The 71,780-nt window shown below is 41.3% G+C and overlaps 4 protein-coding genes across 9 annotated transcripts in view; all 4 read left to right on the forward strand.

Annotated features, from left to right (window-relative positions):
• Nucleotides 1-6,151: 6,151 nt before the first annotated feature.
• Nucleotides 6,152-15,307, forward strand: acsl4b (acyl-CoA synthetase long chain family member 4b). The gene is made up of 15 exons (XM_048231631.1): nt 6,152-6,299; nt 7,146-7,382; nt 8,063-8,240; nt 8,398-8,507; nt 8,748-8,886; nt 9,065-9,215; nt 9,349-9,472; nt 10,164-10,235; nt 10,659-10,798; nt 10,986-11,155; nt 11,902-11,976; nt 13,125-13,313; nt 13,466-13,580; nt 13,978-14,135; nt 14,296-15,307. Exons 2-15 carry the CDS (start codon nt 7,155-7,157, stop codon nt 14,451-14,453), a joined length of 2,007 nt encoding a protein of 668 aa, XP_048087588.1. The 5' UTR covers nt 6,152-6,299; nt 7,146-7,154; the 3' UTR covers nt 14,454-15,307.
• A 1,139-nt stretch (nt 15,308-16,446) lies between these two features.
• stag2a (stromal antigen 2a) lies at nt 16,447-35,165 on the forward strand. Its single transcript, XM_048231355.1, is given in 36 exon segments — nt 16,447-16,688; nt 18,367-18,490; nt 18,706-18,784; nt 18,945-19,100; nt 19,204-19,300; nt 19,382-19,458; nt 19,592-19,796; nt 19,967-20,118; nt 20,254-20,327; nt 20,476-20,599; nt 20,875-20,973; nt 21,738-21,817; nt 22,134-22,241; nt 23,954-24,062; nt 24,507-24,624; nt 24,904-25,007; nt 25,228-25,320; nt 25,421-25,510; nt 25,831-26,034; nt 26,328-26,398; nt 26,521-26,608; nt 26,848-26,877; nt 26,879-26,929; nt 27,275-27,325; nt 27,327-27,368; nt 27,487-27,658; nt 27,936-28,075; nt 28,233-28,334; nt 28,460-28,608; nt 28,815-28,943; nt 29,124-29,332; nt 29,676-29,904; nt 30,334-30,444; nt 30,716-30,842; nt 31,098-31,175; nt 31,572-35,165. Coding segments are annotated over 35 exon segments (3,816 nt in total). The 5' UTR covers nt 16,447-16,688; nt 18,367-18,446; the 3' UTR covers nt 31,596-35,165.
• A 1,283-nt stretch (nt 35,166-36,448) lies between these two features.
• cchcr1 (coiled-coil alpha-helical rod protein 1) lies at nt 36,449-50,317 on the forward strand. Its single transcript, XM_048231492.1, has 19 exons — nt 36,449-36,667; nt 36,890-37,208; nt 37,303-37,458; nt 37,611-37,728; nt 37,846-38,040; nt 38,211-38,374; nt 38,569-38,683; nt 38,797-38,907; nt 39,070-39,213; nt 39,801-39,911; nt 40,317-40,423; nt 40,505-40,617; nt 42,404-42,476; nt 42,623-42,747; nt 43,085-43,273; nt 43,997-44,098; nt 48,800-48,951; nt 49,548-49,689; nt 50,039-50,317. The coding sequence occupies exons 1-19, from the start codon at nt 36,601-36,603 to the stop codon at nt 50,176-50,178; spliced, it is 2,643 nt and encodes an 880-aa protein (XP_048087449.1). The 5' UTR covers nt 36,449-36,600; the 3' UTR covers nt 50,179-50,317.
• A 21,181-nt stretch (nt 50,318-71,498) lies between these two features.
• gria3a (glutamate receptor, ionotropic, AMPA 3a) overlaps nt 71,499-71,780 on the forward strand; it is a 63,021-nt gene continuing 62,739 nt past the window's right edge. For 3 of the 6 annotated variants that reach the window (XR_007192172.1, XM_048231466.1, XM_048231479.1), the window contains exon 1: nt 71,499-71,780. This exon is cut by the window's right edge and continues 120 nt beyond it. The gene's annotated coding sequence lies outside the window, so the exon portion shown is untranslated. The other 3 variants (XM_048231438.1, XM_048231458.1, XM_048231448.1) reach the window with 1 other exon arrangement.

The raw sequence follows: 71,780 nt of genomic DNA on the forward strand, positions 1-71,780 counted from the left end.
TAATGGGCTGGACTATAAGAAGGCCGGGTTTCCCATGGACGCTCTCTTGGCCTTATTGCTCATTTGTGGCTTACTCCGATGGGGAGAGCCTGGAGAGAGCCCTCGCCAATCGTGTAGCCCTGTGCTGGGAGCTCCCTCCGTCTTCGTCGTGTTTTGTTTTGTTTATTCATTTTCCCTAGACACACTTTGCACGACACTTTTATACATTATACTGACTTTTCTATTTATGTAAATAAATTATGTATTTATATTGAACGCTACGGTGTGGTCTCCCCCATTTTATGTCAGGTCTGCTTTGAGCCAAGCAGCCTTGACATGTGGGGGCTCGTCCGGGATTTTTTTGCTTCGGGGATTTAGAATAATTGGATGGTTTCGTTTTGGATAAATTGGTTGTGCCTGCATTGTGCAGTCGAACGCAACAGTTTGCTGCTATTTCGGTGAGTTGCAGCAAACTTAATAGGCCCAGCTGATTTGTAATTGGGGGAACCCCCGTAGTGATTGGTTAATTTGAGATATGATGTGAAGAATGGGAGTTCCGTCGTTGGTCGGTTAGTTTGTTGGTCGGGAACAAACTTTTTGAGCGCACGTCTTGTTGATTCAATCATTTGGTGGTTTCTGCTACAAAGAAGAGAATAAATAGCGAATTGGATTACATTGGAGCAACGTGAACACCCTGCCATAGGTGAGACCGCTTAAAAGTTTTGTTTTATTTCCTGCTTATTTGTTGTTTTTGCATGTTAAACGAGGGGCTGCAATCAGCTCAATCACGAAGACACGTGAAGATTAGAGTTTGGAAATAGGTTTTGGTTTTGCGGGGGAATTTAGCTGCAGGGCGCTCCAGTCTAAATTAATTGTAGTCCTTCATTGTGTCGGAAACCACTTTTAGTTGCCAAGACGTGTAGCTTAGTGTGAAAGAGCAAAGCGAGAGTTATTTGGATCAGGTCACTGGAAAAACGAATGCCCTGCTTTGCGGGAGAGGCGACGTAGTAGGTTTCAACCAAAGGGTGCCGGTTGTGTGGTCAGGATTGCGCGTTCTGAGAAACAGCAGTGTGTAAAACATTCAAATATGACTTCAGCAAGTGGTGTCCCTCTGAGTTCTGTGAGTGAGAGCACTGACATAGTCAGAGAGGTGCTGCTTTCAGAACAACGTCTCCCTTGTGGAGGTGCTAGTGAGAGCTATAACCCATTTATAACTAAGGGGTATGTTTTATTGATTGGGAGTGACGAGAGAGTGCCGGTGCGTGTTTTGCGCAACACCGGAGCGTCAGAATCCTTTATTTTGGAATCCACCTTGCCCTTCTCTGATGCATCCGACACTGGGTCGGTTGTCCTTGTCCGCGGTATCGAGATGCATACCATCTGTTCCACTGCATCAGATAGCCCTGGAATCAGAGCTTGTGAAGGCAGAGGTTGTCTTGGCTGTTCGTCCGTCACTGCCTGTGGAAGGAGTTGACGTGATTTTAGGAATTAATTTGTCAGGGGGGCGGGTGTGGCCAGAGATGCCACTGACACCTGTAGTAACCCATAAGTCTGTTGTGCCTAGGGAGTCCGACCAGTGTTCTATTAATATTCCTGAAGTAGTTACCTCCTGTGAGGTGACCCCTGCAATGAGTCCTGACCTGGAGGGACACCAAGAGTCAGAAGGGTTGGATTTGGACTGTGTTAGCTTGACCTTGCCTGAGTCGCCACCTACTCTTTCCTGTGAGAAGGAAGCTGTTGCTCAAGGTAATGGGGAGGAGGGTGTACCGTGGCTGTGGTTGACGGCATGTGAGGGGGTGCAGACTGGCATAGATTTCAGACCCAATGATTTCGTTTCTGCCTGTCAGGTCCATGATCCTTTGACTTTGTTGAAAGATGGTTTGGAGGAGCTCAAAGCTCCAGTGAATGTGTTTGACAATGTGAAGGGGTTCCGTCGGAGGTTGCTGCTGGCCTGGAAGATGGGCCGTGAAAATTTGAGTAAGGCCCAGCAAGACATGAGAAAAGTGTTTGGTCAAGTGGTGGAACGAGCATTTAGTCCATGCGATCAGGTCTTGGCTTTCTTGCGTATGCCCTGTTCACCATTTAGTGCTAAATTCGCTGGCCCTTATTCTAGGTTCCAACAAGTGTCTGAGCGTGACTACCCATTCCTTACCCCCGACAGGAATATACTCACCCAGTTATGTGATCTTAACTTGCTTGAGTCTCACGATTCGCCAGGTCGCAGTTTTGGTCTGGTTTGTGTGGATGTCTCATCTGCTGCGGTGGCTATGGTCAACAGTGCGCTTCCTAGTCATCCGATGGTGGCAGCAGAACTTGACCCTGGTGGCACTGATGACCCAGTACTGCAGCCAAAGCTTGACTTTTCAGAAATATTGGCTAATTTGGATAGCCTGGTAGGTTATCTTTCAGAGAAAAGCTCAGAACTCAAGTTTTGGATTTGGTCATTTTGTGCTTCGTTTTCAGATATGTTTACTTGTACTGACACCATAGAAAACAATATAGGTGTTGGTGGTCCACCTGTTGTCAGTTGTGTTATTGTGTTGGCCTTGATAAAAAATAAAATAAAATGCATAAAATTGGGGAGGCCGAGGTATTTAGATCATGGTTAACCCTGTTTAATTGCACACACTACACATTCCCAACTTGTCTTGTTCCTGCAACACTACCACTTGAACATGCGTCACATCAGGGGTGTGGACAATGTAACTCATTGTCCTGCTCCTGTGGCAATGTTGAATAATTGTTCTCTCATGTCTTCTGTCCCTCCTGTTCCCTTTTCTCCTGGCCTCTCCTTAAAGTGCTTTCCAAGGGCCCTGGATAGCTGGTGGAGCCATATGTGGTGGTTTGGGGGGGTATGGGAAAAATTGGCAATGCACTTGGTGGTGGTTGGTGTGACATCTAAACTAAGGTTTTGTAGTGGTGTCTTGGGTTTTATGTCATGGTGGAGTAATGATTGATGTTATGCCTTGAAATAGTTTATTGTTTAATAGTTTAAATTCTTAGTGTTATTGATCAGTGCAGAGTCCCACTTAGGTGGGCCTCTGTTTCGAAGGGGGGGGGGACTGTTACGACCCTGTTGACTCTTCTTGGGGCTACGCCCCTTCATTCTGTGTGTTGCCTGTTTGTCTCCTGCATGGTGCAGGGGACACTTTGCTTTTATACATTATACTGACTTTTCTATTTATGTAAATAAATTATGTATTTATATTGAACGCTACGGTGTGGTCTCCCCTATTTAATGTCAGGTCTGCTTTGAGCCAAGCAGCCTTGACATGTTTTTCATCTAGTGCTCTTCCAGCACAACTGACCACAACACACTCTCATTCTGTTTTTATTGTATTCAACAAAATGTTTTATATTGTTGTTGGACCAGTTTAGCTGCCTGCATGTAACAACCTGTATTACAAGGATCACGTGAGCCATGTCTCTGGACTTTCCCTGTCACACTGGTGACGTGAGCTGTGAGTGGAGATGAAAATGCTGGATCTGTGTCTGTATATCAGTGGATCCTCAAGTCTGTACTTCGAGACAGAACAGGGATGTACATGGTTCATTGAAATGCAAGTATGTGTGCGTCATTCAAATGCACACACAGACACACACTGAGATCTTCTAGAATTGTCCGCCACCCCCAGGGATCCTGCAGTTACTGTTACACAAAGTAGGCTACATAAAAAGCGTGTCTTAACATTGTATGTAGCATTGCAAAGCACGTACACAGGGCACTTCAGACCGTCACATTATTGTAGCCCTGGCAACACAACATTATATGATACAGCACCTTCCACATTTATTGGCACCCCAAGTAAAGTTGAGTAAAGAAAAATTATCTTTTGGGAATTTATCTGAATCTTGCTGAAAACATTGAGGAAAAAACATCCTTGAAGGGAAGCAAATTTATTCTGAGAAAAAAAAACAATGCATCAAAGATTTTTTATTTTATTTATTTATTATTTACAATTATTGCCTCCCCTGCATTTAGTAGCATACATTGTAAAATCTCCCTTTGTGAATAAAACAACTCTTAGCCTTCTCCTTTGACATGCCATAAAGTTGAAGGATATACAAAGAAAGGGTACAAAATTTCTATACATTGTCCATATTCTTCTTGTGCATTCTCCTCTTAGCTCACTGGTTGGTTTTATGGAGTTATAATCAGGCATATATTTTGGTTCATTAACCAGCAGGATGATCCAATCATGACCACAGGATATGATTCAACATAGAGCCAATAACATTATGCAACTCCAGACTTGTACATTTGTAATTGTATGACAAGAAAGGCCTTTTCTCCAGGTATGCCTTTTGAATCTATTAACATAGTCCATCTGAAGGTTTTTGTGGAGCCTTGGTGACTTGGTGATTTTTTGGCTCTCTTACTATCCACCTCACTGTGCGTGGAGGCAAGATAAACATGAGTCCCTATTCATACAGTCTTGATCAGTTGATTGGAATTTATTTATTGTTTTAGCTGTATTTTCATGCCTATGTTTTGGCCATATACAGAGGTCAACTCATTTTCCCAGATTTAAATTGTGAATTCTCTTGTCATGCCTATATGTTGAAGAATGACTAGGGCATTTGACCTCTGTGTCACATTATTTGTATCCTTTACCAGCAAGTAATGGAATACTACTTGAAAGTCCACAGACACTCTTAACTTAGAAAAAGAAAAGAATACACTTGATTCCCTTCAAGGTGAGACTAATATATAAAAAATAAATAAGATAAAATGCCCAAAGATGATTTATTCCTCTTCTGTTCAACTTTACCAGGGGTGCCAAAAATGTGAAGGGTGCTGTATGTTGTGGGGGTCCTACCACCTTGTCTCTATCAGCCAAGAGTTTCTTGGCCTAAATACGTTGAAGACCTCTGAAATTATGTAGGCCTATTGCTATCACCATCTATATTTGTATCAAAACATGATTTGTCTCTGGAATTTAAAGATGCTCAAAACATAACATGGAGATATACAGTAGACACATTGTACCTGTATATCTTAACTGTTCAAAGTCATGTATGTTGTAAAACTTGAATGGCATAACATAGCAAAAATGATCATGAGATATGTTCTGCTCTCAGACAAAATCAACTACTTGGTACACTCTTATAGATAGAGGCATTATCTGGAGCAAAGATACATAATCTGCTAATCTTTTGTAACGGATCAACAATACTGTTGATAAACTTCCGTATTGTTTAGAAATATTTTGTTTATGACATTTTACCCCCCAAAACAGACATTAAACATTAAATCTAAATAAGTCACTGTGTCTGGAGTTCTGGCCACAGATTGGCACTTGTTTAATCATGTTAAGATTGTGAAACACAATCTTGTAAAAACATCACAAGTTAGTTTACTGTTAACAGTAACATGCGTGTTGCCATTATAAACAGTTTTCCAATCTACACCCACAAAACATCGGAATAATCTATCTTCTATATAGCCCCTAGCATAATCTATTTTAGCTATACTAGCATAATCTATCTTCTATGTAGCCCATAGCATAATCTATGTTCAGAGATTTTGGAGAGACTGGTTTAAGAGGAGGTTTTGTTCTAGGTAATAGGTCAAGACAGAGTTCCTGACCTAAGTGTCATCATCTGTTTTTATGTTATTGCATGATTCACTCCTTTCTTCTCCGTCACTGTGCGATCTGGGACTTTCTGGAAGATTAAAATAAAGATTTCTCAGAGTATAGAGTACATGTAGTTGAAATAGGTCTATGCCTAATCACTTAATCCATAATGATAACTGACTTTGACAGTTTTAACATGAAAGTAAAGACAGAGAAGAAGAGAGAAAAGAGCAACTAAATGACATGTGTTACAAAATTTGTGAAAGAAGGAAGAAGAACAGCCAACAAGTAAGAATTTAGGATTTGTTTGTGTGAATATACGTAAGTGTGACTAAGAAATGATGAGCTTGAGGAAAGTATGTGTTTCAGAATGTTGTAAGACATGCACGTCGATTCCAGTCTCTCCCACAGAGTTGTACTGCCAGGTACGTGTGTCTATGTCTGGGGGTGTGCTTATGTATGCAACGTTACTCAGGAACAGATGACTCAAAGGAACTGCATCACTTCCTCTTTTCTCAACTTTAACATGATAGGATAAGATGAGAGGTGGGTGGTCACTACATTTTTTTGTAAGGGGTAGCTGAACAAGTATGCAGCTGTTTAAACTTAGGAGAAAGTGTGTGAAAGACAGAAAGAGTACCGTCCAAAAGAAGGAGAAGCTGCTTTCATTGACTTAATCATACTTTTGCATCAGGAGTCAAGAAGAAGAAACATTTCTACCTATACACCGACTACAAAGAGGTAAACTTGCGCAATACTTTTTATTAACACTTATTGTGCTCCCCACCCTTCTTTGTCATGCATATACTATTTTGAACTAGAGTAATGTCTGTGGGTTGTGTAAAGACTTAGGACAACCTGACTGTAAAGAAAGTGATGGAAGGAGTTTATATTTCCTTCCAGAGTTGGGCTGCATAGCAGCCTCATTCAGTACATTCATGGCAGTCATGAAAGCTTTACGTATACTCAGTGTGAGGTTGAATAATTGAAAAAATAGAAAAAGGAAAGATATTGGTGTCTGTTGGTGATCCTGATTGGGTCGGTGAATAACTGCCAATTTCCTGTGTCTCTTGCCACACACTCGGTGATCTGAGAACAGGTTTTTTAACTGGTTTTTTTAACTACTGTTTGCCGTATCAACACCCTCCATAAACTCAGAAAGAAAAACAAGACCGGTGCTGAAGAGCTGTCAGACTATGAGTCTAGTGAAAAGCTATGCGGGTCTGGATCACTGCCTTCTTCTTTGGAATTACCTATTGTACAGTTTGCACAGTGCATTGGCAGACGGCTCTGCTTTCAGCCAATCTTGAATGAGCCAGACATCATCTACTAAGAGAATAGAGACTTGATTATGCAAATGACACCAGTATTGCATTGTTTTGTAATACTTAGAGACATACAGTATTGTACAGTTATTGACATCTATATATATATATATATATATATATATATATACTTGAGTAATAATAAATGAGGGATTACCACAAAATGAGGGATTTTGTATAAATAACATTATAAATCATAGTATTTTCCTGATGTGTTTGATGCTTGGATCTGATTTGACTTTCTGTGTATTTTTTTTGTCAGAGTGAAGCCATGGCCATGTGTGAGAAAGCCAAGTCAATAAGCGGGCATCCAGAGGGACCGTATCGGGCTGTCGAGGCCTTGGATGGTCTGGCACATATAGCTTTTGAAGGCAAGGACACACTGGATAAGTTATTTGACCACTCTGTGCAAAGATTTGGCAAGGCCGCATGCCTGGGCACTCGAGACGTCCTGAGTGAGGAGACTGAGACACAACCCAATGGAAAGGTCTTCAAGAAGGTAAACACCATGCTTAAGGTGTCACTTGTCTCTTGCCAGGAAGCCATTAATAATGTTGGTCAGGGTTAGCCTTAGCACAGACCGTTCATTTAAAAAAAGAAAAACTACAAAAATTCTACACTTCAGATCAAATAGATTATCAGTGCATGCATCTGTATGGTGGCAGCTAACCACTGTCCTCAGAAATGTCCAGTTAGATCTCAAGACTGACTCATGGCCAAGATATACTGACACACCATAGTTCATCAGTCTCACTCATTAGTTCCCTGTTAATTAACCGTGGAGTCATTAGAGGATTCTGAGAAGGACTTTCTCACATGCTGCTCAAATGTCAGTTCAGTGGAATTGTGGCTAGTTGCCATTTGTAGGTTATCAATTTGACCCAGATCACTCCCTCTTGTTTGCTATTATACAAGGGGAAAAAACATTATCTCTAATAATATTTGCTCAGCATTGTCATATGGTAGGGTGGGTCTGGCAAATACAATATGCTGAATTGTCTGAATTTGATAATTACATCTGATGCGCTTCTCATGTGTTTGCTTAGCAGAAGGTTGTGTTAATTTTGTCATTTAAACTGTTTATAAATCCAAACTTACAAGGTATTACCATGACATGTATTATGCAATGTAAAATACATTCTAATGTAAATAAAGTACTTTGTGTAATGTTGCTTGTAGTTGGTCCTGGGCGAGTACCAATGGATGTCTTATGAGGAAGTTAATCAAGCAGCGCGCTTTTTTGGTAGTGGCCTTACATCCTTAGGTCAACAGCCAAAGTCAACCATTGCAATCTTTTGCGAAACCCGTGCAGAGTGGATGATTACAGCACAAGCCTGCTTCAAACACAACTTCCCCTGTAAGACCCATCACATCCTCCATTTCCTCCATCTTTTCAAGACCATGAAAGATATCATCTATTATAGACCTATAGTTCTGCGCATATCATTACCCCGTCTCTCACCCCTAATCCCCATTTCTTTTGTGTGTGTGTGTGTGTGTGTGTGTGTGTTTAGTGGTAACACTTTATGCGACGCTGGGGGAAGATGCAGTTGCCTATGGGCTGAATGAGTGTGGTGCCACACACCTTATCACAAGTGTGGAACTTATGGAAACAAAACTAAAGGTGACAAATCAGATACAATTAGATATCACTATTATTATTATTCTACATGAGGTGTCAATATCTGCAACATACTGTATATGTTATAAAAATGACAACTAAACATGACAAATATTTATTACATTTTTGGTGTGAAATTCTTAGAGTTGTCTGTGTGCAGGTTTAGAACAGATTGACTTTTCTGTGTTTTGCTGTTTGTCAACTTGGCCCTAAACTCTCTCCCTCTCTTTCTGTTTGTGTTAGAGCATCTTGTCCCAGGTGCCAGCTCTGACCCATGTCATATATGTGGATAATAAGGAAGTGAGTAGTGATGGCTATCCTGAGTCTCTTGTGATCCAAAGCATGCAGTCAGTCACAGACCTGGGAGCCAAACCTGAAAACTGTAAGTGACAACCATCCATTCAGAACACATGTGAATACATCCAAACAAACAAACATATTACATACACATATATACACAATTACATATTAAATAAAAATGAAAACATGAAATTAAGTGCAGAGGAGGTCTCTCCGGTGCGTTCTTCGCCATGTCTGTTTTCCCTCTCCTTGTCCTTAAGTGAATGTGGCTGTGGAGCAGCCGCTTCCTTCAGACCTGGCAGTGGTCATGTACACCAGCGGCTCTACAGGCACTCCTAAAGGGGTCATGATCGTCCACAGCAACCTCATCGCTGGCATGGCTGGACAGTGCCAAAGGATTCCGGGTCTAGGGTATGCCAAATTAGCATGTACTGTACAGTACTACAGAGCACGACCCGTGTCTCTATCAGAAAATACTTTTATATATTTTTTTGCATATTTAGGCCAGTATGGTTGCTGTGATTAAATGTCTTACTCTGTGAAGTCATCAGGACACATACATTGGTTATTTGCCCTTGGCCCACGTGCTGGAACTGACCGCAGAAATGTCCTGTTTAACCCATGGCTGCCGGGTCGGCTACTCCTCTCCTCAAACCCTGTCAGACCAGGTACTTACAACATTACTGTGTACTTCACCTGCAGTGCCCTAAATGGCATATACTTACCTCATCCTACAGTATATTTTGGTTTGTTAGTTAACAGATTAAATGTAGTGGAGTTGTTGTTGTAAACATAAACTATACTTAAGTGTATACACCATGTAACTATACAAAGTATAGATGCCTCTTGATCTACAGATCTACAGAGTTTCATATTTACAGTAACTAACCACATAGTGCGCGACAGACACCCACACACACTCAAACACAGTCAAGAGGAAATTAAGAAAAACATGGGATACCACTGACCACATGCAGATGATGAAACTTTAGCCTCCCCACTCTGCAGTGTCCTAGTTCTTTTGAATGCCATTAACGTTTTGTGGCACCACCTGAATGCTGCCATGGTGTCATCTGACCAGTCTGTACCACCTGAACAAATTTACTGTAGAATGGGCAGCATTTAAGCTCAGAGTGTGTGTGTGACATACAAAGCAAGGAAAGCTGGTGGACGTGAGAGCCTAAAGCTACTGTTAAAAAATGAAAAGGCCTATTGACACACTTTGAAGATCTGATCATTTTGGATGCATTTAGTGACAGTATTTCCGTTTTTAATTTTCATCAAAAGGATCATTTGCAAGGTATCTTTACTATTGCTTTGCGTGGAAAATTTATGCTATTTCCTGTGATCTCTTTATAGTCGACGAAGATCAAAAAGGGAAGTAAGGGAGACTGCACAGTACTTCAACCCACTCTGATGGCAGCTGTGCCGGTATACTCTCATCCTCCATCTTTCTCTCACTTCATAAAACTTCATCTTCTCTGCTCTAATTTCTGTCCCTACTCCTCAATTACTCACAACTGAACTAACATTGGCCTCTTACTATATGTTTTTGGCAATAAGAAATTATAAATAGAAATGTTCCTCTGTCTTCACATGGGACGTTCTGTATGCTGCAAAGTGGCTCATAACTTTGCTATATTTATTTGAGTCTTCTTTGGGTTTTGTGGTTAGATGACTTTGTTGCCACAAACTAAAATTCAAGTCACATACACAGGAAGTGTTGATAAACATGCTTTATGGGGCTTACTCATTTAATATGCGTGTGTTTGTGTGTGTGTGCATGTGTGCATCTGTTAGTGTGGTTTTAGCTGAATAAAAGATATGAGTATGCACTCTGACTGTGTGTTGCAGGAGATAATGGACCGGATCTATAAGAATGTTATGAGCAAAGTGCAAGATACGAATTACATCCAGAGGACTCTATTCAAAATGGGATACAACTACAAATTGGAGCAGCTCAAACAGGGCAAGGATACCCCCATTTGCAACACGTAAGTGACATGACACTGGATAGATCACACTCCGCAGCCTTCCAACACAGCTGTGTTTACAAGAAGACTCGTAAACCCAGACTTGGTCGATTCAACCTCTAATACCATCCCTAAAACAAGACGAAAATGCTCCTCCTCCTCTCTTTACTCAGAGGCCAGTTTGGAATAACATGTGTGTCCTTCATAGGCTTTTGTTTGGGAAAGTGAAGGCTTTACTCGGGGGCAACATCAGGAGGATGCTGTCAGGCGGGGCCCCCCTGTCCCCTGCCACCCAGTACTTCATGAATGTGTGCTTCTGTCCGGTGAGCAATGGCTATGGACTCACAGAGACCTGTGGAGCCGGCACCATCACTGACGGTAAGCCTCGGCCCAAACCAAACTCCGACGTTACACCAACATAACACCCAAACCAAACAAATGTAGCAGCATTCACCAACTGTGAGCCTCAGCCCAACCCTCTCTCTGACAGAAACCCCATTCGACAAACAGTGATTGGCTAGACATTGTGGAATGTTTCGATCGTGGAATGTTAAGTGTTCTATGCATGCCAGTTCATATTTGATACTGTTTTTTGCTGTTAGAATGCACACATTCACATGTATACACATGCACCTGTCAAGCTGCAGCCACATGTCTGTATGCTTAAACTTGTGATAACCTTCTGTAGAGGTTACACAAAATACAGAGTGAAATCATCCTGTAACTATGAAATCATCCTGTAACAATATTACGTTTTTATGTATGTACCAGCATATACAGCTGAATAAAATATCTATTTAGTTTATGTACACTTTTATTGCAGCTGTTTTATCATCATAAAATATGTCCTGATATTCAAATACGGTAGATGCTTACTGCATGACTTTTTTTGCACTAGAGTCTGCACCACAGGAATGTGTAAATGATGGTAAAATATATTTTCACATGGTAATACAGGTCAGGGCTAGACAGTTCAGACGTTTTTTTGCACGCTACTACTTGCATTAGCAAAGGACAAGACCTTTGACGTGTTATCTGTTGGCACTTTGTTTTGACATAATTTGGTATTCAATGATTTGGTGTTCTTTCTCTCTCTCTCTCTCTCTCTCAACATCACTCTTTAGTTACTGATGAGAGCACCAAAAGAGTTGGAGCTCCACTTATCTGCTCTGAGATCAAGTTACGAGACTGGTTAGAGGGTAAGGCTGTGAATACACACACACTCACACACCCCACCCCTTGGCCTCATTTCGCTCTTTCTGTGTGTGTGTCTGTTCTTGCATACATTTTAACTACCTTAAACAGTCATAATATTGTCTGATGAAATGCTTAATGCTCTGTCAATGAAAAGCAGACCAAATTAAGTATTTCATGTTTAATTTGGCATTTAAAGCACCGGTTAAAGTGGCAGAACATGTAAATCTGCTTATTTTGTTTGTTGTTTTGCCACAAGGGCTTCATTAGAGATCTTAGCTTATCATAATTCAAACTTAAGATACAATAGCTTACTAACACATGTATAACTTGGTAGCACAAGGCCTGTTACAACTCTAAAACATAATATTTTGATAGATTGATATGAGTTGTATGAATGAGTTAAAGAAATGAATCAGCATAAGAAACATTTTTCCACAGTATTTATTTGAATAGTGCTGTCCTGTTATTTGTTCATGCAAAAGTATTGCAAGGGCATGCCACTGTTATCTGGATATGGGTACAATAGTCAAAGCTTACATGATTTATCATGTCTCCTTGAATTCACAAGGTTGTAGTGCTCACTACAACAGAGATATGTCTTTGGAAGTTTGAACATTTTCATTGCCATTTCTTTAGTTCATTATCATCAGCTGAATGAGGTGCACAGGCTTTATGCTGCATCTCTGATACCTCTATCACAGTCCACAGGTTTTCTGTGATTAAGGCTACCTTAAGCTACACAATGTGACCTCATTCCTGGTCAGAAAGTTCTGACCGATAGCAAGCAGCACTATTGTTAATATCCAGTGTGCTTTGATAAATACTCTCTGATAAATGAGTTTGGAAGCACTCCAATGTACAGGTAACCATTCGTGTTAGTGCCATACAGGGAGTCAGGAAGTAAAGATGTCGACATACTATTTTCAAGAAAATCTTTCTTTAACATAGAAATTCTCTTTCCGAGCCCCTTTAACATCTAGTATCAATGATTTCAAATTTGATGAACGTATTAAACACGGAAAATTTAAGGATGGTAAACATTTTGTGAATGCAAAAGGCATTCAATGCAAGGCATTTTTGAATAGTAATGGGCTGACACTGCATAGTATGCCTAACAATCCCACATAACATACATAACTCTATTTGTTAGGTGGATACACAAGTGAGGACAAGCCCAATCCCCGTGGGGAGATCATGATTGGTGGGCCTAATGTGTGTTTGGGTTACTACAAGAATGACCAACTGAATGAAGATTTCTGGGTGGATGACAATGGCCAGCGGTGGTTCTGCACAGGAGATATTGGAGAAGTTCACCCAGATGGTTGTCTACAGATTGTAGGTAAGTGAAAAGAATGTTGTCAGTAGTACCACAGCAATCCAGAGATTACATTCCTCCATTTCTGTAGCAACATCAGTTTTTTTCTCTCTCTCTCTCTCCCTTTCTCTCTCTCTCTCTCTGTGTCTCCCTCTGTACCAATCATGGGCTGCCAGACCGTAAGAAGGACTTAGTGAAGCTGCAGGTCGGGGAGTATGTGTCTTTGGGAAAGGTGGAATCAGTGCTGAAAAACTGCCCCCTTGTCGACAACATCTGTGCCTATGCCAACAGGTACCCTTACGACATTACGAACATGTGGTACTATGAGTCTATGTAGCACATAGGGATTTTGTTGAAGGCAAGCCGCTTAAATGTGCAAGGAGAGGGTTTCTTTATTCCTGTCTCTGTTGTGGGTTGCATCATCGGTCCCACTTCCTCCATCTTGAATTTCCCCTTGGGTGGGTGGGTATGTATGTATGTATGTATGTATGTATGTATGTATCTATCTATCTATCTATCTGTCGTTTTGTCCAGTGATGTTTAACAACAAATTTCAGACTAAAGGTTTTGTGTTATCTTGAGCAAGTGGTATTTAAGAGAAAAAATGTGTTTGGTTTACACTTGACTGATATTATTGGAAGGCAAGCTATGTGTAACCTCTGCTGCAACCTCCCTCCACTCTGAACAGTGACCAGAGCTATGTGATTTGCTTCGTGGTGCCAAATCAAAAGCATCTGAAAGCATTGGCCAGCAAGTGTGGTGTAGAAGGAGAGTTGGGTGAGCTCTGTGGGCATCCTACAATGGAGGCAGAGGTTCTGAAGGCCATGAAGGAAATTGCAACATCCAGTAAGCGCCACCTTACAAATACAGTCATGTATTTGTAGTGTTCACATTTTGACATAATCATTGAACACTTTGACACATTTTTTTGAGTTTGTTGCGAAAAAAAGTGGGGTATCTTATGATTGTAAATCTTTGATTTGTATTTTTTTTTTATCTGAACAAGGTAAACTGCTGCGGTTTGAGATTCCAACGAAGGTGTGCCTGAGCCCAGAGCCATGGACGCCAGAGACGGGGTTAGTCACGGATGCATTCAAGCTGAAAAGGACGGAGTTGAAGCAACACTACTTGTCAGATATCGAGAGAATGTATGGAGCAAAGTAGAAACAAATGGACATCCTAAAAATGTCTCTCATGGTACCTTTCATCACTTTGATTTTAGTCCTTTTTTGCATGTGAGAGTGTATTTGACATGTTATAAGCTAGTCAGTTTTGCCATGGTGTACGTTAAAGATTACAATATTGTACAGTTAAAGAATAACATGATTCACAGATGGGAAATATTGTATGTAAATACAGAACTCACTGTTTAGTGTTCACACTCTTTGTACTGTTGTACTTTCTGTTATATTTTGGGCCTTCTGGTCCCTGTACATAATGTATCAGTGTTTGTTTGGCAAAAATGTATATTGTTGTAAGGGGACGATGATTATCAAATAACGATGTACAAGCATGCCCAGACACAGTAAAGGAGAGGGAGAATATGATGTCTGTATTTTTTGAGCATACTGCTCTCTAGAGGACATTTTGTCTACTATTTTGGTTACTATTTTACACTTCATCTGTGTATTTTGCTATTTAAGCTTTCACCTATGTACCATTGTCATCAAGGCAACTGAGTAGCTACATTGTTATTATTACTATTACTATAATACAAACAATTATTATTATTGTTGATTTATTATTAGCTATTATTAGCTAATAGCTATGATACATATTTTGAATAAGGCCTAGAACTGAAGCAGGTATTTTATTTTGAAAATCAACCAAGCATTTGTTTCTAAAATTAATTTTAGAGGTATAAATCAGGTATATTGACATTTCAAACATTTCCAAAAGTTGTATTAAAAATCATGCAAAAAACAATAATGCATATGTTTTCACATCACATTCAAAATCACCCATACTGATGCCTATACTGCCACTACGTAATAACATTAAAGACATTTTAAACCTGGCCACAATGTTGTCATATTTGCATGTATGTCACTTTTAAAATTAAAACACAATAGTGATATTTTAGGGGTCTTCAGAATGATATGAACTCAATACTGATCCACAATCAGCGTGTCAAACCAAAACGATAATCTTTTCTTCAGTTTAGACAAGCAATAGCATCTGCAATTTTTTTTGGAAAGGATAATCTAATCCAGATCAATCAAAGATGGAGATACAATGATATCATCAGTATAAGTATGGAAATCATAATCTGTTAAAGCATCTAAAAATTGCACACATAAGACTTACGGGTGTAAAGGGTTTATGAAATAAATGTAGTTTTTTGTGAAGCTAGTCTAAATTTGACTGCATTTCCATATCCAGTTTTTAAATCTGCCCTAAATGAAATTAAGTAGTCAGGATATTTAGTCACAGCACACATTTTACATATTTACATCAGATCGCGAAGTCCCTACGGAACTCTGGAGGGGTCATTGCAAGATACTTTTTGGTGTATATCCAGAAAACATGTGCTCATTTTACTAAATTGTGCGCACATTTTACTAAATAGTGCACTCATTTTACTAAATTGTGCTCTCAATTTAGTTAATTGTGCACACATTTTTATTGTTTTGATAGCCTACATGTTCTAAATGTAAAGCACTTTGAGCTGCATTCTGTGTATGAAAGGTGATATACAAATAAAGCTTATTGTTATTATTATTATATATTACTATTATTATTATTATTATTATTATTATAAATCATGTGCACATTGTACTAAATAGTGTGCTCATTTTACTAAATTGTGCTCTCATTTACATTTTTGTAAAATGACCGCACGATTTAGCAAAATGGGTGCATGATTTACTAAAATGAGCGCACAATATATTAAAATGATACCACAATTAAGTATAACGAGAGCACTATGTAGTAAAGCGAGCACACAATTTACTAAATTGTGCACACAATACAGTAAAATTAGACCATGATTTACTCAAATGAGCGCACATTCTCTCTACATACAAAAATATCTTGCAATGATACCGCCTGGGCTCAGTAGCCTACGAAGCACTGTCATCTGTTCATAATTGTAGCAAAACTTGGTTTGTTCACTCTGGACTCTGATTCAGACGTTCCGTGTGTTATACTCATTCTGACCTCCTGGTGGTGCGTTTGTGGAACAGGAGTCTTCTATCTGTCGAAAATACAATTTGTACCATGCCAGCACAGGAGAAAGTAGTCCAATAATTCAACCAATTCTGCTTACACGAATGTATCTCGCACGTGCGCGTGACAATCAATGCCTCGTTTCCAGAATAATTCTATTCTGTGGATAAGTGTCATTTCTGGATTATTTTTGATTGATTCGTGTAGCTAACGTTGTTTGATTGTAACGAGGTAAGTTGTAAAATGGCGGATACAGTGCTTTGAGTTTGTTGATTTTATTACCGCCACCGAAGTGTTAAGACCGATCTTTTATTTTCAGAATGATAAATAATGGAATGCACATTTTTGTTGACAGGAGCAACAGCGATTGCTGTCGCTGTAGCAATAGCTGCCGAGTAAGCTAACTAGTGGCGCTATGCTAGCAACTTAGCTAGCTTGCTAGCGAAGTTGGTGACAGCTGCAAGATAACGTTAGCTATCTATCAGTAACTAGCTAACGTTTGCGTACTTTGTACATGGCTCACAAACGTTTGTTTTAGCTAGACGTGCATTTCCGCATGTGACCATTTCACAATTTAACGCAGTCTCTTCGTTTGCAAACTTACATAGCGGTGTCTGTTCAATTGCTTTTGGCATCTAGATGGCCAGCTAACGTTAACGCAGAGAACACAGAATTACACAGAGAACACAGAAGCTACATAATGTTAGCTATTATTATGGTTAGCTTCAATGTTTACGGAAGAGACTCGATGTACCGGACTGGGCAGCTAGCTAGCTACTTTGGAAAGCCAGTGTTCTTTAGCTAACGTTACAACTTGCTAATACCCCACAAAAATAAACAAATATCTACAAACCCGGCTAGTAACCGATGGCTTAGTTTGCTAACTGGGTGAGAACTCAGTGGTTGGTCGTAGACGTTTTAAATCAGCTTATCAAACCAACATTAACGTTTGTTGACTGTGACATTTTTAAAATCGAGCTTGTAGTGTTAGCTGATGTTACAGGCGATTTTAAACTTAGTGCATGGAGGGATTTGGTAGATGATTCTTGCTGCCATTGCTAACACTCAACAGCTTAACCACAGGGCAGTTTCTGATCGGACAGCTAACTAGGTGTTAAGTTAGCGTGTTACCGGGTTAAACCAGGCGTGGACCTGAGAGGCAAACTAGAAAAGGCCTGAAGGTCTATGTGGAATACGAATACAGCAAAAAGGCGACAATTATGCTCTAAAACAGTGGTGCTCTACCTGGGGATCCGACCCCAGGAGGTCCCCATAGTAATATTGCATTCTTTGCGGACTAATACTTTTACAAATAGTCACGATGATATTGTCCTCCATAGCTGTGTTGTTCTATTAGCTGTGCATTGTTGTTGATGGTCAAGAATGGCTGTTATGAACATGATGTCCTATGTATTCGCAACAACTGTAACAGTTGGCCTGCGGAGATGGCTTCTCGGGGAAAAAAATGTCTAAAAGCACAGCAGCCAGAGTCAGAATTGAATTTATTCTGTCTGTGGAATGCAGGTAAAATCAAAAGAAGGGTCTGCACACTGTATTAGAAGCTCCCTGAAACTTTAATTCATAGCAAAAAAAGTGCAGGGAGCGTGCAGGAGGAGGGTGGGGTTGGTCGCAAACACCATCATTCTGGGGGACTGCCACTCACAAAAGGTTGAGAACCACTGGCCTAAAAAATATATTTCTGCGTTTTAGTTCTTTACACTTGGTAAGCAGCAATGTAAATAATGACCTGTGTAATTCTAAATATTATTTGAAACTAGGAGTGCTTTACTACACACTCAATAAATGTGTTTACAATTTGATTGTGTTTATGAATGTTACACAATTTTCAGTGTTTATTTATATTCTAGTCATCTGGTGACATTTGTTTTCATGTTTTTTCCCCTCTTAGTTTTCTGGAAGCTTTAGAGGTGCTAGCTGAAGAGGGGACATCTTCAAGTGCTAAACTGGGAAACAGAAAATGTTAAAGAAATGATAGAGGCACAGGAGCTCCATTCAGACTTTCACTTCCCTCAGTAAGTAGAACTTTTGAACTTATGAAACTGACGGATTCATGGTGAGCTTTGGAAAGTTTGCTTACAGCTGTCATCTGTAATATTCCAACTTGAACTTTCCTTAACTCATGTCAGTAGACAGTAGAACTTGCAAGTAAAGTAAAGAAGTTAGAGGTTTTGATTGATTCTTCCAATGACACTTTATAGATTCAATGACAGTGCAATTCTTTTCACAGGGAAGCTGATACTCAGCTATCCTCTGACACTGATCTTGAGGATCTAGAGGGGCGCAATGCAAAGCTTGGGAAAGCAAAGGTAAGTAACTTACCTGTTGACTTTTAAACCTCCTCTTTGTTTGTCATCAGCAGTTTTGTGTGACCTGAAATTTGCCGAAAACTTAATTTCAGGACTCACGTTACTGGGAAAAGTCTTCATCCATAACAGTCATTGCTTTGTCTGTTTTGAATATGCCCAGGTGCCCAGGCAGGGGAAGAAGGGGGCCGGTGAGAAGGGCAAAGGCTCAGCGGGCAAAGGTGGCGGGCAGAACAGAGTCAACGGCCACCACCAAGAGAATGGCATGGAAAACCTGACCCTTTTTGAGGTGGTCAAACTGGGCAAGAGTGCCATGCAGGTTAGCATGCCTTACGCTTATATATGCAACACCGTTATGCTCACGCTTTCTTCGTAGATGCTAGATATATGAATCTCATGGCACTTTTTCTGTGTTTGTGCAGTCGGTAGTAGATGACTGGATTGAGGCGTACAAAAATGACAGGGACACTGCACTGCTGGAGCTTATCAACTTCTTCATCCAGTGTTCGGGCTGCAAAGGTAAGTCAAACACGTAGCTGGTTACTCGGCTTAAGTTGTTTTGGACATATGTTTTTACATAAATGTCTATTGTTGTTGCAGGTGCTGTGAGCTCGGAAATGTTCAGACACATGCAGAACTCAGAGATCATCAGAAAGATGACGGAAGAGTTTGATGAGGTGCTTACACCCTCTAAATGTTTGCCTAAGTGCATATGTACAATATGTATTGTGTGTTGGTATTTAAAATTGTTTGACAAAGTTGTTGATAAACATGGACTTATGTTTATTTTTTGCTTTCTCATGACTGTAGGACAGCGGAGATTATCCACTGACCATGGCGGGGCCACAATGGAAGAAGTTTAAGACAAATTTCTGTGAGTTCATCGGGGTTCTGGTGCGGCAGTGTCAGTACAGCACCATCTATGACGAGTACATGATGGACACGATCATCTCGCTGCTGACTGGCCTTTCTGACTCCCAGGTCCGAGCCTTCAGGCACACCAGCACGCTAGCAGGTGAGAACTGTGTGCGGAAATCTTCTCACTCAACACCTTGAACAGGAACAAAGGCTGCACCTTGTCAAAACAAAGACCAGATATTTGATCCATCCTGCTGCACGGTGAGATTTAGTGTGGATAAGAGGATTTCTCTTACTAATTTTTGCATTACCTTTGTGTGCTTGCAGCAATGAAGCTGATGACCGCTTTAGTGAATGTAGCCCTAAACCTCAGCATCAACATGGACAACACTCAGAGACAGTATGAGGCTGAGCGAAACAAAACCATCGGAAAGCGTTCTGTGGAACGAGTGGAGCTACTGTTCCAAAAGCGCAAAGAGGTTAGTCAGTAATACTCATTTATACAGATAACAGATCTTAATTGATCTTGTAATCAAAAAACCTGCAAATCTTTAAAAAGTTCATTTTTCCATATTTTTTTCTGACACATTTGGTTTACTTTTATATACTTTCAGCTTCACGAAAATCAAGATGAAATTGAAAATATGATGAATGCTATCTTCAAAGGTGTTTTTATACACCGTTATCGGTACGCTGCCCAACTTTATTATTGATTTATATATTTTGTGGAGTAGCATATAGCATTATAATATACATTAAGAGTATGCAGTGCAGTATTTGTTCTGTGTTACATTGTATTACATTGTAGTGGTTGTTCAATGTGTCTGTTCTTCCAGTGATGCAATAGCAGAGATCAGAGCCATTTGTATTGAGGAGATCGGTGTTTGGATGAAGATGTACAGTGATGCATTTCTGAATGACAGCTACCTGAAATATGTCGGTTGGACGTTGCATGATAAGGTAAACAGTAATGATGGATAAGTAGATAGATCTTCACCGCTGTTTGCGCCATAGAGTTCTTTTCCTTTTCTTCACCGCCGATTTGTATTTGCATTTTCAAGTTACTGTCCCAGTGAAAAAGCACGTTTTCAGAAAAATGCGTCACTGTGATTTGAGGGCAGTGCAACTGTAAGTGACACTCTCTTTCTTCTCTCTCTCTCTTTCTTTCTTTCTTTCTTTCTTTCTTTCTTTCTTTCTTTCTCTCTTCCTTTCATGCTACTTTCCTCTTGTCACAGCAAGGTGAGGTGCGTCTGAAGTGTCTAACGGCCCTGCAGGGTTTGTATTATAACCGGGAGCTCAACAGTCGCCTGGAGCTCTTCACCAGTCGCTTCAAGGTGAGAAGCAGAAACTCATATCTACACTCACTCACACAACACACAGATATTCATGTGCCTGTGCTAACGTACATGCTATTGATTTGTGTAGATAGACATTTCCTTGGCTGACTCAGCACTGTTGAGTTGCGGAAGGCTGACTAATAAATTGGTCTGCTTTCATAGACATGTAAGACAAACACAGCTGAGTGAACTTTGACCTCAACACATCAGAACATGGTACAGTTAAAGAACAAGCAGACTGTTACCATAGGTTTGTGCACTTTAGGTAAAATATTGACTTAAAAGCTTTGACAGACGTTGATGCAGAGAGGGTAAATAGATTACTATGCTGTCATGTAGATGCTTCATAACGTCCTAGAAGCCCATTAAAACTAAGTCCATATTTTTGTTGAAGAACAAGAACATAAGAACATGTGCAGAGAGGAATGCAGCTATTTCACTATTATACCCACCATGAAAAATCAGTTTGCGTCAGGCAAACTGGCCAGGATGTTAAGGTATGCTTGAGCTACTCGGACTGGGATGACCCTTGTTTTTTTTTTTAACTTGTTCCATGCAAGGGGATCCTGAGTAGGTGAGAGGTTACCTTTTGTGCAGTGCCACTTCTGTTGTTGTGGTGTGGTGTTAGATAAATACTGTTGACAGTAGATGTTTATTTCAAATATGCATATGATTGCAGTCAGTAAGCAGGGTCAGCTGTCCAACACTTAACACCTACACATGCACAGAAGATCCAGTCCAATTTTAATTTGCCTTTTCAGGATCGCATTGTGTCCATGACTTTGGATAAGGAGTATGATGTGGCCGTACAGGGTGTAAAACTCTTGACCTTGGTCCTACAGTAAGTCCTTACTTGTCTACATTTAAAGGAGAATTTCCGTTTTTTTTTTTTCACATAGATCTCTGTAAACATGCCCCCAGAGTGTAGCATTGTAGCTTCCTGGCAGCTCTAGCTGTTGGCTGCACCAACTCGAGCTGGTAAAACAGATTGTTTCGGGTTTTTTTTTCGTACCGACAGTACTCGGTGACCTCGAGAAACAGAGATCAATGTGAAAAATCGCCGGAATTCTCCTTTAAGTAGAAACCATAATTTCCGGTTTCATGTCTGTTCTCAAAGTGAAGTGGTGGATATAATTTTTGGTCGTGTTGTGTTGCAGGAGTGGTGATGAGTGCCTGACCTCTGAAGACTGTGAGAGTGTCTATCACCTGGTGTACTCGGCCCATCGGCCCTTGGCTGTGGCGGCAGGGGAGTTCCTCTTCAAGAAGTGAGTTGCAGTCAAAGACAATATCCTCAAATACATCACCGGAACGGTTTGTTTTATTGAATGTGGAATGAGTTGATATTTATGTATTCATTTTAACTTAAGTTAAATTCCTGGAGCAGTTGATAAAATATGTTGTTGGCAGTCATCATCTTTAGTCCTCATCTACTATAATGATCTTACTTGCAAATGAGGTGTGTTCATGGATCTCTAGGGAAAGCTCATTTACAAGTCAGTACTGTACATTATAGCTGATTGGCATGGTGATTCCGACAGTAGCATTAAAGGCACCCATAGCAGTTTTTTGACCTTAACATAACGTTTCCCAAATCATTTTGATGGCACATAACCTCATAACATGACGAACAGTACATCAGCCATTGTCTGAGCGGCACTATGTAGGCGACCTAAACTGCCCCCATACCCCCCCCCCCCACCCTCCCAAAATTGAAACGTAAAAGATAGATAGATAGATAGATATTATTAGATAGATAGATTTATTGTCATTCTCACAACATGGGAGCATGAGGAGAGCTTTTATGCTACAGTAATTCGGAGATCTTTTTCGACAGACTGCTGTCGATGCATTCCCTCTATATATGTTCATACTTTGTTGCAAAGGACGCATATTTAGTTTGTTTATTGTTGTGCTTCTCAGCCAGAGGGTTAGCCTGGAAAATCCAGACCCTGATAATCTAGAAAGATTAAGGGTCGGGCAAGAAGCAATGTAATGGCCCAACTCGAGGGGCTGCAACAAGCATGCATTTAAAAATCTCACTGCACGCAATTGGATAACACTAGACCATGTTTACTCTGAATGATTTCGGACTTCGACGCAATCGGATAACACTATGACCAATGTGTACTGTCCTCCAACGTTGCAGTGCTGTCTTCATCAGTTTAGCTGGTTCCCCGGAATGCAAGGGGAAAAAGTAACGTCCATCATTGCTCTTTGCCAGAGTGTCTCGCAGAGACAATTCCATTGTGCTCTCGCGAGAACTCTGGATTTCCAGGGTACCAGAGGGTGACCCCGAGAGCAAATCTTGTTAAGGGTTCCTTTAAACCTAGTGAAAGAAACAAAGCGTCTGCTTATGTTTCTTGTTGGGGCTAAATTCCTATCCATCTCGTAAAAGGAGCAAAATGATTTGAGTTAAACTATTGGTAACTTTATTGTCAGCGGTGTCAAGTATTTTGATACATTTGGGAATATTTTAAAAGGGTGAAAGATCTCTTAAGGCCAAGAAGTCCAAAGTGAAAACATCTACTGAACAGCCACAAGCCGCATGAGTTCACACAAAGGGCACGTTTGCTAGCCCTGCTTTAGGTTCATATCTAGAGTTTGTTGGAACTGATGATGTGATTTTTGCTAATGTGAACACAGTCTACCGGACCAGGGTCCGCTAGAAAACGGGCGTCTAGGGCACAGTTTGTTAGAACTCCGGTGCAGTTTAAATGCTATCTGTTCCAAAACCAGGAAATAAACTGTTGTTTTTGCGATGTTGCCAAGCGATATTAGTAAAAATAAGCTAGTGTATGACATAAACGTACCCAGACCCACAAACAAAAATATAATGTGAACAGAGACCAGCTGGGTCAGGGCTAGGGGGGAGTGATCACACTCGGGTACGGTCCAGTTAAACAGAACCAGTGTGAATGCACCCTAAGGCCCCATTTCAGTGCTCAGTGTGTCTTATACAGTAAGCATTGTGTTCTAGGTTGTTTAGCAATCGCAGTCCCGAGGAAGATGGCATGCCCAGAAGGGGAAGACAGAGTCGCAATGCAAATCTCATCAAGACTACAGTTTTCTTCTTCCTGGAGAGTGAGGTACACAGAACATGGCTTTCCATGTGTAACGTCTGTCTAACATCTGATTATATGCATAGACATGTACTTTAAATAAAAGAACTGCAAAAGTAAGGAGTAGGGACATGCCAAAGTTTCTGTTGGAAAAAGCTCAAATTTGTCTCGATTGTTACTAATGGATATTATAACAGATTACTGAAAGATTACGCCATCGCATCCAGTTGAATAAAGATTACATTTGGGTTTAGCTCAAATGTGTTGTTTCGTTGCTGTCAAAGTGTTTATAACAATGTTTAAATTCCAGAGAGTCCGTCAGACAGATTATCTGTAAGCCTGTGTGTCAAAGCAAAGCCAAATAGTGTCTTTGTGTTTTTGTGTGTTTATGTCTATACTATGGTCCACTGGTCCCGCGTGAGGGAGTGATGGGTTCTGTGTGTGTGTGTGTGTGTGTGTGTGTGTGTACAGCTCCATGAGCACGGGGCGTACCTGGTGGACAGCCTGTGGGACTGTGCGTCGGACCTGCTGAAGGATTGGGAGAGCATGATCAGCCTTCTGCTGGACGAGCCCTTCCCAGGAGAGGAAGGTAGGAAGGACCAAGACCTCTGTCACGGCTAATGGCTAATATGCTCCACACTGGATTTAACCAGAGAAGAGCGCTCAGCCAATGGCCCCAATAGCTATTATTAACCCGTCACCCCTGTTACAAGTGTAGATGATAGATGATGACCGATACACAACAGATGTCCAGACTTACATTACTGAAGTCTAGTCTGGTCTGCAGTTTTTATGCTTGACAGATGTTGTCACTTAGTTTGTAACACTGTGTGTTTGTAACCTCTGTGTTGTTGTTATTTGTGTTAAGAGCTGACGGACCGGCAGGAAACGGCTCTGATTGAGATCATGCTGAGTGCCGTTCGCCAAGCCTGTGAGTGCCACCCACCTGTGGGGAGAGGAAGTGGCAAGAGGGTGAGCTTCAACACACACACACACACACACACACACACACACACACACACACACACACTCTCATACAGATCAGACTAGATATCTCATGCACATTCTCCATGGATCTCATCAAATCTCTTGTATGTCCATAGACACACAATCATACAAGCACACACTCTCACACACACACTGCTATGTTAGGAATGAACTTGACATTTCTAATGTTTCAAATCTCATGCAGGTTCTCACAGCCAAAGAAAAAAAAACTCAGCTGGACGACCGGACAAGAATCACAGAGATGTTTGCTGTTGCTCTTCCATTGTTACTAGCAAAGGTAGGTTTTACATGATGGCCATATTAAGTTAAGTAAAAATGGTGTAGTTTCACCTTCCATACACAGACAGAAACTCTACATGCTCCCCATTGGCTTTCAGTACACGGTGGACGCAGCCAAGTTAACCAATCTACTACAGCTGCCCCAGTACTTTGAGCTGGAGATCTTCACCACTGGCAGATTGGAGAAGGTGAGTTATCAGCATTGTCCTGCTAACCTGACTAGTCAAGTAAAGCACAACTTGGACACGGACATTTCACGGACATCTTATGTAAATAGAACATTACATTATGGAACAGGGACTGAACTGATGGTGTGGTGATCTTCAAGTTCGCTCTTTAAAATTGTTGTTCGATCAATTGCTGAGTATCACCATAACTCTAACCAACATAAATTATTGTTAACAGATATTGTTTTATTATTATATTATAGCAGACCATCCAACTAAAGTGTGACCCATTATGACATCATGAGTATGTTTGAGTGAGTGTCTGTTATGTCTTCTTGTAGCACTTGGAGTCTCTGCTCCGTCAGATCCGTGAGGTGGTGGAGAAGCACACGGAGACTGACGTGCTGGAGGCCTGCTCCAGAACCTTCCACGCCCTCTCCAACGAGGAGTACACCATCTTCAACCGCGTGGATATCGCGCGCAGTCAGCTCCTGGACGAACAGGTTGACAAGCTCAACCGTCTACTGGAGGAGTTTTTACAGGAGGTGCGTCTTTATGTAATGTTTATCAATTTGGAAAAGTTTTGTAAATGAGACATTTTTGTGCAAATATGAAAGTAAGTGTGATTGACCAGTCTTCACTGGAGGGGTTTGGTGTAACACCAGATTTTACTCAAAATAATTTATGTCAGGACTAGTTGATATACTAAATGATGGCAGATTTGCTGGTTGGTTTGGTGCTGCTGTTTGATTGTAATAGCAAGCTACAGCCACACGTGCCCTTTAAGAATAAGATTAACAACCCTTTGAATAAACACTTGTATGACTCTCTTAAATAGGGGGAGGAGACTGATGAAGATGATGCGTATCAGGTCTTGTCTACACTGAAAAGAATCACAGCCTTCCATAAGTAAGACCACATCACATATCGTACAGCTCTTGCATACTCTGTTCTTCCTCAAGTGAACATTTGCTGGGTGTGTTGGAAGATGTTGTATGAGTCTGACCCTTGCTCTCACACTTGTGTCACAGCGCTCATGACCTCTCCAGGTGGGACTTGTTCACCAACCTCTACAGACTCCTCAACACTGGTCTGCAGAACGGGGACATGCCACAACAGGTGCAGTCTTTCACAAAGCCTTGGACCTTTCTCCTACTGATTCAGTTGTTGGGGGCTATAGTAGGCATCTTGTGTTGCCATAGCAGCATCTTTCCTTTTTTCCCTCTGAACCAGTCCCCTATGTATGTTTATGGGTTCCACATTGAGTAATAATGATTTGTGTATTGTGATGAGAGAACTTTAAGTTCTGTGTATTCCCTACAAAGACATGCTTTGACACAGGATGTTTTCTTTTTCAGATTGTGATACACGCCTTGCAGTGCACACATTTTTTCCATTCTGTGGCAACTCGCCAAGGTCTCCAAAGGCACTGCAAAACAGGTAATATTGTGATACAGACTCTAATAATAATATTCCTCTGTTACATGGTGAGTTATAGATTTAATCCCAAAATATCCAAAAGCCAAAATATCAATTAACAGATCCCAGATTTCTATGCCGGTGTATCCCAGATTTCGATGGCAGTTTTTAATTATGACTGCCGCGCAGCAATTTGGTGTCAACGATTTCCGGGACACTGAAAGACTGGGGTGCATGAAATGTGCAGGACTGAGCTTTGGTCATATTTTGTACCGCTTTGCGGTACATCTAGTTCATTACATTTCAGCATTGCCTTCTGTCAAACACCCTCGTGTTTGTCTTTCTCTGCCCTCTTTGCGTGCTCAGAGCGACATGGGCAATCTGAGGAAGCAGATGAGAGCTTTCTGCCTGATGTGTCCAGCGTTACCTCACCAGCGTCAACACAGCTGTCAAAGAGCAGGTCAGTCCAACCTCACCCCTCTCTCTCTGCAACCAGCCACCTTACAGACTGAATTACAAAACCCCCTGTCGCACCTCGTACCTTCCTCTAACCCGGCGCTGTGCGCTGTCCCTGGCAGGCCTTCACCATCCTGTGCGACGTGCTGCTGGTCTTCAGCCACCAGATCGTGTCGTCTGGCCGCGAGGCCCTGGAGCCACTCATCTACAACCCGGACTCGTCCCTACAGGCCGATCTGCTCAGCTTCATCCAGGACCACGTCTTCGTCTACCAGGATGAAGAAAACAACACAGGTCAAACCCCAGTTACATAACATAGTTAGGAAATGCTGAAAGAAAGTATACAATGTCTGATATGGTTGTAGGGTTGTGTAGAAGATCAGTAATTAAGGTTACTTATTCATGAGTCCATATTTTTAAAACTTCACAAGTTTGTCATTTTTATTTATTTGGCACCGACAGAAGACTTTTTTAGGTGTAGGATGACCATGACATTAATTTTGGACGTTGAGCTTCAAATCTTGTGCTGTCAGGTGGCTGGCTGACTTACGTGTGTGTGTTTTTACTGCAGATGATCAGCGGTATGACGAGGTATGGAAAATCGAAGCTCTTCACAAAAGACGGAACCTTCTGGCTGCGTACTGCAAACTCATCATTTATAACGTGGTGGAGATGAGCACTGGAGCAGACATCTTCAAACAGTACATGAGGGTAAGGACCAGACAAGTGGACAGCTCCGTTCAGTTAAAAAAAAAAATCATTGATGAGATATCTTTAATCCTAATTGTATTCATTTTATAACACAAGTGAGTTTGTGGTTTCTTGGGGCTGTGTAAGTAAGAGGTTGCATGGTGTTTCCCTGTCCCAGTACTACAATGACTACGGTGACATCATCAAAGAGACCATGAGCAGAACCAGGCAGATCGACAAGATCCAGTGTGCCAAAACCCTCATCCTCAGTCTCCAGCAGGTAACACCAGGCTCCTGCACACGTTGGCCACACATTCCCTTTGACAGAGGGATTTGGAGGTGATTTCAAATGCAGATTGGTCTGACCTGTTGCCATTGTTTTTGTTTTGCTCATCTTTGCCGTAGCTCTTTAACGAGATGCTGTCGGAGCTGGGGTGTAACATTGACCGCTCGTCGGCTGCATTCTGTGGCATTAAGGAGCTCGCCAGGCGCTTCTCTCTCACCTTTGGACTGGACCAGGTCAAGACCAGGGAAGCCATCGCCATGCTTCACAAGTAAATAAACATCCACGCACTACACTTTTCTCATTATAATCTGCAGTATAGACATGTCAGTGCACAGGTACATCTGTACAAGTTTAAATGAGAATAGTGTTGGCGATACTGTGACTTTCTCATTATGAAACCTGTGAAAGCTGGTGTGTGTGTGTGTGTGTGTGTGTGTTTGTGTTTCTGGGTGTGCTTGTGTGTGTGTGTTTCAGGGACGGTATAGAGTTTGCCTTCAAAGAGCCCAGCCCACAGGGAGAGGGCAATCCTCCCCTACACTTGTCTTTCCTCGACATCCTCAGTGAATTCTCCTCGAAACTGTTGCGCCAGGACAAGAAGACTGTGTAAGCAGCCTCTCACTCGTTATTTCTTTATATTTTTTACTGTGTGTGTGTGTGTGTGTGTTTTAATGGTCTGTGCTCCATACTGCTGTGCAGGAGTGCCTCATGACATTCCAGATATGTGTGTGTCTGTGTGTGCTTGTGTTAATGGTCCCTGTTTTAATGATGTGTGTTGCTGTGCAGACACCTGTACCTGGAGCGTTTCATGACGTTCCAGATGGCTCTGCAGAGGGAGGACTGCTGGCTACCGCTCATCTCCTACCGGAACTCTCTGCAGGCGGGTGCCGACGACGACACCATGTCCGTCATCAGTGGCATCAGCAGCCGCGGCTCCACACGCAGCAAAAAGAGCAAAGCCCCCTCAGTCACTAGCAAGAGGAAACTACCGGAAGGTGAGTGTGTGTGTGTTTCAATGAGTGAAAAAAAGATTGTGTAAAAATCTTCTTATTTCATGGAATACTTGATAAAAATGTATGTGATGCTTCTATGATTTCTAGCTTTGATTTGTTTTTCTATATTTCTCTATTGCACTCTTATGTCTTCTTCTTTTATTAACGTGTCTTGGGTTTCTACTTGCATGTGTTTTTTTCTGTGTTTGTGGTTTGTGTGTGTGCATGCTCATCTCTCTCTCTCTCTCTCTCTCTCTCTCTCTCTCTCTCTCTCTCTCTCTCTCTCTCTCTCTCTCTCTCTCTCTCTCTCTCTCTCTCTCTCTCTCTCTCTCGTCACCCTGATCAGAGGAGGGTAGCTGCAGCAGCACAGATACGGCCATGTGGCTGAACCGCGAGCAGGGCGCCCAGACGCCGGTCATGTTGCCGTCGCCACACCTCACCTCCACGGTGCTGCGCGAGCCCAAGAAGCTGCGGCAGGAGGAGGCCGGAGCCTACGTCTACGCCATGGCCAACGAGCACCAGCCGCAGACCCCTCTGACCCCGCATAGCCAGCCGCAGCCCACCATGGACTACAAGTAAGAACACCCCCCCCAGGGCACAGCTACCAATAAATGGCTTTTGAAGAGGGTTTTTTGATTGTGCAGTACACACACACACACACACACACACACACACACACACACACACACACACACACACATCTAGAAATATTGCCATTGCTAGAGTCCACCATTCCTGCATGTATCTCTGCTGTGCAGTATCCACCAAAGCTATAGCCCTTGCTTGCCATTTTCACAGATAAGCACCAATACACAGGTTGTTTTGTGATAACACAGAGAGAAGACAAGACTATCAAAGCAGCCACTCCCTTTTTGTAGTGGAGCAGAATTTTGTTTATGCCCTATTGTTTTCATGGCAATTGTGTCAGTGTGCTGCCATGGCCACATGTCTTCGTTGTGTGCATGTGATGTGAGCGTTGTTGTGTGCTCTGTGTCCATAAACAGCTCCCAGGTCACATGGATGCTGGCCCAGAGACAGCAAGCCGAGGCCAGACAGCAGCACGAGAGAGCCAGCATGCACTACGCCAAGATGAGGAGTCACATGCAGCATGCCATGTAAGAGACCACGCTGCACACAGACATTTTTGAAGCTGACGATTAGTGTTTAGATTGTGAAGAACACAAGTTACCAGAAGTCATAGTTTATCAGTTCATTGGAACAAAAAAGTATTTAAATACATGCCAGGGGTACTTTGTGTTTGTGTGTGTGTGTGTGTGTGTGTGGAGAATCTATTAATCATGGAGAATCTATTAAAATTCATACTTTATCTGTTACTGATTTGAATGCTAGGGGTACTGTGAAGAATTGTGTTTATTCAATTTGTAGCCGACGTGGAACTGGCTTAATGGAAGATGACGAGGAGCCCATAGTGGAGGATGTGATGATGTCATCAGAGGATCGACTAGAGGACCTGAATGAGGGGATGGACTTTGACACTATGGATATTGACCTGGTAGGATTCATTCAATTTAACACTTATCATGAATATGGACCTGGTATGATTCATTCAGTTTAACTGAGTGGTTTTTGTGTCGAGTTAGATCAGAGCAATGTTGGTCAGGTTGAATGGAACATTACTGAAATTATTCAAATAATGAGGATTTTTTTAATACTAAAATTTACCAATTCATTGAAAGGTATGAGTCATGAAGGGAGTTTGAAGGTGTCAAACTAAAACTGTTCTCTTTTTTTTCTGATCTTCTTCCAGCCTCCATCCAAAAACCGTAGAGAGAGGACAGAACTCAAACCCGACTACTTTGATCCAGCCTCCATCATGGATGACTCAGTAAGTATTCAGCTGTCAATCAGTTTGTCACCTCTTCTATTCTGAGGTTCTTTTGAAGTTTTACATTTAGATTTCCTCATCTTGGTCAGTATACATTTTTAATATGTTGTTCACTCAAGATATCCATCATATGTAGCAGCGATATGATGTGTATGATATTTTAAATTCCATTTGGTTTTATTCATAAAGCGCCATAACATAACAGTATGTCTCTAGGCGAGTCCTATATACATTAGATATCCCTTGATGTATATGGCTTGTGTATAAGATTACAGACTGATCTTTTAGACTAACAAGAATGCCCCCTGCCCCTCATCTCCTGAGCATGCTCTGTGCTCGGAGCAGAGTGAGCTGTCAGACTGGCCTGTGTCTGACCTCCTCTTTCTTTTTGTTCAGGTCCTTAATGTCTCCATGTTTTAAGCTCAAACACGTGGAGGAGGGAAGGAAGGCGGCACACAGTTTGCTTTGTTACAGAGGATGAAAAAACTTTTTGGAGCCTGAGACTCAGTCTTCGTAGAGAATCATTGGGCATTTCGGTGATGCTGGACTTGATACACGAGAGACCGCTTGAGCTGCCTCTCGGGTGATAACCTTACACTCGTTAACTTTTTTGCCAATCTGTGAGTAAGCTTCTGTCCTACTCTTGTAAACAAGTAGTTGGTATATTCATTTCTTACACAAGGCATGGCATGTAGCCATAGATATCAAATCTATTTACAGCAAGAAAAATGTGAAATGTCTTGGTCAGAAAAAATCCTTTCCACGAAATGTAATATATGGAGTTCTCTCTCAATCATGGTATTTTTTAAATGAAAATTTAATTGGTCTGCTTTTTTAACAGATAGAGGACTTTGATTTATAGATATTTTGTAATGACAATCAGATGTAAATCAGTACTTTATAAATGTGTTATTACTCAAGATGAGAACTTTAACCCTTTTCCCTTCGAGTTTCTTCTTTGGGATACTGGGTCTGAGGTCCAGGGTATCTCAACATTTCATGAACATTTATCATTACCTCTTTCTTTAGCTGATAAAGGTTGATGCTTCCTATCATTTCCTGCAAGTCTAACACAGCTTTTTAAGGTTGCCCTTCTGCCTTCTGTTAACACATACGTTGTGTTTGTTTTGTATGTTAGAATCCCAGTACCATGAGCTTGTTGGTAGTGTAAGGGTAGCTAAGAGTAAAATTGCCTGCTAGAAGAGGGACTTCAGTCACAGGGGCATTTTCTACAATACTCCACATACAGTACTGATCTGATGTCTGAGATGACGTTGACCAAGGACGACCATTGGGTGTAGTGATAGGGGAACTGTGGTGGCGAAGCACTGATGTCTTTAATATTTAATTGCATTTATTTAACACAGTTGGCATTTTAGAATACAAGCCCACATACCTTTGGTGGATCGGGGTGAGGGTGTTTGCGGTAGCAGAGGATTTATTCACTTAAAGTGATATTCCAGCACTAGACTCAAGAAACTTTATTTTGTTCAGTGTTCATAGTTGTTTAAAATGGTTCTGTGGTGTTTTTATCCATTGTGTGGCTTTAGTTAGGTGTTTAAGTTTGAGATGGGACAAAAATGACACCCCATAGGCTCCCAGCTGGAATCAATCTAAGACCACAAATTACTTGAAATTTAGAAATGTTTTCAAAACGTCTAAAGCAGCAAAAAAATATCCCTCAATAGTTGGATTATCACAGCCATTTTAAAATGGAGACCAGGTAATAGGTTGAATGTATGTATTATTTTTTTTTTTTAGCCTGAGATTGTTTGCTGCTCTGCACTGTTGGAATGTTGTGGTCAGTGACCAGAATGTGAACTTGAATGTGGTAGTAGGTAAACATGTGCAGCAGCAGCACTTGTCTCACAGGACCAGATGGAACTTTTGCACTTAGTGACGTGAGTTCAGTCTGCACACAGCTCAGTGAAATTGCGGTCTTGAAGTGCGTTGAAAATGAATGCACATAAGGCGAGGCCAATACAAGCTTTTAATCTTCAGTTCACTCCCAACCTTCACATGTCTGGGTACTTTTAGCCTCGCCCTCAAGACACGTTGGATCGGTCTGGAAAGTTACAGCTTAAATATTTCTTTAGAGACATTTAGGCCAAGTTTCTCTATGGTCCTCTCCAGATGTTCACGCTAAAGTTCTTACGGTTCTTTGACTGCACATGACCAGTTCAGAAATGTGTTTTGATGTTCCATGGAAGCCATTGGAAGGATCGGAGGACTAGGAGGACTGCTAGCCTGATTTCACCAGACCCACTCACTTCGTGAAGAGTGGGTAATCACCGTTGGGAAATGTTTCCAATACTAGCATCGTAATGAGTCTCGATTTTGCGTTAACTTTGAAATCATTGGTCCTGCCTAACCAATCACATTGATCTGGGAGGCCTAACATTACTTCCTACTTCGCCTCACCTTTACAAACTGGCCAACTTGGCAGTCAGGAAACAACATATTTACCTTTGCTGTGTAAATGTACACATGTTCCCTTTGCTACTACTGTTTACCACTGCCACTTTTGATTTCGACACTAATGTCACCCCCTCTTGCCGCTGATTGGTCCGCCATCCTGGTGGCTGAGGGAAATGTAAATGCATTGAGAGGAACCAGACTAGTATTTCAGTGAAATGAAAATGGGCCCAGAAACTAGGTGGGCATGGCCAGGCTAGAGGACTACACCTTTAATGTAAAATCTGAAGCGTTTGACCAAAAACACCCCAAAACCATATTAATCAACTCTGACTGTGGAACAGAGTATGTTTTCTTGAGGCTTTATGTTGAAATATCACTTTAACTTACCTCTGAAATGTAAAGTTTGAGCTATTCAGAGATGTTTTAGTTATATTACCGTCATCTCTTGTTTATTGCCCTGTTTTATGAATAAGAAAATGTGCTTGGTAAAGAATGTTTCTAAAAAAAACAAAAAAACATTTTGATTTTGAAATCCTGATATTATGATATATTATTATATATCCTAAAATGTATAATTTTATATTATATTGTTTATGTGTGTGATATAATGTGAATTGGTGCTGATTTCATGTTTGTTCATTTATTTTATGTTTTAAATCTAAAGTTTTAGAAAAACTCTCCCTATGGAGTTCTTCAGCTGTTCTTTCAAACCAACAGTTTTACACCAAGAGTTCTTACTCTCCTGATAGAGGGTTTTTACTTTGTAGAATTCTTTAGAGGCACAAAGAACCCCCCCACCCCACCCCCCAAACAAGAAACAAGAAGTTCTACACAGCAGAGGTTCTACACAACACCTCTTGCTTCATACGGAACTCTTGAAGAACCCATATTTTAAGAGTGTAGATTCAGGTTCACTAGAAGCTAGAATGTAAGTATACAGCTGAACTGCCTGACATTGAAATCACATTGAACATTTATTTTTGTTTCTGTTGTATTTTGTCAGTAGTATTTGTTTCATGTTTGACAAACCTTTTTCCCACTTTTTTCCTCTGTATATTTTTGGCTTGCCTATTCCTAATGTGCTTGTCATGTTTCAAGTTTTTTTTCCCTTTCTTTGCTTGTGGATGGGGTGTGGGGTGGGTGTAGACTTGTGAATATTGAGTTAGTGTGTTTCAAATGTCTGACTTGGCTGAAATAGATCTATTTTCTAAAGCAAGCATCTGACCTCAAAGAGGCAGACTTGAAACCCTGAATTGCTGATTGTGTGTGTGTGTGTTTTTAGTTTGGACAAAATCTTTTTTTTGTGTATGTTGTTTCACCCAGAGTGAAATACTGATATGTTCTATTTTTTATCCCTTACCTTCATTTCCATTGAACTGCTGAACGTCCGTGTATGTGTATACAGATACATGCATATGTCTGTATAAACATACACATATAATATATTAAACTGTACATAAACTCAGCTGTTTTGTATTTCTATTTACAAAGCGTCCACTATACCATCTCTGGTTTGTATTTATGTTTGGCCACGGTGACTTTGAGCAGAATAAAGCCCCTACATTGTGATGATTTTAATGTTTGGAGTTTTGGATCTTGTAAGTGGCCATCTTGCATTTTATGTTGCTCTGTGTTGCGTGTAACATTTACTATGTTGTAATACAATGGTATAAAACAATGAAACAGACTTGTAGCGATAGTACAATGAAACAGTTTTGTTTCCACTTAACTGGAGGTGTGGCAAAGAATGCTTGCTACATCTGATAAGAATAGATTTTTCTTTTACTCTAGGCATACTTGAAAGATAGGAGATTGTATCATCTGTTTTGTTTGGTTGATAATCTGGAGATCTAAATATCTCGGGTATTTCTGTAGGCCTACAGCCTGTATGAATATTAGATGTGCACTTACTAGGAATACGTGTCAATCCTATGTCTTCCCTATGATATCCTTACTTTTATATGAATTGACCCAATAGTTTTAGACCAGTTCAGTTTATTCCATGTCCATGCACTTTTCTTTTAATGGCCGTATTCAATAGGTGTATGTTCATTACAGGCCCAACGTTAGTATTATCACATGGCTGCTTAATGAGTTTACTTTCCTCTCGGTTTACTTTTTTATTCAAGCGTTTAGAACCTTTGTGCTACAGTAAGTCGGTATAATGTTCAGTGTCTCAACTCTTCAATAGGTCCAATACAGTTATTTCTATACTCAAGCACAAGTAATGTTAAATGTGTGAAATGTGAAATATAAGAAAATAACCCTGCACATCCTTACCTCCACTCGATCATTAGGCTATTCAACCTTAATAATTTCTGACTGACCTCATGAATGCCTGTTTTAAGCTTATATTATTTTGTCTCAATGTAACTACGTGACTAATTTCCACTGTAAAAATGTTGGTCTATTCAAGGTTCATTCTTACATTGATGCTTGCGGAATCCTATTACAATGGTTAGAACCCTAAAACTAATCTGGAATTAAGAAATATTTAATAAATTTGCAGCAACTGCTGAGCAAAAGATAAAATAACTTGTTTTATTGTTCAAGCATGCTGCACCTGTGTGTCACTGAATGATGCTGTGTAATAGTTGTCTTCAGAGTCCATACTACCAACATTCCCTGTATTTTAATGGTATTCCATACATTTCCTGCTGAAACAGATATTTTCTAGTACACGTATTTTTGCTTTAAAAAAAAAAAAAATTGGCCTGTTGCTGAATATGCCGCCGTTAACACTTTACAATTCACCCAAACCTTTATCACACTTCTGAGATGAATCCTGTATCCTCTGGTGGGCGGTACTTAAGTGAACCAACGCTTCTGCGCAGAAGAGAAAACGGAAGTAACGTCCCGACTGTATTTTCAAGGAACGTTTCAAAGCTGATGGCGCGTTTACTTTATCGTTATATTTTGGCCGTTTTACAGATGCTTGGATATCTACGTTGTCTATAAGTAAGGGTATGTATTGGCAAGGTATTGCTTATTTGCAAAAGCAGACGGAATGAATCTTCGCGATACCGGCGAAAAGCTGACTTCTCCAGCTGATTTCATATCAACAAATGTTGGAAGTAAGTAACAGCTTGCTTCATTCCTGTTAATCAAATGGACTTATTTCAACTATTTGTGCTGGCAGTTTAGCTTAGCAAAGTTTGTTAAGCAGATTTGTCACTATTCCGCTATCTGTGTTTGGATGAGTTGCCATAGGAAACCGCATGACTAGAATGATCACAGACGTACAATTTCAATTTTCTTAGACATTTCTGTGAAAATAATTGTACTCCTTTTTCCAGGAGATACTCAGAGGAATCTTATACCACCTTCTCATTTCATTACGAACCACCAATCCACATCTGCATCAATACCAGGACAGCTCTCCTCTGGACCAGTAACAGGTGCCCACCACTTCACTCCTTCGTCATTGCCAGGACCCCAGAGATTTGGTGCGACAACTGTGCCTTGGACCCTTCCATCCACAACTGTGCCAGGGGACCCATGGCTGGCCATTGCCCAGACCAACAAGGAGATACTGGAGCTTCGTGAAGAAAATCAGAGACTCAAGGAAAAAAGGGACCGGTCACCTTCGGCTCAGCACAATACACACTCGGCTAGGTAACTTCAAGCATTAGGCCCACTAACATCTCTAAGATATAAACCAACTCTGGAGTACTCTGAGCAAGGTGTGTATTTTGAACTGTCATCTCAGGTGTGGAGAGCGGGGTGGGCTGGAGTCAGAGTGGCGTCTGGATCTTGAGAGGCTGCGTGCAGAGACTGAGAGGCTAAGAGGCCAGGTGGAGACCCTGAGAGACAATGCTGTCAGACAGAGGGAGGAGATGAGGGACAAGGAAAGCACTATTCACAGGTAGCCTATCCCAATTGTACCTGTCCCAACCACTACCCTGTTTGACTGACGTTTATTGGTGGGTCCATAACACTTGTCTTAAGTTTGGTTTGGTCAACTGGTTATGAATACTACTTGAGTATGTCACACCTAACCTTTTCCTAAAATCTCAGGCAAAATCATGAGCTGGAGGAGTTGCATGCAGAGATGTGTCGCTGTAAAGCTGAACTGGCCCAGAATGCGTTAGAGTTGACTCAGAGGAAAGAGGAAAGGGAGAAGCTCCTCTCTCAGGTCAGTGGAGTACTGCTACTACTATGTCTCTCTGTGGTGATGAATACTTTTCCCATAATTCAGCTTAACAGCTTTGAATGTGTTTGGCAAATATTGCTAAATGGTTTTGTTGGACAGTTGGACAAACTCCAGAGGGACTTTTCTGAGGAACGTAACAGGTATCTGAGGGAGCTGGAAGCCTCCTGTAAGGATGTCCAAAGACTCACATGTGAATCCCAGAAACAGAGTGTGCAAGCCAAAGAGGAGGCCAGCTTAGAAGCAGCGAGACTTCGAGAGGAGCTGGAGAGAGCCGTTCAGACACATCAGAGTCAGGTCAGCTGTAGGTTTGGTCTAAACATGGAGCACTTTGAATGTAGAACTGTCAACGTTATGTTGAATATGTCCTTTTGGATGTTGTCTTTATGTTGACCAGTGAACCATAAAACATCAGTGCATACCACAAGACTGACTGTAATTTGGAAAATCTGTGTCTGACTTTTTAGATTGAACAGATGTCGGTGGGCCACAGAGAAGAATTGGCCATTTTGAAACAGGTGAATTCTGACCAGCAGCTCAGACTGAGTGATGTCACCCAGGAAGTGACTTCACTTAGGGGCCGTTTGCAGAATATCAGCACCGAGAGAGATGGTCTACGAGAACAGCTACGGTATGTCCACTTTTAGGCTATGGAAACATAAGGGAAAGTCAAATCAAATAATGTACATTATGTTGAACAGGTTTCTTTTGGCTAATGGCAGAATGGGTTTCCCAGGGCACAATATTGCTACTGCATAACTACATGGGCAACATGTTCTTGTGATTTATAATTATCATGCTGTTTTGCTTTTGTCTTTTGCTCAGGCAGTTGCATCAAGACTTTGAGGCTCAGGGAGAGACAATTCAAAGTCTTCGGACGTACATTGGCCAACTTACTCCAGAGAGAGGAGAGCAGAAGAGGCTGACAGAGAAGATACAGGTAGACGTAAACACAACCATCAATTTATCGTTTGGATCTGACTGGTTGCAAGGCAGAGTGTGAATGTAGTCTTGGGTTTAGATATTTAGGCTTTTGTTGTGATTGTGTTACAGACACTGGAGAAGGAGAGAGAGGCCCTGCAGACATCACTGGAGCTTGTAAACATTAGACTAAAGTCTGCAAATGACATTGTAGCCATCCAGGAGAAAGAGCTCACTGAAGAGGTGTGTGGAGCGCTGTTGATCTTGCACAATGTTCATACATTACTGTGCTAAAAAAACATACTACACATGACAATGTATAATGGAACATATGCACAGTGCATGCACTACACGACTGTGTTGAGGTTAGCCCTTTAGTTGGAAGATGTGTTTGGTTTTGTGCAGATGAACTGCAGCTCTGTACTGAAAGGCAGCAGCAGAGGCAGCAAAGTGCTGGCTCAGTGGAGACACAAGGTGTTCCTGCTCCTAGTGCAACTCCGGGCCAAAGACCTGCACTTCACCGGGGAGAAGAACTCACTGCACTCCACTGTAAGTCCACTGAGGTTGTGTGTGTGTGTGTGTGTGTGTGTGTGTGTGTGTGTGTGTGTGTGTGTGTGTGTGTGTGTGTGTGTGTGTGTGTGTGTGTGTGTGTGTGTGTGTGTGTGTGTGTGTGTGTGTGTGTCATCAAGCATTAAGCCTCTACACTTAATTGTGGGTATGCCCTGTGCATAAAAATTAATGCACTGGAGCAAACAGCATGTCACAGATGACTGTACTGCCTTAATGATGAATGTTTACTCTCCCAGGTGCTCATTACTGGGCCCACTAACTTGATTGCAATACGCATTCTCAGTTGAAATTAAAATAATGATGCGGTTACATACTGTGTAGTTAGTTTTACACTGATTGAAGCTCTATAAGCAAGGCAAGGCAAGTTTATTACAGAACGGCAATTAAGAGTGCTTTATAAATGAGCTAAAAGAACAGAGAGAGGAATAAGATATTAATAAAAGGTAATGGGCATAAACAGGTACAGTAAGTGCAACAAAAACACGGAGTATGCAAAAAAGTCTCTATACTCTCCTGCAAAACAGAACAGTGTGTCTGTGTCTATGTCTGTTTGTGTGTGTGTGTAGATCTGTTCTCTGGAGGAGGACTTGGAGAGAGAGAGGAGCCAGCACAGTCTGGTTCAGCACACGCTGCAGGACCGGCAGGCTCAGCTGGACCTCCAGTGTCTCCACACACAGGTCAGTCTGACATGGTCTCTGCCTCTGTCTTTGTCTTACGATTTCCTCGTTACTTGACAGACATATCCAGCCACTGTCACTGCAGGCCTTCATGTAACTCACAAAACTGCATGCTTATTAGGTCAACACAAGCTCCAAGTCATTTGCATATTTGAAGCACATTCATGAAAATTTGTGCCAGTTTCCAGAGGCAGTGTTTTACAAACGTAATTAGTACGTGTTTGTATGGACCCTTTCAACAATGAAAACAAAAACAATGCTTGAACGTTCTATTTGGGCCCCAATCTACTTCCTCTGCATTAAGATAACATATGGAATGTTAAAACGGAAGTCTTGTGGGGCCAACTATGATGCTGATAATGGAACTCTCTTGAAAGGGTCCATATATCTCTGTGTGTTCAACAGACACTGCAGCAGGATTTAGCCAGTGTCAAGGAGGAAAACGATAGACTGAGACAGGAAAAGCAGAACTGCACAAAGGCCCTAAAGGATATCACGGAGAATGTGCAGAGGTACAAACAGAAGTACAAAAGTACAAAATAGGTCGTAAAACTAGAGCAACACAACTCTTTCACCTCATATTTCTGTCTTAGCTTTGGTGTTCTGTTCGAGAGGAACATGGCTGACATGGAAGATGCTCAGAGTCGTCTCATTGGCTTAGGACAGAGAGTTACTTTTGCTACAAGGAGAGTTGATACCATTCAAGGTATGTTTGCTTGTTTGTTTTACATTTGCCAAAATAAATAGAATCCTAGTTAAAGTCAAAAGAGTAGTATACATCGCACACTGGAGGGTATATTTTGCTGACTTTATTTGGCATGAACAACGCGTTTCGCAAGTTGCTTCATCAGGTTCACGTTCACAGTCAATCTGACACCCGCAGGTGAAATAGGTGTTAACATCATCACATGACCACATTTAATTAAACAACTTTTACAGAGAGAGGCCTTTTGGATACATGAACTCAACACAGTAGAACCATACGGTCTAAATGAGGTACTGGATTTAAGTGTATTCTTGGGATAAGATGTGTATGTAGAGTATATTTTTGTAAATAGATTATATTTTTGTAAATAGAGTATATTTTTGTATAGAGTGTGTTTTTCTATGTAAATGAATTGTTGGTTGATATGGGTAATGACCAAAAAAATCTATTGTATTTTTGAACATGCAATATGTTTTTTTCTTGATACAAATATGTTTAAATGACATAGATTGTGTATATGTAGGCCTATATGCAAGCTAAAATATGCAGGATATTGAATTGACGATATTGATTGCAATTTCTGGTGTGTTAGAGTGTGGAGTACTTTCACTGGGTCTGGTGTGGTCATGTGATGATGTTACCACCTATTTCACCTGCGGGTGTCAGATTGACTGTGAACGTGAACCTGATGAAGCAACTTGCGAAACGCGTTGTTCACGCCAAATAAAGTCAGCAAAATATACCCTCCAGTGTGCGATGTATACTACTCTTTTGACTTTTCCATACTTATACTGCACACCATCAGCACCTGGAGCAAGAAGGGCTGTGCACAGGGATTTTGACCTTTGATAGAATCCTAGTTAAGTTTACATTTCATGTACATACAGGTGATGGTATTGACTAGGGCTGTCACTTTTGTGAAAAAATCCTGTTTGATTTTTGAGACATAAGTGTTCATTGAATCGATTGTAAAATCGATTTTCCATGTCTAAAGACATTTCCATTTTCAACAGCAAATATAGGCCAATCCACGGACAACTAACAGGCATTAGGACAAACGTAAAGAGAACGCTTGAAGACGCACAAGCCAGCAATATTTCTGATGATTTATTGGCATGAAGTTTCGTGCACAATGACAAACAGGAGTGCAACATTCTTGAAAAACAATAAGCAGAGTGGACTGCCATAACATCAGTGAAAAACATTACTGCAGGCTTCAACGTGGCCGTGTTTACGATTAGAAATGTCAAACAAATTTCGCCTACGTAGGAACTCACGACTGCTACCTCCATAGTTTGATCTACTCAAAACCCGAAGTGCTTCCATATCGAACTCCTCAAGTTATTAGGGTTAATCCCACGTCTCTCTCATGTCGCACAGGTTGATCGCGTTGTCCATTTTTTGGCATAACACGTAGCCATAGACAGTAAAAGAAACGTAGCACAGCAGCCGATTGAAACACCTGTTTCCGGTGCGTAAAATTGGTGGGAATTTTATTTTTAGCTTTCGCAACGCCTACTGCACTTTCGGAATTCTTTTTTTTTTCTGCTTGTTTGTGAGTTTTGTTACATCTATCTTTTTTATTTGTTTAATTTGTTTAAAATTAATAGTGTACATATTTGGTTAAAATCGATTCCCTGTTTTAGTTTTCGAAACTTGTGTTGGTTGGTCCAATCGATTTTCGAACGTAAAGTGACAGCTCTAGTATTGACTGACATGGGGAGTCCTCTCCCCACTCTATGTTTGAATAAAGTATGTAAATGACCCACTCTTTCTGCATGTACAGGTCTACTTATGAGAAGAGAAGCTTTACGAAAAGTCCAACAGACAGCAAAACCTGTAGAGACCCTTTCAGACAGGTACTAATGCTAACACAATCAGCTTTTCAGGATGCTGGAGCAGTCAAGCACTAAAGCAAATAGAATATGAAAAGATAAGATCACTTTTAAGATCATTTGGTGAGTTACTGTATTTTAACATCCAAACGGTTCTTTACTGTGTACAGAAGGTGCATTGCTGACCTCCAGGCAGAGGTGGCAATGTTGAGCCAGGAAAGGGATAAACTGGCCCAGGAGCTCAAACGCACCCCAGAGCTGATTCAAAGTGCTCTCGTCGACCTGCAGGAGAAGAGTGGGTTCACCCATATCCCCTTCCAGCACTGGCTTCGTGTTGTCATGTTATATTAGTTTCAGAGGCTTCAAGTTCAAGCTGGGCTCTGGAAAGCACCTTGGGGCATATTTATATTTTATGAATATTTTAAAATATTTCATATTTTAAATAAAATGTAATTGAATTAGTTAACATGGTGTAAATGCCACTTCTATCAGAAGAACCTTGCACTGTTATGAATTTCTTTTCACTTTACGTCATATCTGGAAGCTAAATCCCTCACTTTACTGTTATGAGCCCCTTGGTGTGGCCATTGAGTTTCCCCAAGCTGACCTGTGTGTCATGTGGCTGCCCCTAGTGGACTCTGAGGTTGGCCGGCTGAGTCAGGCCCTGCTGGAGAGTCAGCAAGAGGCTATGAGCTCCGAGACCGGTCGCCGGGAGACAGAGCTGGAGTTGCAGCAACTGCAGGAGCGTGCTCAGGAGCTGGAGGGCCTCCTCGCGGAGCTGCGTGAGGAGGCTCAGCTTAAGCAAGAGGAGACTGAGCGAGGTGAGCCAATGCGAAAGCTTCTTAAGATGAATCTCAGTTTTGCCAGAGAGAGTGAGAAATCCACCAGTGTGTCTGCTGTGAGAGGTGTGTGTACAATAATGGAAAACAATATTGTCCACCCAATTTAAGATCATGCATGACCATTAGACATACTGCATGTAGTCCAGAGTTCAAATGTGAAGGATCAAATTCTGTGGATTTTTGTGTGATTTTATAACCAGCATAAAAAACAAGAATCTGTGCTTAATAGAAAATGATGGACATGATATAACCTCAAAGACTACTGACTACTGCCCACACTTGCAGTTTTCTGTCAGAAAGGATATTGCAGATGCATCAGGAAACCTAACTAAATCTGGACTTGATTATATTAAATTTGTGAACTTGCTATTTGGCTGTTGGTGTATTATGGTATAAACAACATAATTTTGAGGAAGTCCTTCCCAATTAGTAATCTGAGGTCCTGGGTTCAGCAGCGAAATAGGTAACAGGAAGCTACATTAAGGCGGGGACTATACATCCATCTTTTATTGTTTGACTTCGCTCTGGCCACAGTGCACATGGCCACTGTCGGCAGAATATGCGGTCAAACTCGTACCCCGAGAGTTCAAGTTTTTTCTGTCTGTTCAGTCAGAAGCTCACTGCTGCTGCCCCCTAGTAAAAACCATGTGAACTGAGCGTTGTTTTGAGTCCTGACCTGTGTGTGCTGTGTCCTGCTCACAGAATCCAAGCAGAAACTCTCGGAAGTGGAGAGTCAGTGTAGAACCCAGCTGAGAGCCATGGAGGCTCAAGTGAACACGGCCCGAAGAGAGCACACTAAAGCAGGTAAAACCCCTGTCAACACACCGCCACAGCACAGCTAGTCACCCATCCAACATTGTGTACATTTCAGAACCTACCTTAATAGATATGCAGTGCTTAAAGTGTATATGTCAGGTTAAAAAACATTTTTGACAAATGAAGGGATATGAAGCTAGTAGTGAGTAGTCATTTTTCTTGAAAAATCAACTTTAATTAAATACAATAGAACAACATTTACAGTTATTTATATATATATATATATATATATATATATATATATATATATATATGCATATATATATATATGTCCTGGATTGTTCATATTTATATATATATATATATATATATATATATATATATATATATAAATATGAACAATCCAGGACACATTCCAAACACAATGATGACCTCATAAGAGGGAGTCCAGCAAAGTTGGTCAATTAAAACACATGGGATAAGGGATCATACAGTAGGTTTTTTACACTGATGAGGCCAAAAACATGACTTCATTCCAGTATGTCATGCTAGAGTCTACTACCTGCCTGACATAAAAATATCCTGATACATTTTTTCTTTACTGGCAACCATTATTGATCTTAAAATGTGATGAAGAGGATATGGGTAAGTAGCAATGCTTGAAAATGCCAGTTGTGTCACTTGCCATCACATAAAGGCCATTATATAGCCTACACTAAGTAGATTCAGTAAGCAAGTCATTAGTCTGTGTTCAGCCAACCATGGGCATATATGCTTCCTGCTTTAGATAGATAGATAGATAGATAGATAGATACTTTATTGATCCCCAAGGGGAAATTCAAGAGACCTGACTATAAAACCATCAGTGTATATGGGCTACCACACATTTGCTCTTTATATATCCATCTGGTTATCAACTAATGTTAGCTATAGACAGACTATTAATTTGCTTACTGAACTTATTTGCTAACTGAAGTTAAGCTCTACTTAACTTGTTGTATATGAAAGCCTATGTGATGGAAAATGACACAACTGCCATTTTGAAGCCATGATGCATACTAATAGTGATCCGATCCTACTCACACCCCTAATCAATTTCTCACTGATGGCCATGATTTACCTAAATTTTGTAGCCTATTCGTCTTTACCTTGTCCCTGCCAGTCAGGCTAATGCTTATGAACCACTGGTATGTCATAGAGAACATTTTTGGCCTTATCAGTGTAAAAGAAAATGCAGTTAAAACCCATTCATTTTCAGAACGCCGGTCATTATGGGAAAAATAAGTCCCGACTCTTGTTTCGCCCTGAAGGGACTTATTTTCCCATGATGACCGGCGTTCTATACATTATCCCGCGTATTATACGGCTACTTGCCAAAACGAAAAAATAAACTCCATGATATGTCTCTTTACACTTATTTGTTACCATTTCGTCGTGGCTTTTGCTGAGAAACAAATAGTTAAACACACACGCTGAACTTGAATCAAACATTCTTTAGAACACAGCTGATCAACCGTCTGCTTTCACTTTTGAATGAAGTTCCAAGCACAAACTCCATTGCCATTGACAGCGGTCATTCTTGTTTTCAGAGGTCCTTTCCCAAGAAATAATGACCGCTAGAACTTTCGGAAATCCCATTCAAGTCAATGGAGCATTCTACTTGCATTGTGAAGAGCCGTATAATAAGTAAGGGATAATGTATAGCACGCCGGTCATTATTGGGAAAACTAGATGTACCGCAGAGCGGTACAAAATATGACCGCCGCCCAGTCCAGCACATTTTTTCCACAAAAATAAATCACGCTGAAAGGCCTATATGATTCTAACTGTCTCACTAAATTGCATTATCCACACTCAATTCTCACTGCTAGACAACAAGTACCAAAACATGATTAGTTCATAGATTTCACATGTAAAATTCATTTTATACAACCCCACCCCCATCTTGCCTGTTCATAATTCTGAGAAATTCTTGAATTGTGTGCATGTGTGCGTGCACACGTTTATGTTTGTGTGCGTGTGTGCGTGCTTGTGTGTTTGTCTGCGTATGTGTGTTTGTGCATGTGCATCCTTGGAATCCTTGTTGGTGTACGGTCACTAAATGTACACATAAATCATTTTATTGTAAGGCCCCCCATGAACGAAAGTTCACAAAACTTGGCATGCATTCGGAAGGTGTCATAATGATCCTACACTTTCAATTTCGTGCAGTTTTGACCATGTCAGCCAGAGATATTGTGATGAAAACACCTCATTTTTACTTTTTTGTGTTTAACTAGGTGGCGCTATACATGAAAGGAGTGGTTATGGAATGGGTTGACATGGCCCCTTGAGATCAACATACAAAAAAAAAATGGTCCTCCTAAACCCTACGGTCCTCGAGATATTCACAGAAAACTGTGTCTGCCCTACCCTCCTTTCGGGGGGTCCAGTCCAGGGGGGGGGTCTACAGATCAAAACGAAAAACGATGGTTCCATGCTATCCATGTGGAGTTACATGCCCACCAAGTTTTAAATTGTACCCGGTCTTTCAGTGTCCCGGGAATCCTTGACGGAAATTTGGACATGCGAAAAAGAAAAAAAAAAGAAAAGAAAAAAATCTGACTAAACCTATATGACCACCGCTTCGCTTTAGCGGAGGGGTCTTATTCCGCCCTGAAGAGACTTATTTTCCCAATAATGACCGGTGTTCTATACATTATTCCGCGTATTACACGGCTACTTGCCAAAACAAAATAATAAACTCCCCACAATATGAATTTAGCCTACATAGCCTAGCCTATTTGTTACCGTTCATCGTGGCATTTGCTGAAATAGTTCGCAACAACACAAGGGCGCGGGAAGGGGGGGTGCTGGGGGTGCTGCAGCAGGAGATAGATTTTTACAATTTGTTATATATATTTTTAAATAATTACTAATTCGCTGTCTGACATTTTATATTTGTGTATGTGAAATGATGAGTCAAATAGCAAAAAAGGGTTATGGATTGGTTGGAATATAGGCTACTAAAAATGAACAGTTATAGAGATCAACGTGAACTTGAGTCAGTTACTGTAAGAACCGTAGCGTGGTTTCAGCTATGTGATAGCCAGAGAATGTCTAATCCGTAAACGGGCTCTGGTGATGGCGATCAAGTGTGTAGGCCTACGATTGATATAGGCCTACATATTCTATGCGATTTACACGTTCAAAAAAGCATGGATAAGCTGAAAGAAACTTTAATTGTGTTGTACAGTTTTGCAAAATTAATAAATTATAGCTAGTGAAATCATTTCACTAGTCGCTAAGATAGAAATTATTAGGACACATTCTTGCTGTGGAGACGACACACTTTAGGCTATTCAGGAATTATTTGTGAGATCATTGCAGCCTGATTATTAGCCTATATTTAAAGCCAAACATCTCTGGTGTGGTTTTGACGATCAGAAAAGTAATTTTCCTTAGCTATACTGAAATAGGCTAATGATGTCCAGTGTGCTTCTGTGGGGTTAGGGTGGGTGCAGTGGAGTCGGAGTGCTGTCGCGGAACATTGGAATTTGTGGCTGCCCAGGACGTAGATAGATAGATAGATAGATAGATAGATATACTTTATTGATCCCTAAAACTTCTCTCCATCACCCACACACCGCACTAAAATGATGTATTTAGCAGTCAAAATCCGAAACATGTCCAGGAGGGGAGAAATCGTCGGACATCCATTATTTTTGTTATTCAGCACCCCTGGTAAAAAATAGGTTCCCGCGCGCCTGCAACAACACGCTGAACTTAAATCAAACATTCTTTAGAACACAGCTGATCAACCGTCTGCTTTCACTTTTGAATGAAGTTCCAGTGCAGTGCAGGTTCTTAGGCACAACAGAGAAGGGCATTGTGTAAAGGTGTTTTGATCACTAGAGCGCCTTCCTTTGGTAATTTCATAACAAGTGCACAGACCTAAGCGCTTTGATAGACAGACCTTCACATCATTTGGGTGTGCCTGGTAAAAATGTAAGCTTTTCCTATTCACGGCCCTCTGCCACTTCCCTCTTTGAGATGTAACCTGCATCCTGATTTTCAAGGTCTGACAGGCACTTTTAATCTAATCTAATCTCTACACAGAGAGGTAGCTCACCCCTCCCTTCGCTGCTTTCCGAGAAACTCCACAAAGTGTTTTGTTATTGTTTGGGGGACAGGCTGCCCTGACTTTGTTGGTTTCCAGTTCATGTAGCTAGGGCTGTATAAGACATTTCCTTTTTTACAGTGTACTCTGTAGAGAATGGAGAGCTAGTGGATCGTGAGGATATTAGAAAGAAGAAGAAAGTGCAAAGAGTTATAAATTGCTTATCATCGCTTACCCTGCCTTTAGGGTAGGGTAAATGTTGCCAAATTGCTATATCCTATAGCCCGCTGGTCACCTGGTTTGCTTTGAACATGGAAGCGCAAAAAGGGAGTAAATTAATTTCATCTGACAATTTCCTAAGTTACCTTATAATATTTGAATCTTGCTGGGTTTATTGCCCTTTTGGATTATTCACTTTGCTCTGAGTACATAATATTCCCAGAAAGGCTTTGTGCTACTCTAGCATCCTAGTGTGTACAACATGCAAATAATTCTTCACGATTCCTCCCTTTGATGATGTGCTATTTGTGCACAGTTTGTTGCCCTTTAAAATTAGGTCCATTAATGTGTGTGTGTGTGTGTGTGTGTGTGTGTCTGGGTGTGTGTGTGTCTGGTGTGTATATGTGTGTGTGTGTGTTCTATACACGCAGTGGTAGCTCTGCGGCAGTGTGAGCGCCAGGCGGAGAGGGCTCGTGAGCAGGAGAGAGCGGCGCACACGCTCCAGAGTGAGCATGCCCTCAAAGAGATCGCTCTGCTCAACAAGCAGCTCAAAGAGAAGGACAAAGACAGAAACCTGCTGCTTGTGAGTAAACGTATAATCACACGCCACCCACACACCTTCATATGTATGCAGTCGGTGAACTGGCCTCCTTTTGTACTTCAGTTCGACCAGCAGCCTGGAGCTACCTGCTGAGGAGAACTAAAAAACTCCAGTGACAAGATCTTATAGGAGTTAAAAGTCCTGCTGTGTTTTTGCCACATACTGTACTTTTGCTTGAACCGGCTCATTTCTATCAGTAAGTTTGTTTGTTGTGGAACTTTCTGTCACTAGATAGTATCTCCATTTTCTTTGTAAACAGATATTTGTGCTCTTACATCAGCCAGAAGAATTCAACAACAGCAGCTTAGTCTGATCCTGTATACGTTTTGGCTTTAACAATGAGGCAAAAATATTTTCTCAAGAAGGTTTAGAGAAATCACGGTTGAAATTCACCTCGAGCAAACCTGTGATGATGTTGTCAAGGGGAGAGACAAAAAGAGAAGGTTCCTTTTTAGATGAGACAACCTGGAGCTGCAGAGTCCTCTTCAGACAGCGGGGCCTGGAGGCAGCTCCAGGAGACGGGCAGCGCGTGCCGAGTCGCTCTGTCCTTTGATTCGCTCCTGTGATTGATCTTGCAGGCGGTGGTGCACGAGCAGAAGCTGATGGGCGAGTACAGGAGACTCAGGGGCGCGGTGCGCCGCCCCTCACAGGCCTCAAATCAGCAGCGGGAGCACAAGAGGGAGAAGGAGGAGAGTCCGGTGCTGCAGCCCCAGGCTCACGGTAACGTGTTTCTGCTCTCATGGTTTTTATCCCAACAGTGCCCCAACAACACAGCATGGGTGAAAAATACTTTTTTTTTTTTTTTTTTTTTTTTTTTTTTTTAAACGGGGGCATATTTGTCAGCCAACAGAGTAAGACAAAGGGCAAACAATGTTAGTGGTAATGAATTATGAGGCCGACTGAGTAAACAACTATTTATTTCCTAATGCCTCCAGTTCACGCAGCGTTGTTTTCTGCAGTGTTGCCCGTCAGTGTTGCCCTCTTTTGACATGTGAACGTTTGCTAACAGGGCGCTGCGTCTCTGATCATCTTGTACCCTGTCTCTCTGACTCTCCCTGTCATCTCTCAGACACGTTGCTGTCGGTGCTGGGCGACCTGCGGGCTCTGAGCACGGCCGTCATGCACAGCTCGGAGGAGGGCAGCGAGGAAGAGGATGGAGGCGAGGAAGGTCAGGGAGACAGAGCCACTAAGGCCAGTCTCCTCCGATAACTAGAGTTTTTAAGAAGATGTTTTGTTTTAAAGAGATCATCTGATTCTGAACATTTTTCTTATGTGATTTGTATGTTTTTAGTTCGCAATAAATGATTTATTCACTCACAACATGCATATTTTCATGTTGTCAAACTGACGTGTAACTCTTCCTTTCCTCAAAGCACATCTCAAGACCTTTTTGTTTAATGATCACTTCCTCCACACCTAACACATAGCTCCATACAGTTTCCTAAGTTGTGTACATTTAGTGACTGTACACTTATTGGCCTGTAGATGGTGGTGCTGAGCGAATGGTTGGTGGAAGAGGATATTGTCTCACATGCACTCTTTTTTTGCAAACACACATACATATATCAACACACACACGCATATACACACGCACACATGCACACACACCTGCACACACACTCACATCTACAGGCACAGATACAGACATCCATACACAGACACAAACACACACACACAGGCACGCACATACTATCGGTATCGGCAATTATAACAGCCGATACATAATTACAAATTCAGTAGGATTAACCACATGATGCACAATAAAAATTTCAAGTTTTTGCAGTAGCGTGCGGTGACCATACATTTTGGTAGGGCAGAAAGCCTTGTCTGACTTTTTTTTTAATAGCCTATCATTTTGGGCTACATTAAAATTACATATTTTACAGGACTTTGCTGTATGCTTAAATCATGTCACAGTCAGAAAAGTAAGTGGGTTTAAATTGTAGATCAGTAACCCATCAGTTAAGTTTGTACCGTTCTCATCACGTTAAACCAGTGAAGCATAGCAACCGTTGTGAGACAGGGCGGTATTTCTCGACTTGAGCAGGGTTGAGAGAAGTTTTCTTAAGTAACGGTGTTACCCGGGCCATTTTGAACACTGTTGGAAATGTGCCAGAAGTTAGCGAGGCATTGATCACATGTGTGATAGCTGGTGCGATGGTTGGGCTGATGGACTGAAGTAGGCTCGTAGGTATAGGGTCCAATGAGTATGTGGTAGGACGACTACATGTCAGGAGTGTAGATACTTCACTCTCGGAGAGAGGCGCGAATGCTGAAAAAGCCCTAGAGGTAGTCTGATGCGTTTTGTGGGCATGTAGAGAATTGACTGCTGATTGCCGCCACTTTGTTTGCAAAAAATGAGGCAAGGGTATCCGCAGTAAGGCAGCTGAGGGTTGTGTAGCGATTTGAAGGTTGAGAAAAGTTTTTGAGTGTCTGTAGCACTGTTGATTTTGTCATTGTAGAAAGCTGTCTTAGCAGCAGTGATGCTGGCTGAGAAGGAGGTTAGGAGTGTCTGGTAGGTTTTGAGGTCATCAGTTAGTTTGGATTTGTGCCATTTCCTCTCCGCGGCTCTAAGTTTGGTGCGCTGCGATCGGAGGGTATCATTTAGCCATGGATGAGAGTGTTTGGATCGAGCTGGCCTTGTAGTAAGAGGGTACAGCTCGTCTAGACACGAGCTCAGTGTGGAGCAGAGCGAGTCTGTGGCCTCATTAACCTCCAGAGAGGAGAAGGTGTTGAATGGAGGTAGACCGGAGGCAACCACAGAGGAAAAGTAGATTGGAGACATGGAGGCTGTTCTGTCAGGCTGTTGTTGAACTGGATGAAGAAGTGATCAGAAAGAGGGAGAGGCGTCAACATGAGGGTGTCTGTACTGCAGTTCCGAGTGAGGATCAAGTCAAGCTCTTTGCCAGCCTTGTGAACTTGCACAGGTAAACTTGCTCGTCTTGACCGCGTCCGTCTTAAACGAGGGCTGACGCTTCAGCAACAGCCTCTATTGTTATGCTGACAGGAATTGCATGTAGCTGTCTTCCCGTCTCGCTAATGATGAATCAGCGTAGACCGCCCTCTGACGTTAGCACAGCTTAGATTGTTCAAAAGGGTGTTAATTACTCCTAACTGAAAAGTCAGCTCGCTCACAAAGACCGAAACTCTCAGTTTCAAGTAGCCTCCTCCCTCAGCTGTTCCCAAACGCCCAGAGTCGAATTCTAATGAATTGGAGAGAATTGGCCAATAGTAGCCTATGTGTTTTTTCTTTCTCTCTCCCATATTTACTGAAACCGACAGAACAACATAAATCAGCCGGTTTTAGAAAAAAAAAACATACCTCCACCTAGAGCCTGTTATTTGTTTTGCAAAAATCCACAGCTCTCGGTTCTTCTGGTCCAATCAGAGCAGGGCTGTGTGAGATCTGACAGCAAAAACTCGATGAGAGGGTGCTTGGTGGTAGTGGGGGAGGGGCATGAGAGTTTGTAAACATTTTGGCTAAGTCCCCTCAATCTGTCAGACTTGCCAACTGCAGCTTTAATGTCTGTTAGTGCAATTGTTGGTGCATGGGGGTCCTCAGTTTTTGGACCTCGGTATTTTTAAAACTGTGCGGCCCTGGTAACCACTATAGGCTAGTGACAATGGCCCCAATTTTTTTAGATACCCCTACCGGAGGTAGAACTAAACCCAACAATGTTTTTCTTCATCTCTAAGGTCTCCCATATATGAAATGGATTCTTGGCTAAAAATATTTTACTGCTAAGATTGTTAAATTAACAGATATTGTTATACACCCCAAAACCAAAAAAGGACTAAAATATAGCCTGTCCGTATTGAAGTAAAGGCATATAAATTAGTGCAGATCAATCACACAAGCTCTGAGACCTTTGAAACTTGGCATGTTTATAGTCAGGAAGTTACTTTACCTACTAGAAAAGACTGGATGTGAATATCTTGATGTATGGAATGAGTTGAGACATGTAAACATGCACCTAAAATAAGCGGACATGCAAAAAATTAATATCTATGCAGAATGTTTTCATTTACTTTGTTTTGTGGCTGCTTTGCCAGGGATTATCATAGAAACACATATGATGACTTGTTGGAAAGGTGGGGTTGTACTGAATCCAACAATACCAAATATGTAAATATAGTATGACGAATTAGGGTGTTCTGTCACTCAATGTATGAGGTGTCCAAAATGAAAGAAAACGGAACACTGGCAAAATACAGTCTCAAGTCCAAATCACATTATCAGTGGTGAGAAGAATGTTGACAAAATTCATTGTTACTGCAAGGTAAGTTACATAAGGTAAGTGCTGCTCTATATTTACATTTAATAATGATACATTTCATATGTCCCAGTATTAAACAATTCATATGAAACACAGATCCAATTGAATCAGGTTAACATTGGGATGGAACACCTTTATTAAAATATTTATATTCACTTGAATTTTGTTTTGGTCATGTCATTACTGAATAATGGAAAATAATATAGTTAGCTTTTGTCTGTCCAGACCAGCAGTGGACAGTAGAGCCTACACTGCTTAAGAAAAAAGATCCCTATGTCCAAAACCCCACAGTAGAAGTCCTTCAACACATACTTACCCTTGCTCAGCAGAGAGTGAGATGGTGATGTCCATAAAACTCTGGCTCCATATACAGATGATATTTCCTCCAAAATCAAAGTTTCATATCATGTAGAGTGAACTACTGCAGTAAGACAAATATCAGTGAGCAGCAGCAAGTTGCAAATGTTGAGAGTGAGAGCACATCTGCACCAAGAAGGCTGAGTAGGGTTGATACAACATCATTTCAAATACGGAGAGATTGTTTTATTTGTGGGAAGGCCAGCTCTAGATCAGAACCTCTGACAGCCATTTCGACACAGTGAACACAATGAGGTAAAGCACACACTAACCCAAAGCAGTGAGCTGCTTTACTACAGCAGCGCTTGGGGAGCAGTGAGGGGTTAGGTGCCTTGCTCAAGGGCACCGTGGATGTGGGCATGGGAGAGTAGTGCTCAATCACTTCCCCCACTTTTTTTCCTTCTGGGCCGGGGATCGAACCGGTATCTCTTCGGTTACATGCTCGAACCCCTAACCAGTAGGCCATGGCTGTCCCCAGTACCAGAGACGAGGTCCTTCGGGCAGCTTCTGAAAGGCTTGATGAAGATGTACATCTTCAAATTCTTTCATGCCCAGATCTCTTTGCATATGATACCAAATACCATAAAATGTGCCTTGCACACTACAGTACATATCTAAACGAAATATAACAGCAGCCATAGAAAAGAATCAAAAAAGCAGACCAATGTCTATAACAAAGCCTTTATTAAGCTCACTGAAGACATTGATAAAACAGTATTGTCCAAAGATATGAAAGTGAACTCAATTCTTCGACTGATAGCTATGACAACATACTAAAGACCATTGCTGAACAAGAAGGTGTGTCCATAGTTCAACACAAGAAATATAGATCCTGGAAACTAAAGGAAAAGCTGATACAGCACAAAGACAGGCTTGCATTTGTTCCACGTCCAAGACAGTCAGATCTGATCTGCTCAGATAGTATGACCATATTGTGCACTGAGGGAAGCTGCTAAACTCACAGACATAAAATCCAAATATTACACAGGGCTGCAGACATATTGAGGAAGAGCATGGATCAGGTAGAGTATGACGGTGAGTAATATGTCAGCAGTGACTGTCTATTATGTTTCCAATGCAGCAAATATGTACCCAACATCCTGTATGACTTTGTGAACTGGTGTGTTGATTAACATGCCCACAGAGATTACCAAACATGTGATGATGACCTAACCTGACTCTCGCCAGATGAATTTCGTTCCGCCTAGCTCCACTCACATCCATCTGGGATCGGTTCCGTTGAGAGTGATTTCAGCACGAGATTGTATGGTAGAGCTAATCAGGACGCAGGGCAGGAGTTTCATAGATGTGCCCTAGCGTAGAAGCGACTGTGAGACTGTTCTCAGCGTCACGGCTTGGCTTCGATGTGAGTGGTTGAAGTAGCACAATAGATGACGGACAAGTGGCTTATCCAATCTTATGCAAGGATTTTTTAATAAGGCCCAGCCTTCTGAAGCACCACTCCAATGGACCGATCCCAGATGGATGAGTGGAGCTAGGCGGAACGAAATTCATCTAGCGAGAGTCAGGTTAATGATGACCCAGCTTCAAAGGAGAATCTGTGTGTTATCGCAAATTGTCCTGACCTGGAGCTGTCACATCCATCCGCCAATCACACTGGGACTTCCCATTTTGATACATCATGAGTTTAGTAGGAAGACAGTCAACAATGAGCTCAGTGCAATGGGGTACTGTGTTTCCTATACAGAAGTCAGGGACTTGTCACATCTGTTGCAGCAGACCAGATATCAAGGACAGAGAGTGGTGTCTACATCCTAACTGGCCTCACTGGAGTTGCTGAACATGGAATTTTTGATGCAGCCATCAGCAACTTTGACCAAAATAAAGACACCCAGAATGTGAAGAATGGACAAAAGAATGGACAAAATGTACCTGTAAAGTTTATCTCCATTCATATCAAACATGTTTAAGGTGGTGAGGGACCACTGTGGAACCTGTGCTATAGGCATTTATCTGCTGTGGAGACTTGGCCTCTTCAGAACACAATGATGCCATAACATGAGTTGTATGCTTCCCATCCAGGGTGTCTTCATTTTGGTAAAAGTTGTTGATAGCTGCATCAACAATTCCATGTTCAGCGTCTCAAGTGAGAACAGTTGGGATGTAGACACCACTGTCCTTGATCTATATTTCTTGTGTTGACACCACTGTCCTTGATCTATATTTCTTGTGTTGTGTTCTTGCTCAGCAATGGTCTTTAGTATGTTCTCATAGCTATCAGTGAACGAGTTGAGAGTCCTCACTTTCATACCTTTGGACAATACTGTTTTATCAATGTCTTCAGTGAGCTTAATAAAGGCTTTGTTATAGACATTGGTCTGCTTTTTTTATTATTTTCTATAGCTTCTGCTATATTTCATTTAGATATGTAGTGTGCAAGGCATTTAAGTATAAGTATATATACGTTTTTGATCCCGTGAGGGAAATTTGGTCTCAAGTTACAAGTCCAGGTATGGTATTTGGTATCGTATGCAAAGAGATTTGGGCATGAAAGAATTCAAAGTTGTACATCTTCATCATCTTTGGTTTTGACTCTGAAGAAGACGATGGGCCCAGTTTACATTCTGAACGTTAATCAGTTTGCACTAATAAAAATCACTTTAAGCATTTAGTGCTCCGGTCCTGCTCCTTGGCTCTTGTTAGACCTTGGATCTCCCTTTTTATCTTCATCAAGCCTTTCAGAAGCTGCCCGAAGAACCTTGTCTCTGGTACTTGCGCCTGTTCCAGTTGAAATTGCTGTCAGAGGTTCTGGTTTAGAGCTGGCCTTCCCACAAATGAAACAATCTCTCCGTATTTGAAATGATGTTGTATCAACCCCACTCAGCCTTCTTGGTGCAGATGTGCTCTCACTCTCAACATTTGCAACTTGCTGCTGCTCACTGATTTTTGTCTTACTGCAGTAGTTCGCTCTACATGATCCATGATATGAAACTTTATCATCTGTATATGGAGCCAGAGTTTTATGGACATCACCATCTCTCTCTCTGCTGAGCAAGGGTAAGTATGCGTTGGAGGCCTTCTACTGTGGGGTTTTGGACATAGGGATCTTTTTTCTTGCCCTTTTCAAAATGTATTCCACAAATGATACAAAGCTTTGGATCCAATGTCTGTAAGACATTCTCCATAATTCAAGAGACTAGTGAAAAGGAAAAATGATATACATTTCAGATATTTTTGAAATTGAAATGCAACATTAGTCAGAGGGCTAAGTGCTAAAAGTTTTCTACAACTAACTGTTTAGCTACTTAGGGGTGGCGGTGTAGGCTCTACTGTCCACTGCTGGTCTGGACAGACAAAAGCTAACAATATTATTTTCCATTATTCAGTAATGACTTGACCAAAACAAAATTCAAGTGAATGTAAATATTTTAATAAAGGTGTTTCATTCCAATGTTAACCTGATTCAATTGGATCTGTGTTTCATATGAAATGTATCATTATTAAGTGTAGATATAGATCAGCACTTACCTTGCAGTAACAATGAATTTGTCAACATTCTTCTCACCACTGATAATGTGATTTGGACTTGAGACTGTATTTTGCCAGTGTTCTGTTTTCTTTCATTTTGGACACCTCATACATTGAGTGACAGAACACCCTAATTTGCCATACTATATTTACATATTTGGTATTGTTGGATTCAGTACAACCCCACCTTTCCAACAAGCCATCATATGTGTTTCTATGATAATCCCTGGCAAAGCAGCCACAAAGTAAATGAAAACATTCTGCATAGATATTATTTTTTGCATGTCCGCTTATTTTAGGTGTATGTTTACATGTCTCTACTCATTCCATACATCAAGATATTCACATCCAGTCTTTTCTAGTAGGTAAAGCAACTTCCTGACTATAAACATGCCAAGTTTCAAAGGTCTCAGAGCTTGTGTAATTGATCTGCACTAATTTATATGCCTTAACTCCAATACGGACAGGCTATATTTTAGTCCTTTTTTGGTTTTGGGGTGTATAACAATATCTGTTAATTTAACAATCTTAGCAGTAAAACATTTTTAGCCAAGAATCCATTTCATATATGGGAGACCTTAGAGATGAGGAAAAACATTGTTGGGTTTAGTTCTACCTCCGGGGTATCTCAAAAACTAAAGCCCTTTCTGACCATTTGTCACTAGCCTACTAGGGCTTTTGATCATGGCTCTATATCTGAAAATGTTCAGAGCTTTAAACTGTACAAGTGTACCAAGTGTCATCCCCTGACACAAAAATGACTTAATTAGCATATATTACGTTCAGTAAGTTAAGCCAAACTACCAGTAGGCCTACAATTTTTGCAAAAGCATTAGGCCTTCCAAAAGTTATTAAAACCAGGGAGAAAGGAGAATAATGCCAGAAGTTATCAGAGGAAGGGGGGCGCTTGTGGTTGAACTTGGTACTTCGTCTCCCTCACCCAACTCATATGGATCTGCGCTGCCAATAAACCGTAATTTCTCGAAATATCAGTAAAAGTGCAGTAGAAGAGGGGTTTGGTAGATTAAGTGGCAAGGGCTGCATAAGAAAGGTGGGGAGGATTGGGATGGGGGGGCACCAACAAGGAGCACCCAAGAGCAACAGGGGCAAGGAAAAACTCCTTACTAAGGAAGAAACCTTGGGCAGATCCACGGCTCAAGGGGCTAACCCAACTGCCAGGGTCTTGGTGTGTGTGTTGGGGGATGACAAGGGGAGATGGGATAGTGTGCTGTGTATGTGGGGAGAGGGCAGTGTGCAATATGTGTGTTGGAGAAGCTTCCTCATGAGACAATGTGCTGTGTATTGGGGGGGGGGGCAGTGTACTGCAAGTATGGTGAAGGGACTTACTATTGCAAGCAGAGTATGATGTTTGTGAGTGATGACAGTGAAGATGTGTGTGTGGGCGAGGGGAGTGGAGCAGTGACTGTGTATTTAAGTTATATTTGTTTTACAATTTGTTTTAAAAGGTGGCAAAGCAGTTTTCTGTGTGACCCCCTTTTGTCAAATTTCATTGATCAAAACAGCGCTCTGAGAGCAACCAACCTTCGTAGGTCTTCGTTTTTGCCGGAAAAGCCCGGAAAAAATCCCCATTGCGCGTAAGATTACACGCTACCTTTCTGCTGGCACAAATCAATTGGGACTAAAAGGCGTGAAATGACACGCGAAAACGCAAAACGGCGTCTGAATAACACGCTAAATGACATAAGAAATTGGCGTGTCATTCTACGCCGTTTGGTGAGATCAGGCTGCTGTGTGTGTGTGTGTGTGTGTGTGGGGGGGGTCATGAGTGGTGAGGACTGAATGAGTTCAAAGTCAGTATAGTGTAAGTTCAGGGTTGGGAAATGTTTGAGAGTGCTGAGGAGTGAATGTGTGCAAAGTAGGGGTCGACCAATTATCGGCCTGGCCGATATTTAGCATTTTTATAATAATTGGTATCGGTCATTTTTTCCACCGATAAGCCGATATTGAAATGGATAAAGAATGAAACGCGCTACTTTGTAAAGCACCCACTTCCTTCATTTAGCGAATTCCCGATTGATGCACGTTATTGATGCTGTTTACTAGTTATCCCACAAACTCGGGTGCTGCGCGTCGGGAGTTCTCTGCCTCCACCTCGTTCGTTAATTGTGAATAACGGGACACCTCGGCGGACATAGTACAGACAAGTCCTAAATTATGCGATAGCGAACGTCAAAAAGTCTAATTGCTCCTTTTTGAAACGGACTGTCAGAAAAGACTATGCACCCAGGGCCAACCGTAATTTAATCCGACCTGAACAAAATCGCGTCCTGAGCTGGCTATTAACGTGCCTTTTAGGCTCTCAAAAGTGTAGCTTATAGCCTACACATGGACACAAATTGCATGCTTAAATAGCCTAAGAACTATTTTAAAACTGTTTTGTTAAACTATTCAACCGTAACACTTGCCATCACACATGCACCTCTTCCTCTCCCTCTCGTGCACTCACACACACGATGGCAAAGCATCCTCTTTGTGACAGGTCCCTTAACAAGCACATATCCCATTGTGCAGGCCTACTCTATGAAAATAATGGCTATCACTCAGCACTTGGATTAACATGATACACAGGATTTACACTTGCAAAGTGATGCAAGTTGATAGACAATTGTGTATCAAAAGAAGAAAGAAAAGTTTGCATAATTAAATGATTTTGAATTAAATTTTTGTAGCATATAGCCTTTACCATCTACCCCCCTTTTTGACAACTGACATATCGGTTTTACATATCGGTTATCGGCCTCCTGTTTTGGTAATAATTGATATCGGTATCGGCCCTGAAAAAACCATATCGGTTGATCCCTAGTGCAAAGTCAGTATAGTGTGAGTTCAGAGTTCGGACGGCCTGGGGATAAAAACGTCTCCTGAGTCTCTCAGTTCTCATTCACTGAGTATCGCCAATATGGCCGCGTGTGCTGGGTTACCATGGTTACCGGCCAGAACATGACGTCAGTGCAAACCCCTTATTAACAACCAATATAGCGATTTGGCTTTAAAAACAAATTGCATGTAACAAATAACCACATTTAAGGTCTATTTTTTAATGGTAAATAGTTACATGGTTTTATAAAACAAGCGTCTATATATTTTTAGTATTATAGACTGTTCTGCAAATGTATTACTTTGAGCAAAACCTCCAGACTTTCCATAATTTTGCACATCTGGAAAACAGTATTTCATAACTAGACCTACATATCTTCCCTGACTTCCCAGACCTAAATTTACATTTATTTACATTTACATTTATTAATTTAGCACTATTAACCAAAGTGACTTTTATATTTCAATTATATTACGAAGTCCATTGTCCCTGAGAGCAATTTGGTGTTAAAGGATAATTCCGGTGTGATTTTGACCTAAAGTGTGTTGAAACATGATACCGAGTGTGAATGTATGTCTCATAGCTCACCTCAGCTTGTCCCCTGCACTCAGAAATCTGGCGCTAGTTAGCCAATGCTACCAACACAGTGTTTTGTTGTGGTGCCTCGGGCATCGGCCTAGCCATGCAAATAAATCACTGTTTTACACCATTTACGAGGCTCAAAGTAGCTCCATACTTCATTGGTAGACTTCCGAGGGCCTTGACATTTAAAACGAGACATAGAGAACTTTGAAAAAGCACTGGTAGTTTATTTACAAGACGATTTATACAGACAGTACCTTAAGGAATTTTACCGTTCGACGCCATCTTGAATTTAGTCACGATAAGTCGAAATCGGCGGCAATCTGAACAAACAAGTATGATAAGGGATCAGATTCCAAAAATAATTCCGTGAAAATGCATGGATTCCAGTTGCTGCTACTGGAAGCAACTGAATCCATGCTTTTCCACTGAATTGCTCAAATGCACAATGGTGGAAGCCAAGAATTGAACCCACAACTTTTCTGGCTACTGCATGCTAGCCTAGCTCCTTACTGTAGGTCAGACGATACCTGAGAATGTCAGAACAGCATTTATTGCACAACATTGCCAGTTAAAAGGCTACATAGTACATAGCCTACTGCTGCTATAAATGTGTCTGGGTAGGCGGCCTTCATACTCTGTTGTTCACATATGCCACCAACACCATCACAGTCTCACATTTGCCACTAACACCAATCAAGCGCACCTTCCTTCCTCCGTTATTTTTTATAACCACCAGCCGCAACTGGTGTAAGGGTGACCATGCCAGACGACGTTCCTTGGAGGAATGTAGCGGCCGAGGGTTACAACATAAGCCTCTATGACAGCATTTAAGGAGCAGACCCAGCCATCCCTTTGTAAGCAAGCATCAGTGACATGAATTTGATGCTGGCGGATTTTTGCATATTGCTTTCATTCTCTTCTATATCGGAAGTGTAAATGTATGTTTTCGGAAGTGTAAATGTTTGTGTTTTTGTCATAAACTTGTGTGCATGCGTGATCATAGTAAATGGCACTGGTAATGCAGTTTCACAGGTGACTAGTACAATTCTCGCTTCTGCACAACAACATCGGCAACAATGTGGTTTCAGTTGTTAATGGTGCGAAGTCACTGTGATGCAAAAGCGTTGTCAAAGCCAGACAAGCTTCAGGCATAAGCTTCTCATGCAACCTGACAGCTCCCACTGCAATCACGGGCACATGGTGAAAAATAATGCTGACTTGGTGCACAGGGTTAAAGCCTGACAGGGAGATTTGTTTCCCCGGGGCCTGTTTTAGAGGACGGACACGCTCACTGATAAATTGCCCCCTTTGGTCCTGACTTGCCCCCCAGCTGGTCTGGCTGGATGTTTAATATAGAAGAGTTTTTTTAGAGATCAAACTCTTGTTCATCTGTTTTTCATCCGTGAACAGCTAAGGTGTCCTCAACAGGGTTCACAGTTGGGTTTTACACAGGATGGTACAGGGTTCCCACTCTAAGTGTAAAATTCCATGACTTTTCTCTGACAAAACCCCTGAATTTTCTGAGAAATGAGATAAGATTTCAGAGCAGCCGCGCAGCGTTCAAGAATCTTTGACTTTTTTAGAGTGGAATATGAATAAATGGGCATTGAATAAACAAAGTTGGGCTAGCCATCATCACTCAAACAAGCAGTAAAGCTAATAATCAGATATACACAAATTCTGTGTGGAAATATATTTGTATTTTGACAAGTATATTCTAAACTGCTACAACAAAATTCCCTGATATTCCATGACTTTGCCCCAGATATGATACAATTCCCTGAATTCCATGATATTCCAGAAATTCCATGACCCGTGGGAACCCTGGATACATTGGGATCCTTTTTGAATTATGTTCTGGACTATAGCTGTTATTTCATTTGTCAGATACACATCTCTTTGGCAGAAACTGTCTGCCATAATTTGCGTCAGATTGTGAAAACTTCAATGTTTGATGTCACATGTCACCATGAAGTAGTCTTGATGTGACCCTTGTAGGCCAAACACATATGAGTCAGTAATTTTATTTTAACATGCAGTAATCAGCAGAGAATGCAGTCAGATCCAGTCACATCTTTGTTTTATGAAGTCTGAACAATATGTTATGAAGTTGTTAGCTGTATTTGGTACATTAGTGCTTAAGACATTCATTAATTCTGGGCACTTTACAGCCCATTCAGAAAGGTATTTAAACAGACTGGAGAGTTGATTGCTGTGATCTGAAATTCTCAAATCACCATGTTGTGAGCTGGAAACTATCTGACATTATTTTCTGAAGCTTCAGAATTTAGCCTTATATTAAACCCACAAGTACAACTAGATGGAAACACCGAACCATTATGTCGGACCAGCAAATTCTAGGTATCTTATATTCAGTAGCATTAAAAGGTTTTCATATGAAGTGTTTCAATCTGAAATAAACAAGCCTCTGCATTCATTTGGACAGGCATGAGATGCTAAATGGTTCCCATGACGATGCCCTTTTACTGAAGGAAAAGTGGCAAGTGCTCAACAAGAGCAGCAAGACAATTACCGCTTCTGAGCACATTTAAAACCGCCTGCTTCAAATTCTCACAATGAGTGGATTAAAAAAAGTTCATAAAACACATTCAACAAAAAAACACCACAGACATGCATATGCCTAAATTAGTACAAAACACTTTTTGTGCCATCCATGTTTTTTACCCCACCACCATTTGCTTATAGACATCTTTCAATATGGAGACTGTGCTTGTGCACTGCTGTGGTGCATTCTGCTTGTGTGAGTGGTGCAGTTTAATCTCCACTCTGATTCAGAGAAGATGTGGGAATGTGCTTGAGTGCTGCTCAGGCTCGTACCTGTGGGAGACCGTTGTCTCTCTCCATTGTGCCGCTTAGCTGGAGTGGAGGCGGGAGGAGAGTGGATCCTTGTGCATTATGCATGAGGTGAGTGGTAGCCAGACGTGAAATCAGTGCCGCTGCTGCTGCTCTCTCTCTCTCTGTGAGCGAGCCGAGCTGAGCTGAGCGTGCGCTCATCTCATTTCGTCTCGATCCGCGTTTGTATGGGCCCCATCGTGGTTAACAACATGTAAAAGCAGCGGCTCACGGCGAAGGGATGGTTTATCCTCTCTCACTCCTCAGCTTTCCTTCGCTTAAAGTCTTAAAGTCTGCTACTCATTCTGGGTTTGCTATTAGGGAACTGGATACATACTGTATGGTAGGTAGGATATTACACCTACACATTTAAAGTTGGGCCCCTATCTTGATTGAAGTCTAACTAAAGCTAATTCAATAACTAGGCAAAAACAATTAAATACCATGGGTAAGTAAGTAGCCAACACATGCTCCCATATGCAAGGCAGTAGCTATATTGCATTAGAACTTTGCTTGATGACTGAATTTGCACTTTGACCGCCTTTTAAATTAGGGTCCCATATCTTGGATGTTAACAAGGAAACCTGGCTCTCTCATCCATGGAACAACAAATGAGTGAATTAAGGCAGTGGGCCAATGCATAATAGGAGACCGTAAACTACTACAGTAAATGAGAATGTAAAGCAATTTAGAATCAGTCGGAGGGGGTTGACCTCTGACAGTTATGCAAAACAGTCGCACCACAGTCAATATACACACACATCTGATAATAATAAGGTCTGCATGCTTACTGACCCTGTAATTGCGTTGTCACATTTAATAAGGTTACTGTTCCACCGCTGATTCACAAATGCACCCAGACAGACTTGGGAATTATCGATGTGAACCGCTGAATTACATGTTCTCTCATAGTTCATCTGGAAAATGTCAGGAAAATAACCCAGAGCGGTGCAGAAAAGGGGCTCAGAGAAATGTAGACACCTGTCACAAAATGGGACAGCACAGCTGATTTGGCAGACCGAGCGGCACAGCGTGTGCCAACGCCAGTGTGCTGAGCGGAGGTGTTTTCTTGTCCGTTTCTGATCCATCACTGGACCATCAGGGGAGAGAAATATTTTACTCCAAAACACTCAGCCAGGGTTGCAGACAGGTTGGCAAAGGAGAAGAACGAAATGTGTGAAATCAACACGTAATCCAAGTTATGGTGTCCATTTTTAAGCGGTTCTATTGTTTATCAGCTCTCCAACATATGGTTTACATTTGTGGATATTTAGGAGAGATCATTATAACTCCATTAAAAAAGAACATTCTTTAGATTTTGCCATTATTTATTTTAATCCTATTTTTTTTTTTATTCTAGTGATATTGTATGACATGACCGCATCTTGTCTTATATGGATTCTTGCTTTTAAAGGTTGTGAGTGATCCTGGGTGTTTACAGTGATAATACAGTAACAATCTTCAGCCTGAGTGTGTGTGTCTGTTTGTGATTTGGGCAGATTTGTTGAGTGTAATGGGAAAAGTCCGGCTCTTCTGGCTCAACGGTGGCCCACCAAACAGGCCTGCGGGCTGCATCCTATTCGTCCATCTCCACGCTTCTGCGCAGCCATCAGCACATGGCAGTGATGTGGAATGACAGCGATAACAAAAGCACTGCTGCCCGAGCACAGAGAGCGACCATACAAACCCATTTTTAATTTTTAATTAGATGACGCCAGATCTGTTTGTCAGGGTGCGCTTGACCAAACACACACACATACAGTACGCAGGCACAATATGCACGCACACACTCATACGAACAGATACTCACACATACCACATTCACACTGAAACACACACACACACTGACACACACAGTGGCGCCTTAAGCAGGACTGAACCACTGGAGCGTCAGCTCCTACCTGTGCCTGGGTATATGCCCGTGCGGGTGCCACTCATCAGGTCCGAGCAGCGCCCACAGCCTAAAACACAGACGGCCTCCGCACACATGCCTGACCACACACGTAAACCTCCATCTGAAGAGCCTCCACCCACAGACCTCAGGCTGTCAAACATATGCCACCCATTTCACACACTCAAATAGCCAAACAGCCCGCGATTGGAGCCAGCCACTCTGCCAGATTACCACGCAGAAAAAAAGGATGATGAGGATTTCTGCATAGTTCATAACTAGGCAAGAACTTAAAAAACACATAGGGACAATCAACCCCCAGGACCTTCCAAATACTGCCCCTAAGTAGGGCAAATAATGACTTGAGAGATCTTGGTAGCTATTTATATTGTAATTACATATCACCAGCCAGTAGTGCCCACACTCATACTCTCTGCATCCCCGAATGAGGGATGAGAGAAGAGGGATAAGAGAGAAAGAAAGAGAGAGAGAGAGATGGTGATTCCTCCACAGTCTTAATTAGTGAGAGTGGGAGGGGTTTGTTCACTGCTCACTGTGCAAGTGGAACTCGGCTGAATATAGGCCAGCTTGGTCCCTCAGGCCAATGCTATGAGAGAGAGTGAGAGGGAGGGGAGAGATTTTTGCCTGCTTACATGAGTGAGTGCTTATATGATGTTTTTTTGAAATGGCCAATTATTGTGTACCAGTGTTTGGTACTATGGCTTAAAATGCTTATATCTTTCAGTATTATTTTTTCATTAAAGCACAAAATGGCCATCACACACAATACTTTCCCAAATAGCATAGTAACATTAATTGACCATCCCTAGGTCATAAGCAAGTCGGTATTAGTTCATATAAATTCATGTATAACTTGAGGGCAACAGGCAAATGTTTGATCACAAAAAGCAGTCCGACGGCTAAGCCACTGCTGTAAATGAAATAGAATTTTCGTATTTGCACAAGGACTTGGAGATACACCTGCACTTGGGGATGGCAATTTGCCAACAGTTATTCAGTGTAAGTGTGTAGACAAAACTAACAGGATTACATTACTTCACAGAGTAGTCAAAGGTGTGCTAAAGTCACCACAGTGAAGCAAATGGCAGTTGTGTTCATTTTGTAATGGAAGGATATCTTTGTTAACCTCTCTGAAAATTCCAAATGTTATATGAAAGTAGTGGTGTTTTCCCCTTTATAATATGTGTGGTTTATGTGCCCTGGATAGGGAAAAAAGTGAGTTCTCTTCTCAATATCATTATATCAATTTAATGGGGGGGAAAAACACTAATTTCAGTGTGAAGCAACATACATACCGATCAGTACCTGGTTGATATTTAGCAAAAGATGCAATCAGAGGTGAAGCAGCTAACAAGTCAGAGGTACAGAGGTACATCTGACAGTATAAACAAGAAGAAAATATTACTCAGCCAAACGTATTTATGAGCAGAACTATTAGTACAGCGAGTAACCATGAAAATTGTGCACTTTTTGAAAGAAACATGAAACTTCTACCATAGTTAGGTTATACCATGAGGTTTATTTTCAGATTGGGAGGGAAGTCAAATTTGACCTCTGAGGCCCGGGAGAGGTCAAATCCAAGATGGCCGCCAATAATATTCAAAAGTGCTTCACGTTGGAACCAAACACAGTAGAAAAACACTTAAGGTGTCATTTCCCACTAACTTTTGGGTGCCCATTCTATATCCGATAACTTTGAAACCACCAGAGTTCAAGAAAATGCATTTATGTAAAGGTCAAGGTAAACAAAACATCAAAATATTCATTTTTTATGTATCCCAATTCATTTCTTTGTTGTCGCTGTATTATTCAGTTATTAGTTGTTATTTCATGAGATTTGTGGCTAATTTCATTTCTTCACAGCACAGAATTATCCACAGGTGACCCCCCTAGACCATTTTCACAGACCACCTGCAATCCCACCGCTGGTTGAAAAAACCCTGCTTTAGAGAGTTGTTGCTACAGGCCACAGTATGCACAATGTAGAGAGCACTTCAACTGACATATTCTAACAGGTAAACAGATTGACTATGAACAAACAATATTATTACATAATTACATAATATTATTCATGTTGCAAATTAATTTAACCATAGCCAGGAAGGAGTTTTCCTTGGTAGTTAGCTTTTGAGGTAAAAATCATGGACATTGATCAAAATAATTATCCTAGCTAAACTAGAAGATAGTCTGGAACATTTACATGTATGTGAGCTGAAGCTAGTTTAATGATTGAACAGAGTATATTGTCGATATGTCAGCTTGGTAATGTGAAATTTGTTATGGCTGAAATAGGTAATGTTAACAGAGTAGCCTAGTTAAAGGGACACCAGGTAACGTTTTCGTGTTAATTACTCATCTTCGTAAGTCGGTATATGGTTAAATGACTCTCTCGCCCGCCCCTATTGCCTGTAGGAAGAATATCCCGCTTGCAAGTTCAGTGTATCCTACCCGCCGACCGAAGCAGGCAGGCTAACGAAACGCTAGAGATTGTTGCAAATGTGTGTATAATGGCAGAGCCGGCGAAGAAGCAGCGAAAACCCTTGACAGAAGACTCAAAGAAAAGGAAAAGAGCTTCAGACCGAGCGAGGGGTGGTCTTACTGTAGGTGAACAAATTCACACCACCAGACTGAAAGAACGACTGCTTTCTGAGCTTCCACATCTGAGGGCACATTCACGCGTTAGAGACACACTCCTGAGTTTTGAGAAGGACATTGGACCAGCTCTCGTGATAGCATGTCAAACTGACAGTGATGCCATGCACTTAATGTGAGCAGCACAAGTAGTGCGCAAAGAGATCCTTAATTCATCTTTCTCTTTTGATGGGTCATTCAAAGAAAACTGCCAACTAAGGGCTGTGCCACCATCTCTCTTGGCCTTCATCAACATGGTACTTGATGGTACACATATTTTGATCTGTTGCCCTGCCTTGAGAACCAAAAGACAACAATTTTATCATCAAAATTCTATAGCTGATGTTTTTAGTAAGGTCCCACCTTTGAAGGTTTTAGAATATCTTATTAGCATAGATTTTAAAAAATATATTTAAGTTTCTGTAACACACAGTGCCATTAAATAGCCTTAGTTGCGGAAATGGCCTTAAATTAAACAAACAAACAAACATCCTTGATGGTACAAACATTGAGCATCAGTCCACCACAAAACCTGCCCTAACAATCTCCCAATTGATAGTCTTAACAGTAAGAAGTAATTCATTAGTAGTAATTAAAGGAGAATTCCGGTGTGATATTGACCTAAAGTGTATTGAAACATGATACCGAGTGTGAACGTATGTCTCATAGCCCATCTCGTCTTGTCCCCTGCACTCCAAAATCTGGCGCTAGTTAGCCGATGCTACCAACAGCTTTTTCAATAGTGGTGCTTGACGCATCGGGCTAGCCATGCAAATAAATCACTGTTTTACACCCATTTACGAGGCTCAGTGTATCTCCACACTTCATTGGTAGACTTCCGAGGGCCCTGACATTTAAAACGAGACATTGAGAACTTTATTTGAGAACAAAAATAATTCAGTGGAAATGCATGGATTCCAGTTTCTTCCAGTAGCAGCAACTGGAATCCATGCATTTCCACTGAATTATTTTTGGAATCTGATCCCTTTATCATACCTGTTCATTCTTACTGCCGCCGACTTATCGCGACTAAATTCAAGATGGCTGCAAACGCTAAACTTTGAAGATACTGTCTGTATAAATCGCCTTGTAAGTAAACTACCAGTGCTTTTTCAAAGTTGTCAATGTCTCGCTTTAAATGTCAGGGCCCCTCGAAGTCTACCAATGAAGTGTGGAGATACATTGAGCCTCGTAAATGGGTGTAAAACAGTGATTTATTTGCATGGCTAGCCCGATGCCGGCACCACTATTGAAAAAGCTGTTGGTAGCATCGACTAACTAGCGCCAGATTTTGGAGTGCAGGGGACAAGCCGAGATGGGCTATGAGACATACGTTCACACTCGGTATCATGTTTCAATACACTTTAGGTCAATATCACACCGGAATTCTCCTTTAAAGACACAGCCTTATATTAACATGCTAGCTACAAATGTGTTCAAGCCCGGTTGACCGGCTTGATAGGCCACTCTGTTAACATTACCTATTTCAGCCATAACAAATTTCACATTACCAAGCTGACATACTGTCTCTACAATATACTCTGTTCAATCATTAAACTAGCTTCAGCTCACATAAATGTTCCAGACTGTCTTCTAGTTTAGTTAAGATAATTATTTTGATCAATGTCCATGATGTTTACCTCAAAAGCTAACTACCAAGGAAAACTCCTTCCTGGCTATGGTTAAATTAATTTGTGACATGAATAATATTATGTAATTATGTAATAATATTGTTTGTTCATAGTCAATATGTTTACCTGTTAGAATATGTCGGTTGAAGTGCTCTCTACATTGTGCGTACTATGGCCTGTAGCAACAACTCTCTAAAGCAGGGTTTTTTACCAGCGGTGGTATGGCAGGTGGTCTGTAAAAATGGTCTAGGGGAGTCACCTGTGGATAATTCTGTGCTGTGAAGAAATGAAATTAGCCACACATCTCATGAAATAACAACTAATAACTGAATAATACAGGGACAACAAAGAAATGAATTGGGGTACATAGGGTACATAAAAAATGAATATTTTGATGTTTTGTTTACCTTGACCTTTACATTAATGCATTTTCTTGAACTCTGGTGGTTTCAAAGTTATCAGATACAGAATGGGCACCCAAAAGTTAGTGGGAAATGACACCTTAAGTGTTTTTCTACTGTGTTTGGTTCCAACGTGAAGCACTTTTGAATATTATTGGCGGCCATCTTGGATTTGACCTCTCCCAGGCCTCAGAGGTCAAATTTGACTTCCCTCCCAATCTGAAAATAAACCTTATGGTATAACCTAACTATGGTAGAAGTTTCATGTTTCTTTCAAAAAGTGCACAATTCCCCTTGATTTGAGGGCTTAACCGCTGTACTATATCTGTCTTTCCATGTGCATCCCATCCCATATGTTACAGCTGAGCTGGTTGAGGGTGGGCTTGCCTGTGGGCACTGTGTGAGTAGTATGTGTTTATGCGTAGGAGTGTGATTGAAAGGTCATCCTATTCACTGATCCTTGCTAATCAACCTTTACTTTATGCAAAACAGTATGGGGCTGGATTAAAGTATTTCATGGCAAAGAGGTTTTTGTTTTACTTGTTGCTTTATAATCCATGCAAGGAGTAATTTAAAGTGTTGTCTTTGTATCATGACATCTGCACAGGTTGTAAAATTAAACTGGTGAAATAAATGTTGTGTCCTCTATGTACAGTATGTATGAAGAAAAAAACATATTGTAATGTGTTTCACTTCTTGCAGTATTACCATGTCCCCACTATTGCCTTGAACATATACACACAATATCTTTATAAATTGTGGTACTGTGTGAAGATCCTCAAGTCATACAAACACTGTCCACTTTTCACAGTTCTGTACAAAAAGCACACACTAGCACATACTTTGAACCTGAGATCTACAATAGGCCTATATCAGAATCTATGTATATTCAACTGCAATGTAGGCCTTTTGGGCAAATTACTATTCCAATTGTGCACAGGAGTGCAAAATGAGTGCCCAGTTTTTATTCTCGTATAGCCTAAAGCAGAGGCATCCACTCTGGATTGTAATGTATTAGATCTGCTGAATCAATATGCATTGATCCACTCAGACCCCTAGCGAGAGGCCAAGCCAGCGAGGCTGGTCTGAGTGCTGACTAGTTGCAATTGCCCTTGAAACTTCCATGGAGAAAAAAAACACACCACCATTCGACTGTTAAGAAATAGGCCTACTACATTGCTACCCGTATATTCATACACTCCCCACCAAACTACAATGGAAGCGATACTTTTCAATTGAGATAGGGAGGGAAGTTACATTTTTACAATAAATTGCTGTATACCCTACAGTGACTGAATTGTAAAAGGCCCATCTTCCTTGCCACATTTTCCTATCAAATCATAATTTAAGGTGTAACAAATTAAAAGGGAACACGCATGTTTTATTAAATTTTCAGGACGACGGCGACTTGAATCTAGTCACCCACGAAATAGGCTACTGAAGAGATAATAACTGACTAAAGATTTACATTTTTTCAGAGCCATTTTTTTTTCGTGAGCTCTTCTCCCTGTCGCACACACATGCACGGACACACACACACGCACGCGCCGGGTTGCAGCAGCGCTGCGTGCGGATGGGATGCTAGTGTTATCCAACGTCAAAGCGAGTTACCATCCTCTTGTGATGTTGCTAGGTGATTTGTACTTACAATGTGAACGGTAGTCTTCCTGAGACCACCGTCTTCTGCACAGGCTTCTTGACTGGACGACTGGGCGAATACTTCGTTGTTATTTCCCGCTGCGTCTCCTTGGCGCAGTGGACACAAAAGTCCATTCACATCGTTCTGATTTTTCTTTGCTCTGTCCCCCATCCGCGTTCATGGTTCTCCCGTCTCAC

Source organism: Alosa alosa, chromosome 2 (genome assembly GCF_017589495.1).
Source record: "Alosa alosa isolate M-15738 ecotype Scorff River chromosome 2, AALO_Geno_1.1, whole genome shotgun sequence".
Classification (NCBI taxonomy): domain Eukaryota; kingdom Metazoa; phylum Chordata; class Actinopteri; order Clupeiformes; family Clupeidae; genus Alosa; species Alosa alosa.

What these genes read in the sequence shown, in the direction of transcription:
- acsl4b (XM_048231631.1), top strand. Translation starts at nt 7,155, where the DNA reads ATGGCCATGTGTGAGAAAGCCAAGTCAATAAGCGGGCATCCAGAGGGA. An exon ending in ATGGAAAGGTCTTCAAGAAG is followed by an intron (nt 7,383 to 8,062) that starts GTAAACACCATG and finishes TGTTGCTTGTAG; the next exon opens with TTGGTCCTGGGCGAGTACCA. An exon ending in GATACCCCCATTTGCAACAC is followed by an intron (nt 10,799 to 10,985) that starts GTAAGTGACATG and finishes TGTCCTTCATAG; the next exon opens with GCTTTTGTTTGGGAAAGTGA.
- cchcr1 (XM_048231492.1), top strand. Translation starts at nt 36,601, where the DNA reads ATGAATCTTCGCGATACCGGCGAAAAGCTGACTTCTCCAGCTGATTTC. An exon ending in GGCTGACAGAGAAGATACAG is followed by an intron (nt 38,684 to 38,796) that starts GTAGACGTAAAC and finishes ATTGTGTTACAG; the next exon opens with ACACTGGAGAAGGAGAGAGA. An exon ending in ATCACGGAGAATGTGCAGAG is followed by an intron (nt 40,424 to 40,504) that starts GTACAAACAGAA and finishes TTTCTGTCTTAG; the next exon opens with CTTTGGTGTTCTGTTCGAGA.